Source organism: Lolium perenne, chromosome 4 (genome assembly GCF_019359855.2).
Source record: "Lolium perenne isolate Kyuss_39 chromosome 4, Kyuss_2.0, whole genome shotgun sequence".
Taxonomy (NCBI): Eukaryota; Viridiplantae; Streptophyta; class Magnoliopsida; order Poales; family Poaceae; genus Lolium; species Lolium perenne.
Genome location: NC_067247.2, coordinates 161,638,790 through 161,710,878, shown reverse-complemented (window position 1 = coordinate 161,710,878; position 72,089 = coordinate 161,638,790). Strand labels below are relative to the sequence as shown.

Below are 72,089 nucleotides of genomic sequence, written 5' to 3'. Positions count from 1 at the left end.
TGACATGCGGGTCCCTTGAGCCAGCAGCTTACTCAACGTTTCAAAGGGGGCAGAGGGGATCAAAAGAAAAAGGCAAGCCAAAAATCAGAGGGTAAAAAAAATCCAACAAAGGAAAGTTTTATAGCACATAGAGGATGACATGCGGGTCCCATGAGCCAGCAGGTTCCTCAACGTTTCAAACGTGGCATGAGATCGAAAGAAAAAGGCAAGTGACCAAATATCAGGAGCCAAAAATAATCCAAAAAAAAACTTGATTGTACATACAGGATGACATGCGGGTCCCATTGTGCGGCAATGGTCCCAACGTTTCAAATGCGGCTTGAGATCAAAAGAAAATGAAAGTAGCCAGAAATTAGGGGGTCAAAAAAACTCCAAGAAAGGAAAGCTTTATCGTTCATACAGGCTGACATGTGGGACCTATGAGCCAGCAGCTTACTAAACGTTTCAAAGGCGGCAGGGGATCAAAAGAAAAAGGAAATAGCCAAAAATCAGAGGGTGAAAAAAATCCAAGAAATCAAACTTTTATTGTACATAGAGGATGACATGCGGGTCCCATGAGCCAGCAGATTCCTCAACGTTTCAAACGTGGCATGAGATCGAAAGAAAAAGGCAAGTGACCAAATATCAGGAGCCAAAAATAATCCAAGAAAAGAAACTTTATTGTACATAGAGGATGACATGCGGGTCCCATTTTGCAAGAGCGGTCTCAACGTTTCCAAGGCGGCACAGACCAAAAGAAAAATGAAGTACCGTAAATCAGGGGTGAAAAAATCCAAGAAAAGAAAGATTTCAATTGGCTGGATCTGGACATCTGGGCCTTCGAACTATCCTTCTGGGCCTTTTGACTCGTACAATTTCAGCCCACTCCAGAACATGAAAGTTCGGATTTTTCTCAAAAAAAAAACAGGAAAGTCCTATGCTTCGCCAAAACAAAAAACAAGGAGATTCAAGATATAAGTTGTAAAAATAAAGATTTAATTTATCCGTTTGCAATAGCTCAGAGCGAAATACACTGTTTATTGTCTGCAAAATAATCAAGATATCACATGTTTCTTGTACGGGGAGGCTGACATCGTGGACCCATGAGCCAGCAGCGTCGTCAACGTTTCAAAGGCGGCAGGGGATCGAAAATAAAAAAACCAAAAATCAGTTGGTAAAAAAATCCAAGAAAAGAAAACATTTATCGTTCTGAGAGGATGACATGCGGGACCGATGAGGCAGCAGCATCCTCAACGTTTCCAAGGCGGCAGGGGATCAAAGAAAAAAAGGAAATAGCCAGAAATTAATTAGGGGTAAAAAATAAATCCACCAAAGGAAACTTTTATTGTTCATAGAGGATGACATGTGGGACCGACCTGCCAACAGCGTCCTCATCGTTTCAAAGGGGGCAGGGGATCAAAAGAATAAAAGAAAATAGCCAGAAATTAATTAGGGGTCAAAAATAAATCCACCAAAGGAAACTTTTATTGTTCATTGAGGATGACATGTGGGACCGACCTGCCAACAGCGTCCTCATCGTTTCAAAGGGGGCGAGGATCAAAAGAAAAAGGCAAATAGCCAGAAATTAGGGATCAAAAATAACTCCAAGAAAGGAAACTTTTATTGTTCGTAGAGGATGACATGCGGGACCCATGAGCCAGCAGCTTACTCAACGTTTCAAAGGCGGCAGGGGATCGAAAGAAAAAGGCAAGTGACCAAATATGAGGTGCCAAAAATAATCCAAGAAAAGAAAGTTTTATAGTACATAGAGGATGACATGCGGGTCCCATTTAGCAAAGCGGTATCACCGTTTGAGAGGCGGCAGGATCGAAAGAAAAAGTCAAGTGACCAAATATGAGGTGCCAAAAAAATCCAAGAAAAGAAAGTTTAATAGTACGTAGAGGATGACATGCGGGTCCCATTTAGCAAAGAGCGGCATCACCGTTTGAGAGGCAGCAGGGATCGAAAGAAAAAGTCAAGTGACCAAATATGAGGTGCCAAAAAATCCAAGAAAAGAAAGTTTTATAGTACATAGAGGATGACATGCGGGTCCCATTTAGCAAAGAAGCGGTATCACCGTTTGAGATGCGGCAGGATCGAAAGAAAAAGGCAAGTGCCCAAATATGAGGTGCCAAAAAAACTCCAAGAAAAGAAAGTTGATTGCTCATAGAGGATGACATGCGGGTCCCATTTAGCTGCAGCGGTCTCACCGTTTGAGAGGCGGCGGTGGGATCGAAAGAAAAAGGCAAGTGAACGAATATGAGGTGCCGAAAAAAATCCAAGAAAAGAAAGTTTTATAGTACATAGAGGATGACATGCGGGTCCCATTTAGCAGCAGCGGTATCACCGTTTGAGAGGCGGGGGATCAAAAGAAAAAGAAATTGCCAAAAATCAGAGGGTGAAAAAAAACCAAGAAAATGAACTTTTATAGTACATAGAGGATGACATGCGGGTCCCATGAGCCTGCAGGTTCCTCAACGTTTCAAACGTGGCATGAGATCGAAAGAAAAAGGCAAGTGAAAAAATATCAGGAGCCAAAAATAATTCAAGAAAAGAAAGTTTTATAGTACATAGAGGATGACATGCGGGTCCCATTTAGCAGCAGCGGTATCACCATTTGAGAGGCGGCAGGGGATCGAAAGAAAAAGGCAAGTGAAAAAATATGAGGAGCCAAAAATAATTCAAGAAAAGAAAGTTTTATAGTACATAGAGGATGACATGCGGGTCCCATTTAGCAACAGCGGTATCACCGTTTGAGAGGCGGCAGGGGATCGAAAGAAAAAGGTAAGTGACCAAATATGAGGTGCCAAAAATAATTCAAGAAAAGAAAGTTTTATAGTACATAGAGGATGACATGCGGGTCCCAGTTAGCAGCAGCGGTATCACCGTTTGAGAGGCGGCAGGGGATCGAAAGAAAAAGGCAAGTGACCAAATTTGAGGTGCCAAAAAAAACTCCAAGAAAAGAAAGTTGATTGCACATAGAGGATGACATGCGGGTCCCATTTAGCAGCAGCGGTCTCAACGTTTCCAAGGCGGCAAGGGATCAAAAGAAAAAGGAAGTAGCCAGAAATCAGGGGGTCAAAAAATCCAAGAATAGAAAGAATTTTGGTTCATAGAGGATGACATGCGGGACCCATGATCCTGCATCGTAAACGGCTCGATCGGAGAACGTTGAACGAGATGGCGCGATCTAGAAAAAAAACAATGCCAGAGAGGCTACCATCTGGGCCCTACATCCCTCGGCGGTGCGGATTTGCGTTGACTCGGCCGGCAAACCCGAGATTTCGAGATGCACCACGTCCCGGGCCACCATACGCGACGTTTTGGCCGCTTTCGTCGGGCTAGGTGGCCTCAAAAACGAGAAAAAAAAGTTTTGACATGCACCACGGAGGGACCCAAAATCGTCGGCCATGGTACACCAGCAACCACGGCGCGACTTCAACTTCGTCGGCCATGGCAACTTTTCTTGTAGTGTGCCAGCTCTTTTTGCAAAATTATAGGATAAGCGGATGTGCCACTAGTCTATTGGTGAAAGTCTGCCTAACAAGATTGAAAGATAAAACACCACATACTTCCTCATGAGCTATAAAACATTGACACAAATAAGAGGTAATAACTTTTTGAATTGTTTAAAGGTAGCACATGAAGTATTTACTTGGAATGGCAGTGAAATACCACATAGTAGGTAGTTATGGTGGACACTGATGGCATAGGTTTTGGGTTAAGGTTTGGATGCACGAGAAGCATTCCCTCTCAGTACAGGTCTTTGGCTAGCAGGGTTGATTAGCAAGCATAAGAGTTGAGGGAAACAAACAAATACACATGTGATAGAAACAATCATGCATCTTCCTTGTAAGCACAAATAGTTTTAACTTCAGAACACTAAGAGCTAACAAGAAAGAAAGATAATGAAATAGCATATCTACATGTATTTCTCTTCTCTACTTAAACTCAAAGTGTTGTTGCTATTGACCAATGCTAAGTTTGCCAAAACCAAATAGATTTACTCAATGCTCCCAAAGTGATACCAATACTAACAACAAGATCAATCATATAATAGAGATTGCAAACTAAAATAAGGTGTGCAATATGTAAATGATAAGACTTCTCATTAATATTCCATAACGATAACTCACACCAAGGGATACATAGACAACCAACTAAAGAGAGATACTTCCACACTACAACCATCTTATATGATAACTTCCCTACTCATGATATGACACTACTTGATAGTAAAAAGGTAAAAGATAGTGATGATGTGATACCACGGCACTCCCCCCAAGCTTGGAACAAACCAAGGGGGTGCCAATACCAATGATGAATTACTCCTTCGGCGGTGGTGATGAATTCTTCCCATCATCAGACTTCCAAGGAAGAGGCTCTCCATCAACAAACGACATCTTGGTCTCCGGAATCCTGAAACTAGCAGCATAGCTTATGTGTTTAAACCTGTTTTCATACTCACAGTTTTGATTCTGAACATCATAGAGTTGAGCTTGGAGTTTGTTGGTGGTGTCGTGAAGCGAGAGGATATCGTCCCATAGCTTTGCAGTCTCCTTCTTGTGTCCATCAATAAGTTCAGATACAATTTTGTGGAAGATGTCCACTTCACGCTCAGCCATCTTCTTGTAGTTGAAGACCTCTTGTTCTAGTTTCTCCATCCTGTCCTCCAAACTTCCTTCTCCTTTAGGACCCCGGACATCTTCAATCTGCAACTCTCCATCTACGAGCAGCAATTCCTTGGGGTGCATCTTCAGCTCGTTCATGTACGGGTTGACGACGTCCTCAAAGAAGCTGTCCTTCGGAGTTCCTGACGAAGACATGCTGGCTTTAGATCCGAAGTAGATCCTGGCAAAAAACAGCTCGAAACAAAACACGACGAGAAAACGATATACGGACCTCCAGGGGTCCGGGAGATTATATAGCAAAAAATTTCACGACGGAAGGAAAGTACCAGGCCGAACCAGAGTTGGAGAGGGACACCGAGGGGCCGTCCTCATAGGGCGGCGCGGCCAGGGTAGGGCCCGCGCCGACCTATGGGGGCACGCCCTCGTGCGTCTCCTCCACTCCGTTTCGATCTCGTAATTTTTCATATTTTCCAAAAGTAGCGAAAACATTGTTCGGAAAGTTAAACACGGACTTTTATTACCAGAACTGTTACCTATTCAAAGTCGAACTCTGCAGAACTGTCAATTTGACCTTTGATGAAAGCTTCCGGAGTCACTACTCGAATAACATCAACATCTTCATTATAAGAGTCTCCAGAAATATAATGCTTGAGTCTTTGTCCATTTACCACTTGTGTGGCATCACCTTTCAGAAAACTAATTTTAATTGCCCCTGAACGATACACCTCCACAATGACATATGGTCCTTCCCATTTTGAGAGTAATTTCCCTGCAAAAAATCTGAGAAGAGACCGATACAATAGGATTTTATCCCCAACATTAAATTCTCTTTTGATAATTCTTCTATCATGCCATTTCTTAACTTTCTCCTTAAAAAGTTTAGCATTTTCATAAGCTTCACTTCTCCATTCATCTAGAGAACTCAATTGTAGCAGTCTCTTCTTACCGGCAAGTTTAGGATCTTTGTTTAGTTCTCTTACAGCCCAATAAGCTTTGTGCTCTAGTTCTAAAGGTAAATGGCAAGCTTTCCCATAAACCATTTTATAAGGAGACATACCCATAGGATTTTTATAAGCAGTTCTATAAGCCCATAGTGCTTCCTTCAATTTACTAGCCCAATTCTCCCTAGATTTATTAACAGTCTTTTGCAAGATAGATTTAATCTCTCTATTTGATAATTCTACTTGCCCACTAGTTTGAGGATGATAAGCGGAAGCAATCCTATGATTAATACCATACTTAGCAAGGGTTTTTCTAAAACCACCATGAATAAAATGAGAACCTCCATTAGTCATAAGATATCTAGGAACTCCAAATCTAGGAAAAATAATATCTAAAAGCATTCTTAAAGAGGTCTCACCATCAGCACTTTTTGTGGGTATGGCTTCCACCCATTTAGTAACATAATCAACAGCGACAAGTATATGAGTGTTACCTTCTGAGGAAGGAAAAGGTCCCATGAAGTCAAATCCCCAACAATCGAATGGTTCAATAACAAGAGTATAATTCATAGGCATTTCATTGCGTCTGCAGATATTACCAACCCTTTGACATTCATCACAAGATAAAATAAACTTCCTTGCATCTTTAAAGAGAGTTGGCCAATAGAAACCTGATTGTAGAACCTTTTGCGCGGTTCTATCTCCGGCGTGATGTCCTCCATAAACACTACCATGACACTTACTCAATATCTCTTGTTGTTCATACTCGGGAACACATCTTCGCATTATACCATCAACTCCTTCTTTATATAAGTGTGGGTATTCCCAAAAATAATGCCTCAAGTCATAAAAGAATTTCCTCCTTTGCTGGGCTGAAAAGGTTGGAGGCAAGTACTTGGAAACAATAAAGTTAGCATAATCAGCATACCAAGGACTATCTCGCGAGCTCACCTTTATTACAACCAATTGTTCATTTGGAAAACTATCATTAACAGGAACAGGATCATAAGCAATATTTTCCAATCTAGATAAATTATCAGCAACAGGATTATCAGCACCTTTCCTATCTATAATATGCAAATCAAATTCTTGCAAAAGAAGCACCCATCTAATAAGCCTTGGCTTAGAATCTTTCTTTTCCATAAGGTATTTAATTGCAGCATGATCAGTATGAATTGTAACTTTTGAATCAACAATATAAGGTCTAAACTTGTCACAAGCAAAAACCACAGCTAATAGTTCTTTTTCAGTTGTAGCATAATTTCTTTGAGCAGCATCAAGAGTTTTACTAGCATAATGAATAACATTCAATTTTTTATCTATTCGCTGTCCAAGGACAGCACCTACAGCAAAATCACTAGCATCACACATGATTTCAAAAGGTAAATTCCAATCAGGCGGTTCAACTACAGGAGCAGTTGTCAAGGCTTTCTTTAGAGTTTCAAAAGCTTCCTTATAATCATCATCAAAAACAAAAGATACATATTTTTGAAGAAGATTAGTAAGAGGCTTTGAAATCTTAGAGAAATCTTTAATAAATCTCCTATAAAACCCAGCATGACCAAGAACACTACGAATACCTTTAACATCCCTAGGATAGGGCATCTTCTCAATTGCTTCAACTTTAGCTCTATCAACTTCAATACCTCTCTCAGAAATTTTATGTCCCAATACAATTCCTTCATTAACCATAAAGTGGCATTTCTCCCAATTAAGAACAAGGTTAGTTTCTTCACATCTCTGTAAAACTTTATCAAGGTTTCGCAAGCAATTATCAAAAGAATTCCCATAGACAGAAAAATCATCCATGAATACCTCTACAATCTTCTCACAAAAGCCACGAAAAATAGCAGACATGCATCTTTGAAAAGTAGCAGGAGCATTACATAAACCAAAAGGCATACGCCTATAAGCATAAGTTCCATAGGGACAAGTGAAAGTGGTTTTCTCTTGATCTTTAGTTTTAACAGCAATTTGTGAAAACCCAGAATAACCATCAAGAAAGCAAAAATGAGTATTTTTAGATAACCTTTCTAACATTTGATCAATAAAAGGTAAAGGGTAATGATCTTTCTTAGTAACTTTATTAACTTTTCGATAATCAATGCACATTCTATACCCTACAACTACTCTTTGAGGGATGAGCTCATCATTATCATTAGGTACAATAGTTATTCCTCCTTTCTTAGGAACACAATGCACAGGACTAACCCATCTACTATCAGCAATAGGATATATAATACCAGCTTCAAGAAGTTTTTGAAAGTATAGAGATGGTAAACCTAGAGGGGGGTGAATAGGTTTCTACAGATTTTAATTCTTTCTTTGCAATATTAGGCTTTGCGGAATATAAAGGTGAGCCTAATGCAAACTAGGTGAAGCAACCTATATGAGGATACAACTAAGTCAAGCACGAAGGCTCTCACAGGCAGTCAAATCACAAGTAAGGAGTTCGGTTAGAGATAACCGATAGCACGCGGAGACGAGGATGTATTCCCATGTTCCCTTCCTTTGCAAGAAGGTACGTCACGTTTAGAGGGGTGGAGGTCCCACGAAGGATTCCCCACGCCACGAAGGCTCACCCTATTCTCCGGAGCCTATCCCACGAAGGAATAGCTCACTCACTTGTGGTAGACTTTGAGGTAGCCTCCAAACCTCACAATCTTGCCCGGAGCAAATCCACAGGCCGGATGCTTCCGGACTCCTCTTGCCCACCTAGGGTTTCCAAGGAACCCTAGGAAGCAAGCTTCTCGATGAATACAAGGGGGAATGAGATTTGGCTTGGTAGAACAGTAGATCGGGTCCTCCTCTAACTATTCCCCGGAGGGATTTGAGTTTGGGTGGAGGAGGAGGGAGATCTGAGACTTTTGGTGTTTCTAGCAATGGAGTAAGAGAGAGAGAGCTCAAGAACAGCTTGTAGTGTAGTGCCTAACTGTTCAGAGGTAGGAGAAGGCCTATTTATAGTGTTCTTCGAAATATGGCCGTTGGTCACTTGCCACCTCATCGTTTCTCCCGACAAACCCGGTCAACCGGACCACTGACCGGACTGTCCGGTGCAGAGGCCGGTCGGACCGGGCCAGGGACCGGACTTGCCGGTCCAGACCGGACGGTAGACCGGACCCCGACCGGGAGACACTTTGCGTCGTCCAGGAGCTCCTCCGGTTGGCGCCCGGTTGGCGCCCGGTCGACCGGACCGCACGCCGGGCCCGCCGGTCTGGAGGCCGGCAGACCGGGCAGCAGACCGGACCACTTAGGCACTCATTTGACGCCCGGTTGGCGCCCGGTCGACCGGACCGCACGCCTGACTCGCCTGTCTGGAGGCCGGCTGACCGGGCGGCAGACCGGATTTCTGTTGTAGACCCCTTTTTGATTGTTGTTGAAGTGGGGGGTCTCCTTTAGCCTTCTTGTTCCTTTGATACACCATTTATGCCTCTTTGCCTAATACCTGAGATTATCCTTATAAACATATTAGGCCAAATACTCTAGCACGGTGTCATTGTTACCAAAATAATGGATAAGGGTAAAATACCCTTACAATCTCCCCTTTTTGGTATACGATGACAAACCGAGCTAGAGTCACATATAGATATTATGATAAGCTCTAAACCTTGATTCCATATAAGATATTACGACAGCTCCCCCATAATGTGTGCACTTGGAGAATTTGCGTTTGAATGCAAAGTGCACCATTTGTGGAATATGAGAAGCTCCCCCAATATCTTTAGGAAACAAGCATGGTATGGACAAGTATATCAAGATATATAAGCATAAAGCATGATTATCCTAATAGAGTGATTAAGCATACAAATAGTCGTCCATACACGTCCATACACGAATTATTCGAAGTAGCAAATGGTTCTTGAGAAATCAAAGCAAATAAGCACAAGCCATATAAGATTCAAATAAAGCAACACCCATGGCTTGTGACAATCAAAGAACCCCGTGGTCCTAGACTCTACTCTCTTCTCCCCCTTTGGCATCGGAACACCAAAAAGGTGAAGAAAAGAGGCGAGATGCTATCGCACCCATCAATAGAACTCATGCCCGGCGGAGTAGGAGCTCTCGCCATCATCGCGCGCAGCCGCATCACCTTCATCCTCATCACCATCATCCTCAGTAGGAGTAGGAGCATGAGCAGTCCGAGGAGGAGGGCCACCATGAGCATACATGGAAAGGTCGAAGTTCTGGAGCATCTCATCAGTAATGGGAGGCATCTCCCAAGCAGGTGCAACCACAGGCTCCATCTCAGGGCCAGAAGGAGGAACAGGAGCATTCCGTGTAGCCATGAACTCACTCTGTCTCCTCCGTGTCTCCTGGTTCAAGGCAAGACTCTGATGTGCAACATCATTGGTATTCTTGCACATTTGCCACATGCTGGAGAAGAAGCGAGCGGCACCACGCTGAGGGCGCCGAGAGTAGCTGGAGCTCGCTGCAGGATCATGGTGTTCCTTGGAACGGCGCTCATTGGAGGGCATCATGGAAGGAACTTCCGGGCGACCGTCCTGAGTAGGGAATCTGAATGGTTCCATGATGACACTTTCATCAAGAGTGTTGAGAGGAGCAGGAACAATGTAGTTGATGAGCCGCTGAACATACTGAGCATAGTTGGGAGTCATGCGGTCCATAACTGCACGCTTCAGTTCACAGTGAATAAGATCACAACCATCAATTTTCCTTATCCTGGCAGGGTGGCAATAGTACATCAGATTCAGGTGGTAGTTCCTGACTTCACTAGTATCGCCTGACTTGCTGATGAGACTCTCACGGAACATCTTGGCAAGGACAAGATATGAGTAGTACATCCCAGAGATAGTGGGAGGCCCAGCTGTGGGGTTAGTGGGATAGCAAAAGGAGATGTCACCTCTAGTGAGCTTAGGCCGAGTATGAATTATGTACCCTTGAGCACGGCCACCACCAAAACCCATGGCCGCACAGAACTGAGTGTAGGTGCAGGAGTACTTCTCCCTGCCAGTCATCCAAGTCATGGTGCGGTCTGCATCATCACGGAAGAAGACGGTGCAATGGAACTGACGGACTAGAAGGGGACAATAGGTGGCATCTTCTTGTTCATCATCGGGCTTCAGGCACACAAGGTCATATAGTCCCATACCCTTCAAGGTTTCAACCACAAAGCGGTACTTTGTGGCTTCATGCAAGGCAAGCTCTTCAGGATTGATGGCCTTGGGCATCACAACAACACCATTCTTCATACACTCTCGAGTATTATAGAAACCATCCCATAGGGCTACTTATGTCTTGGTCCAGAAGAACTTGTCCCCACCAGTGTAAGTCCGTTGCTCATAGCGATACGGATTCACCGTCCTCACTTCCTGCCAATCACCACGGTGTGCATCCGCAATATTGAAATCTGGCACTATTTCATCATCCTCTTGGGTGGCATGCTTATCCTTTTTCTTACCACCAACTGACTTGCTTCTTCTCCCAGCCGAGCTGCCAGTGTCAGTAGTATGATGAGCTGCAGTGGGTACGCGACCACTAGTACGGCGGGGTGGATTCTCAGCAGTCCGTCCTCTCTTGGCAACAGTGCCACGTGGTTCACCACTCCAACTACATGTGAATGAGAGAATAGAGCGAGGATAGCAGTGGGGTAAGTGTATATGTCATCAATAAGAGGGAAGCCAAAAAGCATAGCATATATACAAGTGTTTTGATGAGAGTGTGCGAAAACTGGACAATCCGGCGCACAGGCCGGTCAAACCGGGCGGCAGACCGGACGAGCCGGTTGCCAATCCGGTTGACCGGGCGGCACGCCGGGCCAGCCGGTTGAGAGGCCGGTTGACCGGGCTGGTGACCGCATCTATCGATTTGTGAGATGTTGCCCATAATTTCTACCACAAAATCATGCAAAAACTCATAAACTTGGACATAGACTATAGCAATAGAGTGGAGTATGTGCATTGTGTTGTGAGACACTCTAAAGGCATGAGGACTTACAAACCCTAACCCTAACCCTAAAATTTCCTCAAATCTTCTCAAGAAATTGCAATGTGTGATGAGGACTAGAAAATAGGGAGAAAGGGAGAGCAAATTACCCGAAGACATGGTCCTCCTTGATCAAGAGAGCAAGAAGAACACTAGGTAGGGCTTGAAACCCAAGAACTCCAAAATTTCCCAAAATAGCTTGAGAGGGACCAAATCCTTTGGTAGAGTTGTTCCAAGGGGCCCGATCTATGGTTTCGTGGAGTTTGGGATGATTCTTGTGGTGGGAAGGTCCTAGATCGTGGTAGAGGTGGTAGAGGCGGCGGCCATGGAGGTTTGGGAGTTGGGGGGTAATGAGGAAGAAGACCCCAAGGGGTATCCTCTCCCAACACATAACAGGCCGCACGGCCGGTCGGGCGCCCGGTCGACCGGACCTGGCGCCGGCTGATCCGGCCCAGAGGCCGGTCCAACCGGGCCAGAGACCGGCCAGGGACTAACTACCCAATTTTGTCTCGTTTTGCCCCTATTCTTTGTGTAAATGTGTGTGAATGCTCAGATGATGACATGTACATATAGATAGATAGATGCTGATGAGATGAGCATAGACATGGGGTTGGAAACACAAAGTTCTCTAGGCATACCCATTGGAGAGAAAATCCAAACAAGATGTAAATAGCAACAATGGGCATGATTCGAAATATATATCAAGAATCATAAGTCATTTTGAAATGATTTTTGCAATAAGATTATTTGGCCTTATATAGTCAAATCAAGTTGTAATGAAGGCTCAATGAGGGGCGAGGGATTACTCCCCCTATGTGAAAGCGCAAATGTCATGAGACCTCGAAGAGACATGCTTGGGTCCATATAATGACATTGGGTCTATTTATGTTGCACACATAGGTATGCATCATACCAAGACATGGTAGGATGACTATCCCCATATGTGCTATGCCTCTAAGCTAGATAGCAAGATAAATGCAAGAATATAGTGCAAGAAGTTAATCAATCCAAGTTTTTAGGATCAAGAATACCAAGTTCTCCTCTCAAGTTAACAAAACGGGCTTCATCCAAAGGCTTAGTGAAAATATCTGCCAATTGGTAGGTTGTTCCCACATGAGTGAGATCAATATCCTTATTGGCAACATGATCACATAGGAAGTGATGGCGAATGTCAATATGTTTGGTGCGACAATGTTGAACAGGGTTGTTGGCGATCTTTATTGCACTTTCATTGTCACAAAGAAGAGGCACCGTACCAAGAGACACACCATAGTCTTTCAAGGTTTGCTTCATCCATAACAATTGAGTGCAACAAGATGCCGCGGATATGTATTCGGCTTCGGCGGTGGATAGAGCGGTGGAGTTTTGTTTCTTGGATGACCAACTCACCAATGACCGGCCAATAAATTTGCAAGCCCCGGAGGTAGACTTCCGGTCAACCTTATCACCGGCTCAATCGGAATCCGAATAGCCAATGAGTTCAAAGGTTGACCCCTTGGGATACCATAGCCCGAGAGTAGGAGTGAGAACAAGGTATCTTAGAATCCGTTTGACCGCCATTAAATGGCTCTCCTTAGGAGCGGATTGAAAACGAGCACACATCCCTACACTTAGCATGATATCCGGCCTAGAGGCACAGAGGTAGAGCAAGGATCCTATCATGGAGCGGTATACCTTTATGTCCACATCCTTCTCACCGTCACATGAGCCAAGTTGTCCCTTTACGGGCATGGGTGTCTTCATTGGGCTTGCATTGGTCATGTTGAATTTCTTGAGCATGTCCCTCACATACTTTTCTTGAGAGATGAAGGTGCCTTTTGCAAGTTGCCTCACTTGGAAGCCTAGGAAGAACTTCAACTCTCCCATCATGGACATCTCAAATTTCCTAGTCATCAATAGCTCAAAAGCTTTGTTATGATTGAGGTTAGTTCCACCAAAGATAATATCATCAACATATATTTGACATATAAATAGGCCACCCCCTTTAACCCGCTTGGTGAAAAGGGTGTAATCGACCGTACCCATGCAAAACCCATCATGTAGTAAGAAATACCTAAGGAACTCATACCAAGCACGTGGAGCTTGCTTGAGACCGTAGAGTGCCTTATGGACTAAATACACGTGGTTGGGTTGGCATGGGTCTTCGAAACCCGGGGGTTGAGCCACATATGCGGTTTCTTTTAGGGGACCATTCAAAAATGCACTTTTCACATCCATTTGATATAGTTTGAAATTGTGGAAAGATGCAAATGCAAGCAAAAGACGAATAGCTTCAAGACGGGCTACCGGCGCAAAGGTATCCTCAAAATCCATACCTTCTATTTGGGCAAACCCTTGCGCCACTAACCTTGCTTTGTTTCGTATGACAATGCCATTCTCATCTTGCTTGTTCTTGAATACCCATTTGGTCCCAATAACATTGATGCGATGATCCTTGGGTCTCTCAACTAGAGACTATACTTCATTACGAGTGAAACACTCCAATTCTTCTTGCATGGCAATTACCCAATCCGGATCAACCAAGGCTTCATGTACCTTAAGTGGTTCAAAACTAGACACAAAAGCATGATGTTGACAATAAGTGATAAGTAATACATGGTTTCTACGAGTTACCACTCCTCTTGAGATGCTACCAAGGACTTGATCCACTTTCATGTCACTTGCCCTTGTAGCGGCCTTGATCTTCCGAATGGTTCCTTCATGATCAATGAATTCATCTCTTGCTAGTGCTTGATCATGAGGGATCACTTGAGCTTGATCATGAGTTGAGAATGTTTCTTGATCATCATCATGGTCTTGCTCCATGGAATGAAGGTTCTCTTCTTGTTCTTCGGAACGTGACTCATCTTGAGTAGAGGATGGTTCTTGAGTTGCACTTGATGGTTCGGCTTGAGTTGAGCTAGGCTCCACTTGAGCCGTGCTTGATACATCTACTCCATCATCTTGATCATCATTATGAACTTCCATGGGCCGGATGTGTCCAATGCCCATATGCTTGATGGCACTAGATGGATCATCATTATTACCTGCAACACATGGAACAACTTGCTCCACTTGGGAGCCATTATCCTCCAAGAACACCACGTCACAAGATACTTCAATAGTCCCAGTGGACCGGTTGTAATATCTATAGGCGTGAGAGTTCTCCGCATATCCAACAAATATACCCTCTATGGTTCTAGTTTCAAATTTACCGAGCTTTCCTTTGTTGTTCTTAACAAGACATTTGCATCCAAAGACACGAATGTACATGACATTAGGCTTGTTACCGGTAAGAAGCTCGTATGGAGTTTTGTTGTGGAGGGGACGGAGGAAGAGCCGGTTGGAGTAGTGGACGGCCGTAGAGATGGCTTCTCCCCAAAAGTTGTGGGGTGAGTTGAATTCACTCAACATGGTTCTTGCCATCTCAATGATAGTCTGGTTCTTCCTTTCAACAACACCATTTTGTTGAGGGGTGTATGGCACCGAAAACTCATGCTTGATGCCCTCATCATCAACAAACTCTTGCATAGTGTAGTTCTTGAACGGTGCCATTGTCGGTCCTAATTGCCTTGATCTCGGATTCATACATACGTTGAGCTTTCTTGGCGAAGGTGATGAACTCTCTATGGGTCTCGTCCTTAGACTTAAGGAGAAAGACCCAAGAGTATCTTGAGTAATCATCAACAATGAAAAGTCCATACTTGCTCCCACCAAGAGTATCATAATGTGATGGCCCAAAGAGATCCAAATGAAGGAGCTCCAAGGGCCTAGATGTGGTAACAATACTCTTGATAGAATGTTTCTTCTTGAGTTGCTTTTCGGCTACACATGCACTGCAAACACGATCTTTCTCAAAAGAAATGCCGGTTAGTCCCACAATGTGCTCACCCTTCAGGAGTTGTTTAAGATTTCTCATGTTAACATGACCAAGGCGGCGATGCCACAACCAACCTTCGTCATGCTTGGCCGCCATTAGATATGTGGAGGGAGAGGAGCTCTCTTTCGAGAGGTCAACCACGTAAAGGTTGTTCTCCACATATCCAACAAGGACCAATTTGAGATTGTCACTCCTAAAGACTTTCACACAATAATTAGTGAAATATGAATTGTAACCGACATCGGCAAGATGATATATAGAAAGTAAGTTATAGCCAAGGGATTCAACAAGCATAACCGTCTCAAGGCACAAGTCCTTAGAGATTGCTACCTTGCCATACCCAAGTACCTTTCCCTTTGAGTTGTCACCAAAGGTGATGCTTGACTTCTTGTTGATATCTTCAATGAATTGATCAAGCACACCTCTTCCTCCGGTCATATGATTGGTGCATCCACTATCAAACACCCATTTTGGACCACCGGAGGAATACCCCTACAAAATCAAGTAGAGGATTTAGGAACCCATCGATTAATGGGTTCCTTTGCAATGGCAACAATATCTTTTGGTACCCAAATTGAGTACTCTCTATAAGCATAGCCATTAGGAGGGCCAACATAGTTAGCATAGACATCACCATAATAATCAACAAATAAAGCATAATGATCGTTTGGCCCCGTGCGGTCACCACTAGTGGCTTTGCCCTTATTAGTGACCTTCTTGTTCTTATCTTGAGTGGGTTTCTCCTTCTTGTAGTTGTTCTTCTTGTGAGACTTGGGAACATATCCAAGTCCAAACTTTTGATTGTTTGACCTTTGCTTACTCAAGAGGTCATCCAATCCCATCTTGTTCTTGGCGGTGGTGAACTTTGCAAGTTCCTTTGTTAACCTAACATTTTCCTAAAGAATAGATGCTTGCTCACAAGAAGATTCATTAGGATGATAGTCAAGACCATATTTGGTCACCAAGGATTCAAGATATGCATTGGTCTCAACATGCAAAGAGAGTTCCTCTTGTAAACGAACATGTTCCTCAACAAGTTTAGCATGCTCACTAGTAAAGGAAGTGGAGGAACAAGCAAGCTTTTCAACAACAATGGGATCCTTCATTGATCCAAGAGCCTTTTTGTAGGTTTCTTGGAGTAGGTCATGGTTCTCTCCAAGTTTCTTGAGCTCATCCTTAACAAGCTTGTTAGCCTTTTCAAGGTGGTCAAGATCCCTAGTGAGAGAAGCATGAGCAACTTCAAGCTCCTCCTTTGAGGCATTGGGCTCTTGATTCAATGATTGAGCCCTATCAATAGTTTCTAGGTCCTTAACTTTATCAAGTTCATAAGTTTCAATTTGTTGCTTAAGGCCTTGAGATATGCACCTTTCGGTTTTTAGCTCTTGTCTTAGGAGATTGAATCTCCGTTCCTTCTCATTCAAATGATATTCTAATTCCTCAATGGACTCATCCTTTTCCTTGAGTGAGTCCATCAAGAAATCAAACTTGACAAGAGCTTCACCACGAAGGGTGCATCTAAGATCATAGAGTTCCTTAAGCACAATTAATTCTTCTTGATTTTCGTTTCCATCATCAAGAACACTAGATAGGGAAGGTGGAGGTTCCATTACCTTGGTTTCCCTTGCCATAAGACAAGAGCCAACGATTGTAGAGGAGGGAGAGTCATCGGAGTCATCATCTTGAGTTGTTCTTGCCATGAAGGAAGATCCAACATCATTCTCCGTGGAGTAGTCCTTGGAGTAGTCATATGTGAAGAGTGACCCGGGCTTAGAGAAAGCCAAACCGGCCACCCCGGCCTCCTTCTCCTCATCTTCCTCTTCATCATCGGACAAGTACTCGGCCCCAACAAAGGCTCTTCCCTTGTTCTTCTTGTATCGATCGTTGATTGGGTTTGGCTTCAATCTTGGCTTGACCCCTTTGATGAATCTTGGCTTGTCTACCCTTTTCTCATAAGGGCACTCATTTGCAAAGTGGCTATCTTCATCACAATTGTAGCAAGTTCTCTTCTTCTTCTTGTCATTGAGGAGCATTGGGAACTTTGCCTTGTACTTCTTGGCAAAGAAAGCAAAGTCGGTAGCAATGTCACTAGTTGAAGTCATTTCTTCATCTTCTTGAATTTCATAGTCTTCTTTGCTTCCATGATCGGCCCTAGCTTTGAGAGCAAGGTTGTGTGGCGCTTCATGGTTGTGTGAGGCTTCATCAATACGGTTCATTGCCATGAGCCTCTTTCCCGCTTTGGCCATGTTTTCATTGGCGGCCACATAGGAGACTAGATCATCGGAGTTGAGATCGGCACTCTTGGTCATGATTTGCAAGTTGAGTGCAAGGTTGGTGTCTTCTTGATTGACGGCAATCATAGCAATGACCTTGGACTTTATGAATGCTTCATTCATCTCGAAGCCGTCATTGTACTTCTCAACTCCAAGTCCTTTGACCCTCACTCTAAGAGCACATAGCCTTGCATAAGCATCGGCCACGGATTCTCCTTATCGAATCATGAACTGATGGGCCTCTTGCTTTGCGGTCTCATAAAGAGCTGATTAGATCAAATCGGTTCCCTCTTGGAGTACTATGATTCGATCCCACAACTCTTTAGCGGAGTCTATGTCATTGACTTGATCAAGGAGCTTGCGGTTGATGCCACTCCTAATCTTGTCACGTGTGGAGGCATTGAGTTGACGGTTGTAGAATTCGGTGGAGGTCAACCGAATGGGATCTTGTGGCTCCCGGTATCCATGAACAATGATTTCCCATAACTCCACACTGCAGCTGCGAATATGAGATTCCATAGAAGATTTCCAAAAAGGAAAGTGAGTTCCATCAAAATGGGGAACATTCCCACTATGGTTTATATGAGGCATGGGTGAAGTGTTTTTGGGATAGTCATGGTTGACTTCACGATAGCTCCCTAGGGATGCCGAAGCCGTACTAGGGGGGCCCACTAGTCAAGTTCTTAAGCATGGCAGACATCTCTGCCATTTGGCTTTGTAGTTCATCCTCCTTTTTCTTCTTCTCGGCATCATATGCCAAGAATCTAGATTTCATCTCTTTAACCGAAAGGTTAGAGTCTTCATCTAGACCCTCGAATAGTTTATCCATCTCACTCTTAAGGCGGTGAAGCCCTTAGTAAGAGTCCAGGCTCTGATACCAATTGAAAGTATAGAGATGGTAAACCTAGAGGGGGGTGAATAGGTTTCTACAGATTTTAATTCTTTCTTTGCAATATTAGGCTTTGCATAATATAAAGGTGAGCCTAATGCAAACTAGGTGAAGCAACCTATATGAGGATACAACTAACTCGAGCACGAAGGCTCTCACAGGCAGTCAAATCACAAGTAAGGAGTTCGGTTAGAGATAACCGATAGCACGCGGAGACGAGGATGTATTCCCGTGTTCCCTTCCTTTGCAAGAAGGTACGTCACGTTTGGAGAGGTGGAGGTCCCACGAAGGATTCCCCACGCCACGAAGGCTCACCCTATTCTCCGGAGCCTATCCCGCGAAGGAATAGCTCACTCACTTGTGGTAGACTTTGAGGTAGCCTCCAAACCTTCACAATCTTGCCCGGAGCAAATCCACAGCCCGGATGCTTTCGGACTCCTCTTGCCCACCTAGGGTTTCCAAGGAACCCTAGGAAGCAAGCTTCTCGATGAATACAAGGGGGAATGAGATTTGGCTTGGTAGAACAGTAGATCGGGTCCTCCTCTAACGATTCCCCGGAGGGATTTGAGTTTGGGTGGAGGAGGAGGGAGATCTGAGGCTTTTGGTGTTTCTAGCACTGGAGTAAGAGAGAGAGAGCTCAAGAACAGCTTGTAGTGTAGTGTCTAACTGTTCAGAGGTAGGAGAAGGCCTATTTATAGTGTTCTTCGAAATATGGCCGTTGGTCACTTGCCACCTCATCGTTTCTCCCGACAAACCCGGTCAACCGGACCACTGACCGGACTGTCCGGTGCAGCGGCCGGTCGGACCGGGCCAGGGACCGGACCTGCCGGTCCAGACCGGACGGTAGACCGAACCCCGACCGGGAGACACTTTGCGTCATCCAGGAGCTCCTCCGGTTGGCGCCCGGTTGGCACCCGGTCCACCGGACCGCACGCCGGGCCCACCGGTCTGGAGGCCGGCAGACCGGGCAGCAGACCGGACCACTTAGGCGCTCATTTGACGCCCGGTTGGCGCCCGGTCGACCGAACCGCACGCCTGACTCGCCGGTCTGGAGGCCGGCTGACCGGGCGGCAGACCGGATTTCTGCTGTAGACCCCTTTTCGATTGTTGTTGAAGTGGGGGGTCTCCTTTAGCCTTCTTGTTCCTTTGATACACCATTTATGCCTCTTTGCCTAATACCTGAGATTATCCTTATAAACATATTAGGCCAAATACTCTAGCACGGTGTCATTGTTACCAAAATAATGGATAAGGGTAAAATACCCTTACAGTTTTAATACCTCATTCCTTACCACATCCTTCATCTTAGGAATTAGACGACGCTGATGTTCAACAACAGACTTTGCATCATCTTCCATGTTGATGGCATGTTGGCAAATAGAGGGAGAAATCCCCTTCAAGTCATCAAGAGTGTAGCCAATAGCTCCTCGGTGTTTCTTCAATATTTCCAATAACCTTTCTTCCTCAAACTCTGAAAGCTTAGAACTAATACTAACAGGATATATTTTCTTATCATCAATATGAGCATACTTAAGATTATCAGGCAATGGTTTTAAATCAAAAACAGGATCTTCCTTTGGTGGTGGTGTTGTACCTAGATCTTCAACCGGTAAATCATGTTTAAGAATAGGTTGACGAAGGAAAATTTCATCAAGCTCATTCCTTTCTTCCCTAAAGACTTCACTCTCACTATCCTCCAAATGTTGCTGCAAAGGATTATTAGGAGCAAGAGCAATAGATGCACACTGTTCAACTCTAAAATCATTATTAGGCAAATTAGCTTTATAAGGAGTTTTAGCAAATTTAGAGAAATTAAACTCATAAGATTCACCAGCAAATTTAGTTACAATTTTCTCTTTCTTGCAATCTATAACACCTCCACAAGTATTTACAAAAGGTCTACCAAAAATGATAGGACAAGACTTACTAGCAGCAGAACCAAGTACTAAAAAGTCAGCAGGATATTTAATCTTACCACATAGTACTTCCACATCTCGAACAATACCAATAGGAGAGATAGTTTCTCTATTAGCTAGCCGAATAACCACATCAATATCTTCAAGTTCACAAGAACCAATTTCATGCATGATTTCCGTGTAAAGCTCATAAGGAATGGCACTAATACTTGCACCAATGTCGCATAAACCATAATAACAATGATCACCAATTCTAACAGAGAGCATAGGAACACTGGTTTTCCTAGACTTATTAGGATGTGAAACAATATTCGAAGCATCTTCACAGAAAATAATATGACCATCTTCTACATTTTCAGTCACAAGATCTTTAACTATTGCAATAGCAGGTTCAACTTTTATTTGCTCTTCAAGTTCTATAGGTTTATTTGCATTTTTATTAACCGAACTAGTTATAACAGAATACTCCTTCATTTTAGCAGGGAGAGGAGTTTTTTCAATATAAGCTTCAGGAAGAATATGATCAACAGTTTTAATTTCAACACATTTATCTATAGGTGAATCAGTTTTATCTTTGTAAGGTTCATGATACTTATAAAAATTCTTGAGAGTCAAGACCATAAGTAGCACTCATATTACGAAATTTATCAGTATCCATAAAAGTTTCAATGCATTCATAATCATAATTTATACCTGAATCTCTATCTTTGTCGTTCTCCCATCCTTCATTATTCTCCTGAATCCGATCAAGAAGGTCCCTTTTAAACTCTTCTTTGTTGCATGTAAATGATCCAGAACAAGTAGTATCCAGCAAGGTTTTATCTTGAAAAGAAAGTCTTGCGTAGAAATTATTAATGATGATATTACCAGGAAGCTCATGAATGGGGCATTTGAAAATTAAAGACTTTAATCTCCCCCATGCTTGGGCAATACTCTCTCCATCATGAGGCCGGAAATTATATATGCGGTTCCGGTCTTCGTGAATTTCACTTGGAGGATAGAATTTAGAATAAAATAGAGGCACAATATCCTTCCAATCAAGAGAATCCTCATTCAACAATTTATACCAATGCGCCGCTTTACCAGACAGCGATATAGAGAATAGTTTCTTCCTATCTTCATCCATAGCAATACCTGCACACTTGAATAACCCGCATAATTCATGTAAAAACAGTAAATGATCTCCAGGATGGACATTTCCATCCCCTTCATAGCGGTTATCCACAACACGTTCAATAATTTTCATAGGTATTTTATATGGAAACTCTTTCTCACCTGGCGCCTCATCCACTACCTTTGCAGTAGTAGTAGATTTCCCAAATAGAAATTCAAGAGAAGATCTCTCCATAATTAATTATAGCAGCAGGCAGAAATAAAATCAGCACGTACAGTAAAAGTTTCCCTTACCAATTCCACTTACCAATAGTGCTTCACTCCCCGGTAACGGCGCCAGAAAATAGTCTTGATGACCCACAAGTATAGGGGGTGTATCGTAGTACTTTCGATAAATAAGAGTGTCGAACCCAACAAGGAGCAGAAGGTGTTGACAAGCGGTTTCGATGAAGGATTCACTGTAAATGCTCACAGACAAGTATTCAGGGGGTTTTGATATAGCAGATAAATAAAGTACAAGTAAGTAAAATGCGAGAGTAATAATTGCAGCGAGTGGCCCAATCCTTTTTAACACAAAGGACAAGCCGGTTTGTTTACTTATGATGACCAAACGTTCTTGAGGACACACGGGAATTTAGTCTAGTGATTTCGCTTCATATAGTTGATTAATCTTCATTGTTTTGATAAGTGTTGTGTGGGTGAACCTATGCTAATGCACCGCCCTTCCTAGGACTAATACATACTTGTGATTATACCCCTTGCAAGCATCCGCAAATACAAGAAAGTAATTAAGATAAATCTAACCACAAACCTTAAGCTACGAGATCCCGCTATCCCTCCCGCATCGATATACCAACGGGGGTTCAAAGTTCTTTGTCACTCCCAAGCAACCCGAGAATTAGCAAACGAATACAAGATGTATTCCCCTAGGCCCATAAAGGTGAAGTATCATGTAGTCGACGTTCACATGACACCACTAGAAGAATAACACCACAAATTAAATATCAAACCATTGAATATTACTCAACATAATTCACTACTAACATTTAGACTTCACCCATGTCCTCAAGAACTAAACGAACTACTCACGAGACATCATATGGAACATGATCAGAGGTGATATGATGATGAATAACAATCTGAACATAAACCTTGGTTCAATGGTTTCACTCAATAGCATCAATAACAAGGAGTAATCAATACCGGGAGAGTTTCCCCTATGAAACAATCAAGATTCAACCCTAGATGTTACAGCGGTGACGAGGTGCAGCGGTGGAGATGACGGTGACGGTGGTGGAGATGATGGTGATGATGATCCCAATGAAGTCCAGCACGATGGCGATGACGATGGCGTCGATTTCCCCCTCCGGGAGGGAATTTCCCCGACGGACTTCAGCCTGCCGGAGAGCTCTTTTCTCTCTGGTGTTTTCCGCCCCGCAGAGGCGGCTGTGACTCTTCGCGATTATTCCCAGCACCTTAGGTTTTCGGGTAGAAGAAGTACGCGAAGGAGAGGCGACCGAGGGGGGCTGTGGGCCCCCTCCCCACAAGGCGGCGCGGCCAGGGTGGAGCCCGCGCCGGCCTATGGGGGGCCATGGCGGCCCTCCTCGGTCCCTCCTTTTGGCTGGCTCCTTCTTCTACAGAAATAAGACCTTCGGTGTAATTTCCGTCAATTGTTGATCTTCAGAAATATTGCATTCTGACGGTGCTTTTTCCAGCAAAATCCTGACTCCGGTGAGTGATTCTCCAATAATCATGAAACATGCAAAATAGGTGAAATAACATAAGTATCATCTCTAAATATGAAATATATCAATGAATAACAGTAAATTATGATATAAAATAGTGATGCAAAATGGACGTATCAACGAGTGGCATCCTCTTCCCAAATTACATCGCCCCTTGGTTCTTCCTATGCGTCCAGATCCTCATATAGCCCCAAATTTCCTCTTCCGTGTCACACTTGTTCGTGCGGCCAGAGCAGCTACCACTCTGCCTTACGTTGGGCCCCTCTTATGCCGCTTCAAGCCACGCCACGGCCAGAAGAGAAGGGGAGGTACTAAAGGTCACCAATATATCCGCCAATGATACCCGCCATTCGAGCTGCAGGGCTTGCCGCCTGATACCCGCCAATGCATAGTCTTCCTAGTGGGTGGGGGACCTAGACGGGAGAGAAGGGGAGGTACTAAAGGTCACCAATATATCGGTTATGGGTGTTGGGGGATTTTATTATTCTGTCCTATTTACTTTGCAATTTGATAATTTTATCCTTGTTTATATGGTACTTCCTCTGTTCCAAAATGTAGAATGATTTAGGATTTCATGTTCACTCTCTGGCACGTTCACCTGAAATCACGACCTTCCGAATATACCGAGGTCGAGCTCATCGCGCAAGGGTACGCTCTCTCTCACTTGCGCTTTCATTTCCCTCTCCATGTCTCCTCCCTTCCTCATGGTTACCACCACCGGCAGCAAAGGCGAGGTCAAAGGTGTGGTTTGTTTGTGTCGGTCGCAGATCAGTGGGCGGTGGTGATGGACCTGATCCCACACATGACAACGAAGCATTAGCATCATTGATAAGCATTTGGATAGAGCGCATAGCAAGGACCCCTTGTTGTCACCACCATTGATAGGCTCCCATGATGCAGAACCCGCCCGACCGGCACCTTCCTGCGCTTCGTGGTGAAAACCATCCCCAAAGCAACGGCCTTCTAAAAAGCGGACAAAAAACTTTAGAACGGCTAAATTGCATGTTATGTCACACATAACTACTATATTATTTGGGAACAAACATCTTTTTTGTAAGAATTTTGAGCCCCATTTGTGAGTTATTGCTGTGCTGACACGTATGGCTATTGTTGTGGTTAGTTCCCTCCGTCTTTTCCGGTGTGCAGTTTTGGTGCTGCCTAGCGATTTTGGTGGTAGACAAAAGTTTGATTTCTTGCCAACGCGTGGCTCTTTGGGTGGTTCGGTGGTGTGGCTATGGGTCTGTTTGGATTGTTGCCGATGATTGCCCTACCAATATTTTGGGGTTGACTGAAAACATAGGCTACCATTTGGATTGAAGCCCAGCCAAGAGAACCACGCCAAAATATTGGACGAATGCTGCTCGCTAGTATAGTATTCACGCCCACGCGCGGGCGAAACAGAGGCGAGCGGATCCTTCGCCAAAATATTGGCTCGCCCTTGATTTGGCGTGGCTGCTCTGGGCATGAACCAAACAGCCCCTATATCTTTAGCTCCCGTGGCAGTGGCACCGCTTTGACTAAGCTTTTTTTTTTTTTTTTTGCTACCGTGGTATTTCTTCAAGAGTCCTCTTCGTCTTTCTCTCCTCAGGTTTCTCGATTTCTCCCGCACCTCATTCCCCTTCTCCAAACCTCCAGGCAATCTCGACCGGTGGCGTCCCGCTCCAGCTCCTTGGCCCTAGCCACCACTAGCAATCTCTCGGCGGGGGGTTGGCGGTTGCATCCGGTGGGCTTGTGCAGCGGCGTCCGGCGGGCTGGCGGCAGGGAGTCGGCGGGTCGTGGTGCGCCCGAGAACGGAGAATTAGCAGCTCCGCGGCGCAGGATGCAGCGGTCAAGTGTCCGTGGAGCGGAGGGGATGGCTAGGGTCGCCGCACGTCTGCCCCGCCGAGACGCTCCTCCTGCGTTAAGGGCGCGTGGTGGTGCCGCTTCAAGGGCACGAGTGGGCTCGAGCAGATGCGACGGGGGTTCACGGCGCGTGATGGCGGCGTACGCGACATCGGCGTGTAGGAAGGTGAATCCATCTACCTTATCTCATCTTGCCTCTCTCTCAAACGACTCATGGTGGCGTGGCGTGACCACAACCCTGAGTTGCTGGTCGCGGCGGTAACGACTAGGGAGCTGGCGACCGTGGAGTCAGCGGCAAAGGATGCAGAGCACTACAACGGTGCCTGTAGGGGACGCAACATCGGTGGCTTTAGGGAGCGCAGGGATTGCTGTTTGAGGACTCGCCTCCTCTGATCCTCTCTTTTTTCCTATGCAACGGAACAACTTCAGGTTCACACGAAATTCACGATAGCACCTTTCCTGAGTTTGATTTTCCTCCCTTGCATCTGTTATGAAGTGTTCACAGTTCACAGTCATGCACCGATCGAGCCACAATTTTTTTATGAGCCACTTGGTTCTGTTTTGATTAGAATGTGTAATTGGGCATTTTTGTGGTCTGCTTGCTGATCAGCTGATGTATGATGATTGATGTAGATGTATGCTTAGTTGTTTCTTTCCTCAGTTTGATGATTGATATGGATTCCCCTGTTCTGAAATCTGAACACAAGTAAGACTCGGTGTAGGAGCTCCTCCAGATTTAGATGAAGCGTATCGTCTCCACTGAGAGATTCGCCAAGGAAATAACACTCAGTTATTTCTTATGCAGGATCAAGAGCAGAACGATGGAACGATCTCTTTTGAAAGATGTATCCCACATGTCTTAATTTGTGCGGCTGGCTAGGATATGGGAATTCAGGAGCACTGATGCTTGCGCATTATGTGAGCTTGATTTTGTTGTCGTCAATCCATCAGGTAAACAATGTATTGCTGTCATATAAATTCTCACTTTCAGTTTCATCACATTACAGGACAAGTGATATGAAAAGAACCCTGCAAGTAGCTAGCCGATTTCTCCGTTATGATCCTACAAGTGGCTATCCTATTTCTCCATTACGATCAGCTCATAATGCCACAATCAGGTTCTATCTATTTTTCCCCGTAGGCAACATGGTTTGCTGGCAAAAGGAATTGGCTCTAATAATTGTTAGTAACATCTTTCACTCATGCTGTTTTCCTTACTTCCCTAATATTCAGTTCGTGTATCACCTTTCGGCTTCTTCATTTCGAGTTGTTCAGCACACATTTGTCTGGTCCAACTACACACTACGTGTTTGAATCATTCTACAAAACCTGTGAAGAAAATGCATGGAATTTTAGCTTCCATATGGCTTTTCTCTTCCTTTTGTTTGATTAGTTCAACCTTTTGGTATAGCTATGAATATGAACAGAAATGTCTAGCATTTTGATCCATATATGGCACTCCCTTCCGGCTGTCTGAGTGGTTGATTTTCTCCCACTAAACAACGTGTGAACTTTTTCTTGGAACCAAGATGCATGTTGTTATGCTGCAACAAATTACAGTTACTTTTAGATTAGCCATAATTTCCTGCAAGGAAAATAACCATCCTTTAGGGTTTAGGGTACCAGGGAACCAAGGGGATATGTCAAGAGATCGGCTAAAAGAGGGTCAGCGTATACAAATTGAACATTCAACCAATATGACGGAAAAAGACATGCAGATCAACTGACCACCCGTGCTGTGAATTTGCTTTACCCAAAGAACAATGGTAAAATAAAATTTACCCCAACCACATTCAAATGTTTGCCTACAATGAATTTCCTTTTCAGTGCGACAAGAACGCATAGATCCGAGCGCTGGTTAGAAACTGCATCATTGACTTAAATATACCCTCATGGCCATGTATGGAAAAATAAAAGATTGTTATCTGGAATTACATATTTCGTTTGCGGGTGGTTATTGTAAGTAAAGCCATGCCGGCCCCTTGTAGAGCAAATCACCAGCAGAAAAGACATGTTTACATCGTCGATGGGATGTATTACCTCATCCCTATTTTAGGAAACATTTGTTATCGCCAATTCATGTATTTGTATAGTACCAAACAACAAACAAATGTAATGCAACCAGGGCGCCATCATCACTATCTTGGGAGCACACGTTGAGGCATTCGACGCCTTTGGCCTACAGAGAGTATTGATGGACGAACAATTGATAGCAGCATTCGTTGGACTGACAGTTAGTCAGTTGTTAGGTAAGTACCATTGGTTCTTCACTTCTTCAGCAAAACAATCCCTTACATGAACAGAATGATAATATAATTAAGGACTGCGACTTCTAAATCCCATACGAATTCTGGCATTCAAGGCCACTTCAGTGACCAGAATTTTTTTGGCAGAAAATGTTGTGACCAGATGGTATATAACCATGCCTGTTCTGGAATTTGCTCCTATTAGAGAAAGGTAAGAATTTGACCACTGGGTTTACTAATCGATGTGATGTAGATACACGAGCTCACGTGCCCATACACACGCATTACAAAAAACATAACCCACCATAGAGAGTGACAAAAGTGCCAGCCAGTTCAAAGAAGAGCAAATCGAGATAGCCATCGCTTCAGTAGGAGCTTTCGAACCCAATGAAATTATGGTACGGTGCACAAAACTTTCTAACCAAATGAAATTATGGTACGGTGCACAAACTTACTGAGTATGTTTCAACCAGCTGTTTCTATGCTTCATCCCTTTTGTAAAATTATACATACACCTACATTGGGTAAGCGCTGCAAGTTCAAGATTCATGTCACCAAAGCAGTATCGACCATAGACAGCCAGTTACATTTAGGATATGTGCTCGAATCGGGCATTGTGCTATGGGTACTTATGCCTCTGATATGTTCATCTCCTACCTCTTTGATGTTTCGGTTCTGTGGTAATAATTAGAATGGCACCTGAAGAATTCTGTAAGATCAAAATAACTGCAGGAAGGAGCTACTACAATGTTTTATAATTGATCTAGACACGATTCTTGAAAAGCCAACTATTTTTTTTGTTCTTGGCCTACAAAGTAAGTTCCTATGGATTGTTGTTTATGTCATCGTATATTGGTCCAGTTTCCTTATATATTTGAAACTAGGAAACATAATACATAGTTTTCTCCATGTCAACTTGATGTGCAGTACACCATCATGTTTAGCCTCCTGAAACTTTCCATTTCCTACGGTCATTGCTATTTCACACAGAACTTATATTCCTATCATGAGATTTGCCTTAGTCCTTAGAAATTGTGCTGACATACATTTTCTCCATATTTCAGTCTTGGTATTGAATCAATTCGAACAGTTAGGTACACTGTGTTAGGAAAATTAGGTTTCTTTATACTCGCATAATGGATTACGGTATATTTTACTTTAGAGTGATGGATTTACTGTATTTGAATTTCTAAATTAACAGCCAAGTAGTCATTTTTTGGCACATTAGTGGTTCTTTTTCATATGATCGATTGCATTATTTATGTTTTAGCATATGGGTTCAATGGTTAATGGACGAACCTATGTTCTGATTGCATTTTACTTGACAACTTTGATTTGCAATCAGATCAAAATACTTGGGTCAAATCTATATTTTTATCTCAAGTTTGATTGCATTTTATTTGTCTTCCGTTCTCAAGTTTCCTTGCAAGTATTTGGTCACCATGTGTATGTTTGCCCTGAACATTTTTGGCCGTATGTAGAAATAAAGGGGTTCGCCCACATACCAGTTTATGTTCAGGTCCTAGCGTTGTTCGTAGAATGATCAATATGTTAGTGTTCTCAAAATATAGTCAAGCGGGGCAGTCCACCATGAACAGAGCTGCCATTGCGTCTCACGTTCGTGGTAGGTGGTCTAGCCCTTCCAGCAATGCTGTGTTTGTGGCATGATAGGTCTCCAGGTTGTGAGTAGAGCCGTGGCCGCACTCTGTTCAATATTCTCTTCCTCCTGTTCCGCGTGCGATTGAGGCGCCTTTGCATACACATGTCTCCTCACCACTGGTGGCTGCCATGCCACCACTGTTGTCATGGACTGGGGTGAGTTACTCCAACGCCAGCCCTTGCAGGTTGTTGATTACAGCGGGAAATTGGGGTCAAAGATGGAAATTTAATTTTCACCTTTTGCTTGGAGGAAATCTATGTTCAGATTTAGGTGAATGCCGAATCATGTAGTTTCTTGTTTTCTAACGGTGGTATCATTGAAGCATATGTCGGTATGAGTTAAAATGTTATCATTGTACATGGCCGGGTTTGGGAAATTATTTGCTGACTTCATAATATAAGGAGAGATACAGAAATAGAGTTATATGTTTCTCCAGATACAGAGTTTATGCTTCTCCAAAGTGTCTATCCATAAGCCATTGGTTGCAAGCATGACTATATACTTTCTTCAGACTGTTGTTCAGGTCAAAAGTTTGTAAGGGTGTTCTAATGCCTATTAGAGTTCTTTTATTTAGACGTGCTAAGACTAAACTGCAGGTAATGTTTTCTATTTAGAAACTGCAGTTGTATGACCGGATCATCTGGATAGGTATTGTAGATATAGATTCGGTTTTGTAATAGCATATTTGATCTTTGCCTTCCTATAATAAGTGTTTTCTTTGTCCAGCAAGATTGAAAGTGGCATGGACATTCTTTATGTATTTTAGTTTGCAGAACAACATATATAGATTGGAGTTTTGAAGCCAATGACAAAGGGGATGAAACGTTTCTTCGGTGCTGAAATACATAGATTTTGATGTAACTCTACCATTCAGTTACATATGCTACCTTTTCTTCTGCCTAGCATAAGCATGGCTAGGAGAGTAGGATACCCTGATCCCTTCTTCCATTGATTTTGTAAGTATATGTGATTTACCTGGCCTTCAGATTTATATTGTTTCACTATCTACATTCGTTTTTGTCTGAAAAAGTTTCTTTTCTGGATTTCAGTTCAGGTGGTCAAATTGACATATTTGGCCTTATAAATGAGCTACGTCAAATTCTATACGGAGTTCTCAAGAACTGCTTATAACAAGCTGCGGAGAAGGTTTAGAGAGATCAGCGGAAGAAAGAAAGCACAAATTTCAACAAGCTATGAAGGGTCTGAGGGTTATCTCATTTATTTTACTAGGGAACGGTTCTTCACATTCGCTAGATATGTTGCATAAGCAACGATTTCGATCTTTTTACATCGACTCCATGAATGCTTATTTATCGACTGAATTTTTCAGCTCATTACAACATCATATCGACTTCTGAACATTACAAGTTTCAACTATGCTAAGCTACTCTACTTTCAACTCTTGCACCTTCGGTCATATCATCTTGACTCAGTGGTTACCGTTATTCTAATGGCAGCGCGAGGACCAAGGTCGACACTCAGCACCGAAGAGACATCAGTTTCCATACAAGTTCATTTGTAAATTCTTGATCCATCCAAGAAATAAAGTTGTTCCTTGTCCCTCTTCAGCTTTTCTCAATCAGTTTATCTGGTACCATCGGAAAAATGGTACATTAGTTATATTTCTTACGTCTAGCAGGCAATTCTACAAGCACACGTGGGCAGGAACATCGATGGTCTTGACCCGAACCTCTACCGGCAATCTATGGGTGTGACTAAACTAACTTCATTCTCAGTCAGATAAAGTCGTTAAATTTCAGTTGCAACTCATGTTCTAATTTACGACTAGAACAAATCACGATGTAAATTAAATGGTGTAGAACTTAACTGAGCACGAAGTTAGTTCTCATTTAACTGAGAACTAGCAAATCCCGCAATCTATGATCATGTGATGAAAACATGAAGCCAGACTACTCAGCTCTAGGACGACATGATCCGAAGTTGTGGGACGATGCTTTCGGGGTATTGGTCATGCAGCCATGGGGGTGTTTGGGGGCAGACACCGCTTTAAGCTCTGGTCTGGACATTCTTTTCTTTGATGCGTGCAGGGATGCATAACGTGCGAATCCGATGACCAACTGGACACTGGACACGAATCAGATTCTACATGGCCTAGCATAGGCATTTTTGCTTCAGTTTTTTTCTTTTATTTTTTGATGCTGCTTTCAGAGCTGTACTTTGCACTACTTAGCGCTTTCTTCTAATGCAAATGACAAACTTCGATGTGTATTCCAAAAAAAAGTTGTGTCCATCATTTGCAGAGAAAAAAGAGGCATCGCCAATTTCTGTCCACTCCACTATTAGTTACACATCAATAATAATCTAGAGGACGCAAATGCTATAATGCAAGAAAGCTCTATGTAAGTCATAGAAACATGATTGCGGTACAACATCTGTGTGTAAAAATGACTGATCTAGAGTTTTTCTTTCATAAAGAAATAAAATAGAGTTAGTTACTGAATTCATTCTTATCCTGATATAGGGTTAGTTTTTGTATTTTATTGAGAGGTTTATGATGCTTAGTTTCGTGTTGGACTTTCCATTTTGACAAATCATTAGCTGAAATGGTCAGCTACGATTTTTGAATTATATCAACTAAGGCAACTAGCTGAGGATTTCACGAAGTATACTAACTCTTAATTTCAAAGCTGGAGACACGAACCATCCAATTCTTAAATGGATGCAGTTACCTTCCCGCTGAGGATTTTACGAAGTATATGAACTCTTATTTTCAGAGCTGGAGACACGAACCAAATGACCTAGCAATTTGTTCTTGGCGTTCTTTTATTTTGGTTTAGCATGACAAGATAGGAACTCTGCAATTATTGTCAGTGGTATACACTATAGGAACCATTTTTTATGACAATTAGGATAGATAATTTTCCAGTTCTGTACGATTTCGTGTGTACAGAGGGAGAAATTTTGCACAGTTGCAGTGTCCTCTTTACTTGTGCGTACACGAATGACAATTTTACTAGGCTGCATCCCTCTCCATGTGTTAAACAGTTTCTCCATGTTAAAGTATAATTTCCTAACAACGCCTCACAAGTATAACATACCACGAAATATCCTTTGTTTTTCAGCTCGCAGTTACTACATAGGCGCGGCGTGCCGCCGCGCCATTAAATGCTAGTATCAATATGACCGCCAGTTCATATCACGCTCTCAAAATTAATGTATTACCTCTATCCACAAAAGCACGACGTAAGATATATCCGAATTTAGAAAAATATCTGACATCCTTTTATAGATGAATTAGAAAATTCGCATGGCCTTGAACTAGCATGGTTGAGCCAATCCAGAACCTTATTCGAGAGTCCGCTACAGATAGAAAGAATTAGGACCTCTTTGATTCAAAGGAATTCAAAAGCACATGCATACAAAAAGGCAGAAATAGCATGACATGTGAAATCCTACAAGAATAAAAGAAGTGTAGAAATTAGTTACATAAGTTGTTTGGTTGCGGAAAAGTCCGATTTGAACATGGGTGCATGTGAACCCTAGTTGGAAATGCATTTTCCAAATGTTAAAAGTTTCTGAAATAAAAATATCCGAGTACGTACGCATGTTTCATGTATGCGTAGAAAGTTTTTGCGGAGAAACTACTTTTTTATTTCAGAATCTAAAAAAGACAAAATAAGTCACATATATACTGCTATATATCCCTGCAAAATTTCACTTTTTTGCCGAGACAAAATAAAAAGTTTTTTCGTCACGAAACTCAGGTCCAGGGCACATATTTGAGATCATCTGGGAAATTATTTTGTGTTTCGATTTTTAAAACACGTTTTGATATCACAAACGGAACTTTTCAAAAAGTAGGTTCACATGCCCCCATGTTCTATATATGCACACTCGTTTGGTTGCACCATATAAAAAGGCCTCTTTTACAGTACCTTATACCACTCCTAGGGAGGAGAGAGGTATGATTTGAGGAAGGGTCAGGATTAACCGATTTAGATTAGGCCCAACAATCCAGAAAATGTAGATAATAGAAAAAAAAAAGTAAAGTTAGCAGTGTTTGGCCCGGTCCAACAGTTGGATAACAAAGTTTAGGGCCCAGTTCTAAGATCTATCGTGAGAAACGACACCCGTCTCTGGTCAAGGGCGACCGCCGCCGGCAACGCACCCTGTCTGCGTCGGAGCCGGCGAGCAATGCCGCCACAGGGTCGAATCGATCTTGGATCGCCAGCGAGAGACGCCGCCACCAGGTCGGCTATGTCCTCCATCGCGGGCGATCTTTGGGTCGAGGGAGCTAGTTTCAGTCAATCTGAATTTATATCTTAATTAACTCAGCCAAGGGGGTCGAGAAAAAAACTCTTAGTTTCAGTCAAGGAGTAGTTTCAGTGACCAGTCAAACAGTACGCCTTATATTGATCTATCCTGCTGATAAGAAACAACAGGAATTGTATGTGGATATATGGTTTTCATATCCTTATTAGAAGGGCTAAACCTGAGTAGAACACATTATAGTTCAGCTATCATTATATCCCACAAACCATAATCATTTATGCTCACATTATTACAGTCAGTCGTCGTAGTTGGCAATTCATACCGAAACGAAAATAAACATCATAAACAGAGAGAAGTGTTTACCTGGGTGATGTAGCCTTAGGAGCAGTACAACTATCTTCGTCAGTCTATATACCTTCAGCTTGCTTAACAACATGCTTGACTGATGAACCAGAAACTTATAGTGGACCTGCATTGGATAAAGACTGGCCTTCCGCTCGTCGTAGGTCAGCTTCTTGAGGTTGTTCCTGAAAGAAAAGAGTCCAGTTAAAGTGCAATCACGTTAATCTACTTTGTATGCTCCAGAGGGATAAAAGCAGCTTTAAAACACTCAGACAGTGCAGTTGTATAACTATACAGGGGAGTTGGTTTCATGAATAAGTTCAGTGCATAACTGATACCTGATGGTGACCAACAATACTGAATAATAAGCAATAAAACAACACCCTTAAGCAAACACTCAAGCACAAAGTATAGATTTCCAAACGACAGACACAAGTAAGAGGACAATAGACAGTTGCATAACTATAATTGTCCACAGCTAATTGAGAAAAAAAAGGCCTTCACCTTAGTAATATGATATCAGAGGCAATGTGCAGTTTATACAATGGCACTAACAAGAGCATGGGTACTCTCGACGGACATAGTATTTGAAACTTCTTGAGGAAAGTGTTGGAGCCATATCTTTGTCAGTCCCTCAATTCTACCTGACTTACAGAATTATTTTTTTGATCAATTTTGACGACTACAATATCCCATTTCCAGGATGATCGACTTCCATCTTGTACTTGGTTCAGAGATGATAATAATGATTAACAATGCTACCGATTCCAATCACCCTTTAATGGCTAACTAGCAGTTAACAGCTTATGATTTTTTATGGTTTCTAAAGAAAACACAAGTGTTCACAGAATTAACTTCTCGATCAATGGTTACCCAGTTCATTGCAGTTGAGCTGGTTCCCTACTTGCGCTTTTTACAACTGTTCTCCGACTCATCCTCTATCCTACGATATTATTTCGGTACCGAATCTGGACTGAAAAGTTCGGTTGATTCTTAGGTTGAAAAACAGCAAAGCCAATAGTACAGTGATTCAGACTAACAAGACAGAACAGGTGAGCAAACACTAGTACTCCAAGTTGTGTTTCAGACTAATAATGTCACAGAGTAGCTGTTTTCTCACGAAATAAAATGGAGAACTGATATTGCAAAAAGGAAAACAAGAAGAAACCAAGTTGTGTTTGCAGAATTAATGGATGGCCAATCGAGTCTGCAGACATGAAGCAAGAATCATACGCACCTGCAGCTCGCAATGGAAGCCATACACGCGGAGAAGGCAACGCCTCCCATCGACTCCTTCCATTTGACCTTGAATGGAAGGAGTTCGTCGGCCTCCTACCACCTCCTGCACCACTGCCGAGACGACACAGGCGGCGCGCCGCAATGACAGCCAGGCACCAGTCCCGGAACAGCGTGGTGGGCTTGGCCGCCTTGGCGAGCGACGAGGACGGTGCCGTCGATCCACGCGGAGGCCAAGGGCCAAGGCCGCCGCCGCCGAGACAGTATTGCTGGGATGGCGGAGGGGGGGGGGGGGGTGAGGGGACGCCGACGAGAAGCAGGTCATCGCCGTTGACGCGCGAGCGGAGAAGACCGGTAAGGGCGACGAGATGCCAAAGAGGACAGGATGGCGCTGGCCGGCGCGGTGATGCGCACAGATGTCTGGGATGCAGTCGGGACTGTGCGGCGGCGGCTGCGTATCGACGATGAACTTCTGGTGTTGGAACAGAAGACGGGGGCGAGCCAGCGAGGAGACGGTGGCGCCGGAGTTGGGCAATGGAGAGAGCGGCGGCGGGAGCTCCCCAGCATCGCGGTACAATGATTCCCTGATCGAGTGCTAGCAGATCTGGGGCTGGACCAACCTATTGGGCTGGTCTCGTCTACTGGGCCGGGCCCGTCTCTATTTTTTTCTAAGGTGCGAAAATTTGCAGAGGTATCTTTACTATTAAATGGGAGTTGGTCGTTTGACACTCAACGCACTTTGGTGGTCATCATTGGAAGCATCACGTCCGTCCAATCTAATCGCATGGTCTTCACTTTGCCCGATCTAATTAGGAAACAATCATCGGTATCAATCAATCCGGGGGCATTAAAATACTTGACAAAAATCTTTTAATGCTTGTCCTGGGGCATTAAAATACTTGACAAAAATCTTTTAATGCTTGCACTCAGCCTTTCTTTCTCTAACGCAGATGGAAAGAAATATCCTTATGTGGAGTAGTTTCCATTTTGCACATATCCCACTAATTACTCAATCAATTAAAAATCAATCACGAAATCAAAACTATCCGTATTTCCTACCTATACATGTGAATCTTCTTTCCTCTCCATTCACTCTTCACAGCGTTTGACCGTGTTCTTTCTGGCAATTTTTTCTCTCGCTCGATCTGGAATAATAGGAGTTACAAGCTCGTTCTCTTGCTCCATTCGCATCTGCCGTCGTCGGGCCTCCACCGTGGCGTCGTCGCCTCCTCGCACGTTACCATCGCTGGCCACCGTAGGGCCTTCAATGTGGTCTCCGTCACACCTCCTCGCAAGGAGTTGTTGTCGATGCAGATGCTAGGAGGCGGCGTGGGCATGGCATGGTCCGACGGGGCTGACAACAAGACGCCGACGAGTCCCATGTCCGCTCGATTCCGTCCACCCCCGTATCCATGCCCAATCATCGACGACCTGTGGAGCCTCGCCTGGTTAATCCCCAACTCGCCTAAGCGCTGCCTCCACGCGCTCCATGGTGACCACGTCCGTGACCTCGAGGCCTCCACTCCCACACTTGCAAGCACACCAAGGTGATCGTCGATGAGTTCCAGGTCGTCGTCACGTCAATCTCTTCCCCTGAGTGCATCATACGATGCGATGTAATGGATCACCTAATATTGTGTGTGTGTTGTTCAGAACTTCAGATGCATACGTAGAGTCACCTGCAGCTCGCAAAGGAGGCCGAGATGGAGTATAAGAAGGTGATCAAGAAGATCTCCAGGCACGTCTAGGAGATGAAGGTACAGATAAATAATTCCCATTTGGTTCCATGTTAATCTAATGTTCGTCGTAGGTGCAAGCCTCTATAACTTCTTGCTTGTTGGTTTGTATTCTGAGATTCTAATCTTCCTGTGAACGCCAGGCATCGTACAAAGAAGATTGTGGCAGATGTGTAGTCGTCTACAGCTTTCGTGGCTCCGCAGATACAGAGCAGATACTTGTACTTTATTTTTCCCAAAATGTTGCTCAAGATAATAAGGCATGGTGTACGAGCTTGTTGTTGCTGGTTGGTTGACTATCTTCAGTAACTTTGCATAGACGTATGACATATTGTCGTAACAATTGACAACCACGCCACCTAGCTCTTCCAAATTTCCATATAAACTTCCCATGTCATGTCACTGAACACCTACATTTTAATGTCCTTTCTACATAAAGATCTACATGATTTTGCTTCTTTTTCTGTTAATCAACCACTGGGAGATTTTGTAGGTAAGATTTCTGTTTGAGCACGTACGTGACCATTCAGACATTATCCGAAAAAAATTAAGAGCCGATTGGCTACCATGGGCTGGCGTGCTTACTTTATTGTTATATCTATATTGTTTTATGTGTGCTCACCTTATGATCAACTTATAACATTATGTATGTGCTTTCTGTTTTTTTTGGCAGTTAGAAAGAGAGATCATGTTATTGGAGAAAACAAGGTGATGCAACTTATGGTACTATTGTTGAAATAAAAATGATAAACAATCTGCTTGACATCATCTAGACCTGACATTTCTCTTGTTTTTTCAGTTATCATGTACCACTCTATTTTCCACTACAGATGCAATCATGATAAAGGCTACATCCGCTCCTGTCTTAGAAGTATTGTATTTAGAGTTTTTAGTGATCTTAGTCAGGGGTAAAACTAATTATTATCTATTGTTTATCATGAAAAATGACCTGGTATATATAATAGGTAATACATAGTAGTATGTAATAGCATATGCTATAAATTCTCCAAGGTTTATATCCTTGCATCATCTGCAAAATACATCACCATACGTATGCTAAGAAGAGTAGTAGGCATGTTTTATGATAGATCAAAGAATCATTGTTAGTACTTCTTATCCCCAGTGTTCTGTAAGTTAAATTACATTTGTTTTCAGTCGTAGGCGAATTCTTCCGAGCAAAAAAGGGAAGTTGTGCTTGCATTGAGTTCTAATCGAGTGAGCTCACGATGTATATGGGGCTGCCGCATGGTGAAAATTAGCGCCTAAAAATAGAAATGCAGTCACAAAAAAGAGCAAAGGATTTGACGATATTACAGAAGGCTCAAATGGTGGTTCTCAACAACATGTAAGGAGCGATGGTTCAGTTGTTCAACTTAAAATGAGTTTTTGATATCATAGCTGAATCATGAAATGATTAATTAGAGAGAAGCCATGAAGTCTTCTGATGAGAGAAGACATGATGTGTTGTTCTCTCTACGTAGAGCTATTTGTGTTTGCGTGATAGAAGGTTTTCATGTAACTGATTAACATTGCATTTGTATTCTTATTTATTAAGATGGTGGTTTCCTTTTCATTTCTAGAATGACTGGTTATTGATTGGCTTGTCGTATTAACATAGCCCATTGGTGTTGATCTTTGTTACGTGTAATCCGGTTACTATTTTTTAAAATCTTAAGCTGTTTCCTTATTACATTGAGTGTAACTCGTGGTTCTCTAATATATGTTGCGATTTGGAAAGACAAAGCCCTGACAACTATTTGATTGTAAGATAATTTCTTGTTTGTGCTCAAGTCACAACATCACACTATGATGTTGGAGCTTGGACTGCCCTTGATATGTTATTTCGTAAGGTGTCTACCTTTCCATCTTATATAAATTTGATCACAACAGTTTATGTATGCCAATTATATATGCTCATCTCAAGCATATGTGTTAGAACTACAAAATTAGGTTTGAAAGTATGCGCCAGTTATCTTCCATGAGTAAGTAGAGGCACGTATACATGGAACATGGGAAGGAGATGAAAATAAAAATCCAAAAGCACATAGTGTTTGTTTAAAACCTACTACTCCCTCTGGCCCTAAATATTTCTCACATGTTCAATGAATCTAGATATATTTTAGCCTATATATACCGTAAATCTGTGATAGGTGTTCAGAGATATATGGCCCTAAATCCGTGACCATTTTTCTATTTATCTATATCTCCTCAATCGATCTTTCGTTATGTTGTACTTAGAAGGCGTAGATAACAAGAGAGTGGGAGAGAGAGCAATGTGAAATAAAAACATATGAAATTGGATGGTGGTGTCATTAAATTATTGACTAAAAAGGTGTCTTTGCATTCATTATGTTCACATACAAAGATACTAGCATCATCTTGAAGGAGGAGCTGGGCAATTCTCGATTGTTAGTTGTTGCACTAACCTAGGACGACTCGGGATGCTTGGCATGGATCATGTTGGCCTTGGGTTGGCTCGGAGCTCCCCTCAACGACGCAGACATGGCCCTCTTCAGGGTTTCCACCAAGGTCTTTATCGGCAATGGAGAAACAACTTCCTTCTGGCATGACATACGGGAAGCCCCCATTGGCTTTGGGGCCATGATATTTTCAAGATTGCAACTAGGAAGAACCGCTGCATCGCAAAGGAGATTGAAGAGGATAACTGGATTCGTTTGATTGCGCGTCTCAACACGTCGGTCCAGTTGTCGCACTACATTGAGGTCTAGGACACCATTCATACAATGCAGCTTGCTCCTGAGATCCCCGAATTCTCTTGGTTTTTGACCAACGATGGAATCTACACCGCAAGTCGGGGTACCCGGCGTAATTCCTAGCTTGCCACCCTTGTTTCCTGTCTCAGAAAATATGGAATGCATCTACCAAGCCGAAATGCAAGATGTTCGCTTGGTTGGATCTCCACGGTAAGTTGTTGACGCCTAATATGTGGCTATAAGAGGTTGGTCCCCATTACCCTATTTTCCAAATGTGCCTAAACGGCCAGAAAACAACGATGCACTTATGTAAAGACTGCCTCTTCACCACGGTCGTTTGGAGTCTCATCAAGTGCACATGCATAGCTTACCAAGCATCGGAGAGTGATGGGACAAACTCATCGAGGGGAATCCGAGGAAGGAGCAAGGGAAACCAGCGGTCGTCTTCTCTATGTTCTCTGGAACGCTTGGGGAGAAAAGGAATCGTTGGTTTGTCATTAGTCGTATGCTCACGTTCATCGAGGTGGCAACAATTGCCAAAGAGGACATTTGTCAGCGGAACGAGCTTTCCCTTTGTCTATGCGCCGCCTATCCCAGCTAATTCAGATTTTTGCGTTCATGATCTTGCTTTGCGATGGTTTTGGAATGTTCCATTCAGAACCATGCATGCTATGCATAGTGTGTGGTTTTCCCTTTTCTACATGAAAAGACATGTTGCTCCAAAAATATATTTTGCATATAGGTAGATGGAGAAAATTTTGACAGCCGTAGCAACGCACGGGCATTCAACTAGTGTAACATACCACTCCAGTTTTAGACTGTGGTAATTGATTTGGACCATTGGATAGACTGAAATTAATGGCCATAATTAATTTAAGGGTACCACAAAAGAACCCAAAAAACACAGGAAATTTCTGTAGAGATATATACCATGGTTGTCATACACACATAGAAATTTTTCGAAGAGGTCTAACCTCTTGCTTGAAATCCTATGAGATTATAGTATAGGAAAGTAATTCATAAAAAAATTGAACGGTTCAATCCTTTGAATCAAATGGCCTCCACAGAAAAAATTCGTCTACAAAAATCCTTTAAATCAACGAGTTCTTGATCGTGCCGCATTGGCAACCATCCAGAGTGTCAATGATTAGTCTAGTCTCACTGATCAGCACCCACACACATAGGTTATGAGTGGTTCCTAACCACTGCTTAGCCAGTTCAGTAGCGGAGAGCATAATTAACTGCCGATCATTAGCTAGCTGCTGCGACCGTTTTCCGGAGATGATGAATGGGATACAGCTATGGCAAATATGGATTTGTAGTTGCACAATGATGATGATTTAGTTGTATGTAAAAGGTAGTTATAGATGATTTTAATGATGTGGAGGAAAAAAATGAGGAGAGAGAGAAAGATTGTCTCTAAAGTTCTGAGATAGTCTGTAGACTTCTGACAGTGAGAGCTTAGATACATTTTTATTTTTGTATGAAAGATATCTGTAATTTATACTCACTTATAGTTATGGCTAAAAATAGATAGTTTCTAGATAAATTATTATATATGCTTTTATACCATTATCTATATACAACATTGAGTAATATTACACACAATCCGTTTAAACCAATGTACATGCCCTGATGAGACCGGCTAATCGGTTCCAGGGAGAAAACGAATGAGAACGTGGGTTCGGTTGAGTTTGTTACAAGCTCAGTGTGTGTAAGCCATGTGCAGCATACGTATGTTGATACGCCGGCGGCCATTCGCTGGTTCCCCTTCCCTCCGCCGGCAGCTCCGGCGCCGGGAGGGTAGGAGAACCCCGGATCTCGTCGTGTAAATAGTGTAGGCTTGAGTAGGTTCCTCACCGACGGCGTCCTGGAGACGGAGGCGGCGGCGGTGGGTGTTTTGGGGTCGTCTTCTTCCTCTCCGGTGTTGGCGCTCTCTGGAGCCACGGTATCAAGCAGGCGTCTTCCTCCCGTGCTCGCGGTCCTGGGTGACCGTCGTGCGCGTTCCTTCCCCAACTGGATTTCGGAGCGGCAAATCCATATCAAGATCTTCAAGTTGCTGATGTTGAAGCCCGGCGTTGTTGTCATGGCGTTGGATGGAGGCTCCCCGGAGTTCGAGTTTCGACGACTTCCCTTCCACAGGGGATCATCTTCGTTCCAAGGCTTGGAAGATGCAGCGGGCGGCGCGCCATCGATGCGTCTGGCTCCTCGCCGACGTCACTGTGTTGCTGGAGGACCTGTTTGTAATTTCTATCCTTCTGGGGTGTCTTCTTGTAACGTATGGGCTTTAATATAATCAGTGCTTGTTCGCAAAAAAAATGTTGATAAGTTATTTTACAGTATAATTTACTAGTCCTATGAAAAAGTAGTATTATGCTATACCTGCCGTTGGTTTGAGGGTTATTCTGGACAATTCACAGGGTAGAATATCATGACACCGACACAAATTTAGGTTGATTTGTTAACACATCAAAAATCAGATATACGGACTATACTTACCAACCGTGCATGTGACTCGATTGAGTCCATGACTATTTCTTGTCCACAAGATTTTAACCGACTGCACATTTTTAAAAATATGTGACCATTCTTTTGGTGCGTGCTTGTATCCTGTTCTGAGCCTCGGTCCAGCCAAAGATGCACTGTGGGTCACGTAGATACTCCAAAGCTGCAACTACAATTAAGTAATTTAAATTGAGCAGATCTCATGTAAATTTTGGATATTTTTTGTTCAAATTTTAAATACCAAAATCCGAAATATTTTTCGAAATTACTGAAATTTGGCAATTTTGTTGGGTACCGAACTTTATCTCTTTACAAAATATTTTTCCTTGCTCCTAAGAGCATACCAGCCAGGCCCCAATCGGATATTGTGGGAGCGCCGAACATAAGCTGGTGTTGCCTCCTCTCTTGCCACTTGAAGCACTGCACCGATGCAAACGCTAGCGAGGCCGACGATGTCGCTGGACGGTAATGTAAACCATGCCGCAGCGGTGGCACAACAACGAACGACTTCGGCCCACAATTTGAAGGTCAACAAGGTGTGGGCACTCTACCCACCACCAAAAGGAGGCGTTAAAGGACACGCAGCGCGCCACCCTACGTGGGATGCCAAGCACTGGCAGTTCGTCTTCCGGTAGCGATGGGCTCTGGAGCTTGCCTGTTGTGACGCCCCAAGACCGGTACAATGTGGATTCCAACGTTCCCGCCAAAATTCGTACAGTATTGATTTTAAAGACACCCACTAACAACTCATACACGTGGAAAATATGCACGCGATGAGGATGTAATTATTCATAATGTAGTATCGTTACAACAAGTTCACGACAGAACCCACAGAAAAACATATATTGCATCAACGAATACAACGAGTTAAGAATACAAAAATACAATATGAAGATCTGAATCATATAGAAAACCAAATATGTTCGAGTATGGACAAAAGTAAAAATTGGACTAAAAGTCCTAAAAGGTGTCCATAACCCTGCTCAAGCCAAGCCGAAAGGGTAACCTCGGTAGCGTCATCATCTCATACATGTTGCGGTTGCCGACAAAAGAGGAAGAAAGCTGAGGGTGCGTAACAAGACACATACTCATGAGACTAGAACTAAGTTGTGCTTGCTGGACTATATGGTGGGCTAGCAGCAGCAAAACATGCACTAAAACGAATAGAAACACCCTACAATATCCATCTACTCAAATAAGGTAAGAGAGCGTGTAAGGTTAGCAACTAGATACTGCACAACATAACCCAGTCAAATACACATATTCTCTTCACTCATAGCGAAGAGGCAATGTAAAGACACTCAACTCTAGCTTGAGAAAATTTATTAGATATTGATTGTAGTAATGCAATATTTCTACGCAAGTTAATTAGGAAAATATTAGCAACAAGTATGCGGTATTCTATGATCGAGTTAAACAACTCCAAGTCGTCCATAGCCACGAACATGGCTTTTCGAAAAGATTTACCCTACAGAGGTGATAAAAAATATACTCATACACACGATCAAACCTACCTAGGCAAGATCAGAGTATCACGACCAGACCGGACCTAGTTCTACAAGCAAGTTTAAGGGAGGCCACCCTACTAAGCTACCCATTAGCAAGTTCAGGCGTACTCGATACGGACCTAGGGTTTGCGCCAATGGCTAAGCAAGTATGAACAACCCCTTTGCTAAACGTCAGGCAAGTTATGATATAGGAAGTAAAACACCTGGAGGCAACGGGAAGTAAAGCACCCGAAGGCAACGGTAAGTAAAGCACCCGGAGGCAACAAGCAACGATGACAATGCAACTTATCTAAATTAAGCGGAATCGAAGTTCGGACAAACAATTATTATATTCAAGTTGTTTTTCTACCATCAATATTAAATTTTGATTACAATAGCAAAGACGTGGTAGAGGTGCTCTACATAATTCAAATGGAACCGGGACAACAGTTAAATTGTATCCCACATATTTCATATGTCATATATTATGTGATATGCAAAAATATCACATCATGGCATGATGCAAGATGCAAACACGTATATTGATAGAATATTCAAATTCTACACATTTTTATGATTGAAAAGCATGGAAGATATGAATTTTCTAAGATTTATACATTTTCTGAAATTTTCAGATGAAACAGAAAAGGGCTGGTGCTTTTCTCACCAAGGCAGTAGCTAGACTAACGGACGGGGCCCAAAGTCACTAGAACACTTCTCATCGAAGGGGAACCCGGCCCGGGCCGTTAATCAGCGGGGCCACTGCTGCCTGGGCATTGGACACTGCACAAGGTCTCCAAATTAGTTTCAGCAGTTCTCCGAAAGAACTGACACAAGCAGGGACCACGTGTTGGTATGAAGGAGTACAGGGGCCTTGTTGCAAAAGGGCTGGATCTAGATCGGATGTGAGAGAGAAGATCACCGAGAGTGGACTTAGCCTCGCATGTTGACATGCGGGCCCGAGCGCCATGTCGGCGCCACACTGGCGAGGCTTGACATGGTCAACTTCAGACACTAGCGCAAGTCGAGGAGTGCGTGGTCGATGCAGGCCGAAACAAGACGCGCGCGTGGTTGCCGGGGACCAGAAAAAAGGGCGGTGCACCATCTTGGGGCTCACCGTAGTCGCTCATGTTGAGGTTCTATGGACGAAAAGTGGTTCACCATCGGGAAGGAAATTTAGAGCGCGAGGAAGAAGGGAAGACGGTCTTAGAGGTGCGCGTTCTCACAGGGGTGCCAAAGTTGCAGCCAGAGAAGGAGGGGAAGGACCAGAGGGGACAAAATCATCGATTTGCACAGTCAAAATTGGAGAAGAGAACAAGGTCAAAGGTGATGTCCTGGGGCTTCCCGGCTCCATTTAATTGCTCTTGGAGATGCTCGACGGCGTGGTGCATCAAACGGTGGTGGTGGCAGTGGCGGTGGTGTGTCTTGGGGTGGACGGAGATGGCCGGGCGACGGTGGACTGCGGCGGTGGCGCTTGGGAGTGAAGGAGAAAAGGAGAGGAAGAGGGTCTAACGGCGCAAGAGGGGTTCAGGGGACAACTAGGGTTTTGGGCGGCACTGAAGAAGGGGATTTAAGGGAGGGGGAAAGGAGTTGGAGGCGCGATGGTGCGCTATGACGTCGGCAAGAGAAGGTCATGTTTCCAGCGTGAGGGAGAAGACGACAACAAGAGGGGGGAGGGGAAAGAAAAATATTAGGGGATGAAATGGTACGGGTTGGTGTTCTCCTGAGTGGATGATTTGGCCACCGGGTGAGAAAGAAGGTTGGGATGCTTTTGGTGGATAAGAAAGAGAGCCAGAAAAGAGGAGTCCGTGCCTTTTTCTTTTGAACAATTGTTTCTTATTTGAAACTTTATTTTCTTTTAAAACAAGTTGCGGGATTTCAAAAATATTTGTTTTAGGGTTTTGTCTTGATGAAGGGATTTGAATGAGGGTTTTATAAAACCATATGAGACGGAGAAAAAAAATAACTAGAGTTCATAAAATGATTTTATTTTTTTCAAAAACATGGATATGATGTATGCATAATGTTGATGACTCCGGAACGACTCGGAAAAAACAAACAATGACAAAGATCTATTGTTAGGGTTTTCTAGATCGTTGAATGTTGGTGGGGTGTGCTTGGTTATCATCGCCCACATCCAAGGCGGCAGGGAGCATCTTCCTCGTATGCTACCCTCGCAACCATGTGCACCGATGCGATAGGATTCGAGGATGACGAAGACACGCTCGCCGTCCTTGGTGGAGCTCTTGACCTTGGCTCCAAGCACCCTTTCCCCTCATCTTCTGAAGCACGAGGTAAAGGAGGAGCCGATCTCCCCGCCAAGGATGCGAGCCACACTGCGTGATGGTGGCATTGTCTTCTACAAGTCGGCACGGCCATTGCCACTTCGTGGACGGGTCACCTTCCTCAGCTCAAAGAAGGAGCATGGCTCTCGGCGAAGAAGTCCAAGGAAAGCCTTGCTTTGCAGACACCTAGAGGCAGGCGATGGTGTGTGTCATCGCCGACCCCAACAACAACCTTGCGCTCGTGTTCACCCTCACCCTCGAAGAATCATGCAACAACCTGAGAGCGATGGCGGCTCCCTTGTCCGTCGGCAATGCAAGTCGGCATGTGAGAGGGACAACTACGTTGACCTTGGAGACGACGGCGGAAGCTCAAGAGGAGGCGGCGAAGGCACAAACGACCGCCCTAGTGGCGTCAAGGATGGGGTAGGAGAAGTTCAACTGCAGCTAGCCCTACTACCAGCGATGTGATGACATGCTTAAGTTGTTAGGTATATTAGTTAAATTTCATTCTAGTTTGTAAAATATAACAAAATATAATGAATTTTAAATTTTCGTTTGAAAAATCCTGTTAGGGGCGCGGCTGGGAGAGCAACCCCCACACTTGGCTGCTAGTGGCAGCACTCCCATACGTGTGCTTTTGATCATGGTGTTCGTATGGTATTCGTGTAAACACCCTGACTGTGCTAATCGATTTGTTCTCATGTGTTGTGATGTGTGTTGATGGTGTTCTGATACTTTCGTAACGGCTAGTTAGGTGTGGTAAGATCACCATTTGAAGAGTAAAGTAATAACATGGTTATTTTTCAAACATCTGTACTTCCTCGTCAGGGAAAGAATCAGCGATTGCTGGCAACCAAATTAGTATTAGCCAAATCTGCACCAGCTGTTAACAGATTTTAACGAACAATCAAACCATTGGCCAAATATGCACAAGGAAACATGTTCCTTTTAACAGATTTTAATGAGCTACTCATGAGATGCTCGCAAGCTTTTAAATCTAGAGTCGGTTAGTAAATGAGTTGGGTCGAGCTAACTGGCTAGTTGATCGATCTTTAACAAGTCCAGCTCCAGCGAGCCAAAAGTAGAAACATAGAAAATTCGTTGCCAGCAATCAATTACACCCGAAATAGACAACCATGTCCGCATCACCATCACCATAGATTTATTTTGCTTCAGCGGCAGGCAAGAGCTGGCAAGTGGCAACTGGTGAACGAACCACTTGCAAGTTGCAACACATGCACACAAGCACTCGGAAACTCGGACCTTATTTTTTTAGATGCACACGGACTCAGACTTGCATGGGTTCTATCAATCGAACTGATCCAAGAAACGGACGCATGCAGATTAAAAAAATTGTACGCCTCCCATTTCCAACACTTAAAATTGGATAACACAGAAGCAACTGGATAAGAATATAATTAAGATGCACGAAGGCAGTTAAATGCAGACAGCACTTGCTTCCACAGCGATTTCTCAGTCCTTGTTTCAATCCAGCAATGCATCCAGTACCATCTGCAGAATATGATAGAAACATCCACACTTCACACGGACTAGCTAAGATTCAGCGTCTGCCCAAACATGCGCACTATCGAGAAAGGAACAAAAATGTTGAAGGAACAAAAATGTTGAACTCCATTAGATTCCCGATAATCTGATGACTGACTGGTCGCAACAGAGCATGACCAGGCAAAGCAAGCGAGCACGCGATAAGATCCCGAACCACATTGTATTTAATCCACCAAAAATATGAACCAAACAAGAGCGTCAGGTGAGAAGCCCGACATTGATGCATGGGCATAATGTTAAGAGGTGAGTGATTTACTAAATAAGATGGCCATGTTTCTTTTTAGCATAAGGGAATAATACAGTCCAACATATCTCCGCAACTCCCTAATTGGAAGGAGGGAGCCTTGCTTCAGGCGTATCATTTTATAACTTCTATGTTGTCTCTTTTCTTATCGAACGACCAAACTGATTGTACATCGGGACTAGTTGGAAACAAACCAGTATGCACTCCAGTCGGTGAACAGATTTGACCAGGTACCTGGGGTCCATTCAGCACCAGTTCCTCACTGCAATAATCATAACAAGGCATAAGTTTTCATTCTATGAAGCAAGTAGAATATAACATAACTTCTAGATAAATTAACATGTATATCTCTTGATAACATGCCAATATAGGACAAATTTGAAGGAAATGAAACGCATCAGTGGTATGGCATTACATGTCTCTTATTCTTTTGCCAAGACCAACACTTGAAACATCAAACATGTGTCGTGAATATCAGTAACGCTCAGTTACTTGAGCTGCACCTAAACTATAGAGCTTATGAAATTGCAGAACAGCCAACCATAAAACACGATGGGAACAAGCTGTTGTAAAACCTAAAAAGTGCATAAGAAGGATTCACAAAGTTATCTTCTCCATTTATACAAGACCACGTGTCTTAATTACAAGCTAACAAGCTACAAGTGCAATGGAAGAATGAAAATGAATTCAGGCACCAACAGATAATGCAATATAGGTTCCACTTCCGAATTCATGCATTCGAGAATATAAAGGTATTAGACTGGGGCAGAGCCAGGACTAGGGCCACTCAGGTTTTAGTCCTGGGCCTGGACCAAAGCCCAAGTAATATTCTTTGACTTTTTACAAAAATAATGAGAGCTAGTTCATAACAAGGCACCGGGCGTGGTTGTGGGCACCTGCTCCAGCAAATGCAAGATGGAAATAGTCTGTTTTACAAGTAATTTTAAGATACTCTATAAGCATTAGGATGCCTATGAATATAAAAAATAAACTATATCTATTGTTGCAGAACAGACTCAGTCTAGTGAATATTGCCACTGTAAAGTGAAGAACACTTAACTAAAATATACACTTTAATACAATGAACCCCCTGTATTTAACCTGGTCACTGCATAGGACCTACATGCTGGGGCCTAACCAGTAATATAACCCATAACTGTCATCGCTCAAATTGTGTTTCCGTGTTACTGGGTCCCAGACACCTACTCCCTATTTACTTTTCTCCCACATCAGACACTCAAACTCCATGTCAGATTCACGTCCATATAATCATGCCGAGTCAGAATACCTGAGTCCCAAGACAGGTTCTGACAGATGTGTTCGTCCAAGTAGAGTTGAATTGAGTAGATAATAATCCAAACTAAGTGAATAAATCTTTATTTGTATAAGATACCGTAGAAAATAAACCTACTTATTATAGCTTCAATACCAACTCACATGGATGCAACTAGCGACCTCCCATTGTTGGTTACCAACCGAGCAACCTTGCCACCCTAACCTCCACAATATCAAGATCATAAAACAAACAAACGAACTACTAGTGATTTTCAACCAAAGGGAAAGAACAGATGAACAAAATGATAGTTTTCTCATCCCTATTCCCAATTTTTGAGGAAGTGCATACATAAAGTAGCTTAACATGAAAGATAACTACAGATTGCCGAAGAAAACTACAGATCTAGAAGCTAGTTTTTTTACTATTTCTCATCTTGGAGTTGATAGTTTGTTGAGTGGCTCCAGCATGGAACTGAGGGTACATCTTTCCAGTATGGAGTTGATGAGTGCTGCAGTGGTCCCATGCCAAGTGCCAACTCTATAGTTCATTTCGCTTGCATCTCATGGCCAAGCAAAAGCTTGGCCAAAATTTGCAGTAGGTTGAACTTGGGCTCAAAACAAACATACCATTGGTTTGTTAGGAACAGTTGCTCCCGGGTTGACCAACCATACCAAGTATTCCATACTGAGCCAAATCTACCGCAACGATGATGCACATTTTGTTGTGTCCTGGCAACACCTCCATGACTCGGTATTTTTAAATAAAGCCACCTCCAGTCAAAGAAAGGCCAAAATGGATGCAGGTAGCAAATCGGCACAAATACAATTCCAAGAACTTAATTTATGCTGTCAATTTCTTGAAGGCCACACAAAGTAACAGTTGTGCTGCCGTTATGGATACAAGAAAACGGATGATTCATCTTAGCCTTCAGGGTAAACAAATTTCACTCAATTGCCCTAAATAGTAAATTGTTCCAACTTCCTAACATATTGTTGGTCCCTTAAACTGGTAAAGTAAAATTAAAGCGCTTGCCAAACATAAGAAAGAGAAGTTCAAATTTGATAGCAATAAATGGGACAGTCTTAGCTTACAGTGAGCTACTCTGCACAGCACAAATGGCAGATAAGCCACAGAATGCACATGCTGGAATTGACACAACAAATAAAACTAAACATCATGTGCCCACACTATGGTTATTCACTCTTTTCACTCCAAGTATGATGGACTCAATGATTGTCAGGCAATTCATGCCCTCTAAATAATATATTTACATTTTACGCTGCAAAACAAGACTGAATACACTGGAAATGGCACTGGACGAAAGTTTCTACAAGTAAATGGAAACAATAACCATTTAGTATCTTGTCTGCGATTTGTGGATCACTTCAAACAAATTCTTGACAGGCAACAACACATAGAATTGAAAGATTCACTTGCCATTCTTGCTACCTAATAGTTTCAGATACCAGTTGACCATCAGCGTGAACCACCAGCAAACACCAAATACAGAAATTTAAAAAAATACTTCATCCCAAAGTGTAAGGCATCTAAGGATTATTCAAAAGTCAACGTTTTCTAAGTTTGATCAAGTTTATACACAAAAATATGAGAAATTGCAATATTGAATCAATATCAACAGATTCACCATAAACTATATTTTCTTAATATGTTCATTTAATATTGTAGATGTAGATATTTTTCCTAAATATTTGGTCAAAATTAGTAAGATTTGACTTTTAACTAATCCTTAGGCGCCTTACATTTTGGGACAGAGGGAGTAATCTAAAGATAATGGCGTGATCATTCGTCGCATATGCAGAACAACTGAACTGCATGCACTGTCGCATGTTTAATTATTTGTCATACACAAGACTAATAACCGGAGTGCCAAAGATAACTGGTGCTTCTAGTGGTTCAGAGAGAAAAGGATCAGCCACATACCCTTGGAGCAACATGTGTTTCACAATACACGAGATGGCACTCATTCTAGCACAGAATATTGTAGAAATCTAAGCAGTCAGTGGTACTGCATACCAAACAATGGGCATTACCTATAAATTTATCTTGGCTGTCTGTTCAGGAACTATTACATAATTTTTTGAGCTTCTATAGTTACAGATACATGCCATGTATATATATGTTTTGGTAGAAGTATCATATAAATGTTTCAGCGCATTGCTGCTTACATGTATTGATATACAAAGCTATACACAGCATACGAACAAGTTTCAAGCTTAAGTTAAGAATGTCAAACAGTTGATAAGGACACAAAACTTTATTGCTGCAGAAAATTTAGAACATCATTATAGTATGTCAGAGGACTTACTTGGACCAAGAATGACCAGGATCAGGTGACCTAAAGGGGTGCACACGGGCTGCTTTGTTTGGAGATCCAAAACCAAAGTCATTGTGTATAGCATTTTCTGACACATTGTGTGAAAGGAACAGACTCTCTGTATCAAGAGGCAATTGCTGGAAGGGTGATCTCTGCAGCCATAAACCATTGTCATCCAAACCAGCACCAAGGGGGCTTCTTGTTCCACCACCCAAACGATTGACACCATGGTTAAGTTGATTTGTACCATGGTTAAGTTGATTTGTACCATGGTTGGGTTGATTCGTATTTGGTAGAAACCACTGTGCCTGAGGACCTCGCAGGCCTAAACTGTCCTGAACCAATGGTGTGCTCCACATCTGCCATGTGCCTTGCTCATTGGTAGCCTCAGTTGACACTGAACCATTATGCCCTTTTGCAGTTGAGAAATGTGAGGATTTGATAGGATTTTCTTCAACAGTCCGTAATCGTGATAGAGGACACTCAATTGGTGAAGGCATGGGGTTCCTAACATGTGGTTCTTTAGGGATATCATTCAAGACGAACCTACTATCCCAGTCTGGAGGGAAGTTGTCAAGAGACTCTGAAACTGGCCCAAGCAATGCGATGGCATCAGGATCATAGCATGGATCCTCAAATTGCTCTGGTTCTTCCAGTAATGCTGCTTCGGCCTCTTTAAAGAAGGGCAAGTGTCCAGCTGGGGAATGAGATAGTGGAATGTTAGCAGGTTCTCCATTCACTGGCGGAAACCCTGTAGAGTGCATGGATTGGCTTAACTTGCTGTCCAGAGGAGGATACTGGGCCAGAAAATTTTGAGCACTATTTATTTGTGCTCCATTTGGTTCAGGCAGCAAGTTCATTTCGCGAGCTGAAGCAGTAACAGTGGGGTAGGGGGAAACTGATGCTGAGCGACTAAACAGCTGATGCCATGACTTTTTAACGCCTGTTGGATGTCCCTGCATATTTGTACTAACCTGTATAGCATAACACAAAATAAATAAATGTAAGATAGTCAACTGGGTGAAAACAATATAGGCTATTTGTTCAACTGATAACATACACTAAATAGTAATGCCCTTGTTACTTACAGGTTGATGAAGATTAGTCCACGAATTTTTAGTTTCTCCGGCTGGAGCAGATTTGACCATTGCTGGTGTTGCTGCAGATTGGGTATCTCTTTTGACTGCATTACTCTGGTCAGTTGCAGTAACAAGCGGTTTAGTCACCTTGTTAGCTTGAGGGGCAGGGGCCTGAGCACTTCTACCAAAAAAGGAACCACCGCCGAAACCTCCAGCCATTCGGCCAAAGTACTTTGTCCTGTTTTGTACTATCTTACTACCCGGACTGTTAGCTTCAGAGTTATGGGGCTTATATCCCTCTGTCCAACCTCTTGTTGCATCCCGCCTGTCTGTCTCATTCCTTCTACCGGAGCCGCGCTTCATCTCACCATCTCTGCTTACTCTTCTGTCAACATCCTCGCAATCTGAATTGCTCTTGCTTGATCCCTTGTCTTCCTTCCTCTTTCTCTCCTGCCGCCTCCGTTCTGCTTCCTTCCTAGCATCCTTCTCCCCAACGGGGCTAGCGCCTTTGGATCTTTCTTCAGCCTCTGCTTTCTCATCCCTCAGCTTTCTTCGCTCCTCCACCAATTTGGCCATCTCTTCCCGCTGCTTCTTTTCCTCCTCCTCCAGCATTTCCTTCTCCAGCCTAGCCAACCTCTTCTCCTCAGCCTTCCTTTTCGCCTTGTCGACTCTGCTCTCCTCAGAATTCGGTCCATTCTCGCCTCCTTTTGTCAACACTCTTCCATCCCGGCTCAAACTGCTGCCATCCCCTGATGACCCAAACCTAAACACTTTCTTCCAGAACCATGCCATACTTGCGCAAAAGCATGAGAAGAGACGCCATGAGAATCCAGAGTATGAGTTGTCGGTGGAGCACTGCAGGTCAAGCCAGTAACCCGGGTCGCCAACAGCATTGGCCCAATCCTGAGTGCAAGGCCACCCAGCCGGCACCTTCCCCGCAGGGCCAAGGTCAAGCACAGGGCGCTTGGATACATGGCCACAGTAGGAACACATGAACTTGCCACCACCGGGGTTCTGATCCCTGTAGGGATTGTTGCAGTTGCGGCAACGGCGTGTGGCGGTCTTGCGGAGCTTCTGGAGCTCCAGAGCGTGGGTGCGGCGCTCCTCGCGGAGGCGCGCTGAGCGGCGTGCGCGCCAGAGCGAGAGGCGTGGGAGGAGAATCTCGTACCAGAAGAGGGTGAGGAGGAGGACGGAGACGCAGGCGAGGCGCGGGGAGGTGACCTCGAAGCGGTAGGCGGCGGGCAGGAGCTGGGAGAGCGCCCAGAGGAGGATGAGCGGGAGGACGAGCCACGGCAGCATGGTGGCGACGCGCCGCGACCACCGTTGCACGGCGCACAGTATACACATTATCCGACCGCCGCCGCCGCCGAGGCCCTCACCCGGAGGTCGATCGCCAGCGCCTCCCTCCGAATCTCACCACCTACCTGATGGCAAAAGCGGGTGGCTTGCTTGCTCGGTCGGTCTGCGGCGCGATGCGATGCGATGCGGCGGTTTCGAGAGCGGAAAGGGAAAGGGGGAAAGGAAACCCTGGGATGGAAGAGAGGGAGCAGGCGGAAAGGAAGGAAAGGCGGCTCCTTTGTCGCGGATGCCCTAGGAGAGATTGGGATTGGAGGTGTGGAGGAGCTCGAGGTGGGCGGTGGCCATGGCGAAAACCCTAGCTTTCCTCTCTCTCGGATTGTGTAATTTCCTTTGATTTTTTCTCTTTGTCTTCTTGGTTTGGTCGGCGAGAGAAGGGGAACCAGATAAAGCATCATTTTTCTTTTCTTTTTGCCTCCTTTTCTCCAGTTATTTTTGGATTGCTCTCACGTTCGCCTTTTCTAATTAACAAACTGGTACCTACACTAATGACACACGGTAGCTACATTTTTCTACCCTGGTTAGACTTTGGAGTGGGAAATACAGATAGCTATTGAAAACAGTTAAATACTGTGTTATTGCCCAGTTTTCTGATTTCTAGAATTGTCACCATATTTTTTTGCTTTTCTAGCAAATGACATTGTAACTCCCAGCACTCCCTTCGTCCACAAATAAGCGTACAATTAGACATGTTTTAAGTTATACTTTATTATATTTGACCAACTTTTAAAAAATAGTAGCATTTATGACACTAACTTATTGCTAGGTTCATAATCACATGTAGTTCAATAATATAGAAATTAATTGTCACCTATATTGCTATTTTGTGTGAAAGATTGGTCAAATTTAAAACTGTTGCAGTGAAAAACGGGTGTGACATAGGTATCCCCAATGGGCCTGCCAAAGATGGTACCCGAGGTTTACTGAAGGCCCACGACCCGAAGGATAAGAAGAATTCGGAAGCCCAACTTGCTAGTTAAGGAAAGCTAGAGTTGTATTAGGAGAGAACACTTGTAATATTACGGGAGGAGTTAGAAACCTTCCCGGACTTTGTAACTTGTACATCACGAATCCCTCGGCTCCACCTCCTATATAAGGGGGAGTCGATGGACAAAGAAAGCATCGATTCATTGTCTCACGAACCCTAGTTTTCATATCGTCGAGTACTTTTCGGCTGAAACCTTCGAGATCTACTTGCCCTCTACTTCTAACTAAAACCCTAGTCTACAACCCGTAGGTATTTACAAGTTAATCCTTTGTCAATTGGCGCCGTCTGTGGGAATTAGAGGCGTCAAGGATCTGATCTCGATGACACGTTCAAGATCGTCGACTTCGTCAACAGCAAGCAACGCGATGGATCGAGGTAAACAGATCGCAACTGGTCCTGTCGATTTTGTTCCTCACCCGCCCTCCCGTTTGGATGCATATGCGTATCTGGAGGAGCCTATGGAGATGACGTTCGGAAGGTTCCACTTTCGCGTCGAGAAGGAGGGAGCGTATCGTCTCAAAATTCCGATCTCGTCGGGATTATCGGCGGTCGATTCCGATTTTTCGAACTCAACATCATCAATCGAGTCAGGCGAAGAGGAGACTTCATCGCCACGCTTCATCAGCACCAGGGCAAGCGAAAAGCTCGCCAAGATCTTCAGCGACATGTCCTTCGAGTCGTCTGCGGACTCAGATATAAGCGATGACTCGAATAGCTTCGACAGCTTCAACTTCATCGACAGATCCACTACCCTGGGCAAGGTCTTCACCAATCTCTATGATGGTGTCACCAAACCCAACATGGTTCAATATCCAAAATATCATCAGATCTATGCAATCGGAGATCCGAGTCGCCCACATGAAGAGACATCAGAGAACTTCGACGAGGCAGGGAATCCATATATCGATCCTGCAGATCTCACGAGAGGTCTAGGAACAAAATATATTGGACCAGGGACACGAGAGATGGTGCGATTTCCACAAGAAGTGTGGGATCGAGTCGCAAGAGCTATTAATGGTACAGAGCCAATGACTGTAACGGCGACACCTGAGGAGTTACAAGCATATCAGTATAGGCTTGCACGTACCAGGCGGGAGCTCGAGAAGCAGAAAATCGAGTTAGATAGAAGGCAGAAAGCAGCCTCTGCATCAAGCAGGCGAAGGGCGGAGTTAAGTCGATATTCAGGAACTTCGGGAGATAGCCACAGGGAAGCTCGGAACAGAGCAAGATCAAGGCAGCAAAACATACCTAAGGCAGAAAGAGAGCACTTGGTTCAAAACCTCGACATGTCTTTTATGTCGATAGACACGAGAGGGAACATTATCACTAAAACACCGGAAGCTGGGTATATGGCGACACAAGCCTTTATCCTTGCATCCAGGCCACCTCCCGAAGATCCAAGAGAGGCGTTGTACAATATGGCCATGGCAGGTGTTGGGGCCATGGGAATGGCGTTTGCAGCAACACCTCCCAAAGGAACAGCAAGGCAAAATAGTCCACGGCCTGCGGTAGCAGCACCAGTTTCCGAGAGAACAAGTGGAGCAAGAGACACAGCAGCGCAAGCAAGGGTGGACAGAGCACGACAAAATAGAAGGGAACATCGGCACTCCCCAGAGCTAGATGAAGAGGATATGTGTGGGCTGCTGTGCTTCACAAGGAGGGTCCGAAAAACTCGAGTTCCTTCGGGGTTCAAATTACCCGATAACTTCAAAAAATTCGATTGCCTGCAAGATCCAGAGGATTGGCTAGTCGATTATCTCGAGACAGTGAAGCTGACAGGAGGAACCAGAGCAACAGCTATGCAGAGCATCCAGGTACATCTGAGTGGAGCCGCGCGATCTTGGATAAAGAAGCTTCCTCCAGGGTCTATCGACAGCTGGGATAGCTTCGAGGATGTGTTCGTCAAAAATTTCCGGTCCACTTGCAAAAAACCTGCATCACTAGAGGAACTGAGGGCGTGTTGACAAAAGCCAGACGAATCAATGAGAAAGTACATCCAAAGGTGGAATATCATTAAAAACTCGGCAGAGAATATATCTGATGAGAGAGCAATAGATGCGTTTGTCGCAGGAATCCGGCGGGGAGATTTTGTCGAGGACTTGGGAAGAAATAACCCAAAAACAGTATCCGCATTGATGGAGATAGCAAACAGATGGGCAGATGGAGAAGATGCTGTTCACAACAAACGGCATAGGTCACCAGAGGAGGACCGCGGTCGAAATTATCAAAATAGGCAACGATTTCCTCGGCAGTACTCGAGCTATGATGCTCCTGGACAAATTTCGGCTGGCTTTCGAGCAAGCGCTGGAGGAAACAATAGAGATGACTATCAAAGGAGCAACGAGCAGCGAGGCGACAATAGAGATGACTCCCGAAACAACAGGCAAAATAATGGGCCAAGGTTCCAGAGACCTTTCGTGTCCCCCGAGGAGATGATGAACGGGCCGTGTCAGATGCATTTCTATCTCAACAACAACGGAAAGAGATAGTCAGGGAACTTGCAAAAGGATTGCCGAAATTTTCAGGCAATGTTAAGGTGGGCAGGGCACGCCAATGCCCAGGCGACAAATAGAAACCCTCAAGGGCCCAGGAGTGAGATTCACTTGCCACCTCCTCCCGCAATTACGGACGAAAATCGACACCAGCTCAGAATAGCGGCAGCACCTGCACCACCACCTTACGTTGATCCCAATTCCAACGGAGCGGTCTCGATGATTCAGAAAGGCAGGCCATCCAATAGAGCTCAAAAAGTAATCTCGCGATAGGTGTTCATGGCAGAGAAGATGCCTCCACCAACGGTTGAGTACCTCAATTGGTCAGGTCAAGATATTGGCTTCACAATAGCGGATCACCCACAGCAAGTTCCTCGACCAGGGCAGTCGGCACTTATCTTACCAGCAGTAATCGCAGGATTCGACGTATCTCGAGTATTCATAGATGGAGGCAGCAGTTTAAACCTTATGTATGCAGATACACTAAGGAAGATGAACATATCTCTAGCAAATCTAAACCCAACTGACACACATTTCCATGGCATCACGCCAGAGAAGCCAAGTTATCCGTTGGGGAAGATCAATCTCGACGTTCAGTTTGGGACCCGAGAAAATTACAGGATAGAGAGGCTGGAGTTTGAAGTCGTGGATTTCCCATCACAGTACCACGCTTTGTTGGGACGTCCAGCATATGCCAGGTTTATGGCGGTACCACATTACACATACCTGTTGTGGAGGATGCCTGGACCTAAGGGACCAATCACAGTTAAAGGAAGCTTCGCGCTAGCCGATAAATGTGACAAGGATTTTCATCGACTGTCAGAAACCTTCGGGATGCAAGCGGAATACATGGCGTCAAGGCTTACGACTGATTATGACGTATTGCCAGATGTAGGAAGGCCTAACAAAGAGTCAACCTTTAATACTGCGAAAAATTCTAAGGAGGTGCAGATTCACCCGACAGATCCAAAAAAGACGACGTCCATCGCAACAGACATGGACCTCGCATAGGAAAGCGCGCTCATCGAGTTCCTCCGTGAGCACTGGAAAATCTTCGCATGGTGTCCAGCTGACATGCCAGGAGTACCCAGGGAACTTGCCGAGCACCACCTAAACTTGGATCCATTAGCGAGACCAATAAAACAACCTTTGCGGCGTTTTTCGGAGCCAAACCGCAAAGCTATGCTATCAGAGATTGATCGACTGAGAGAAGCTGGTTTCATCAAGGAGTTGCATACAGAGGCCACGTGGGTCGCAAACCCAGTATTGGTCCCGAAGAAAAACACTAAAGTCCTTCGCATGTGTGTCGACTTTACGTGTCTCAACAAACATTGTCCAAAGGATCACTTTTCCCTCCCGAGGATCGATCAAATTATCGACTCCACAGCAGGATGTGAATGTCTTTCCTTCCTGGATGCATATTCTGATTATAACCAGATCAGATTGAAAGAAGAAGACGAGGGCAAAACAGCGTTCATCACACCTTATGGCGTGTTTTGCTATAGAACAATGCCTTTTGGTCTGAAAAACGCGGGAGCAACGTACCAGAGGATGATGCAGAAGTGCCTAGCAACACAGATTGGGAAAAACGTACAAGTGTACATTGATGATGTCGTCATAACGTCAAAAAAGGGGGCAACGCTAATCGAGGACCTGAAGGAAACTTTCGACAACCTCGAAAATTTTTGCCTCAAACTGAACCCAACAAAATGTTCTTTCGGCGTCCCTGCAGGAGAACTTCTCGGGTTCCTAGTCTCAGCAAGAGGGATTGAAGCTAATCCCGAAAAAAATCCAAGCTATCGTAACAATGAGGAAGCCAATAAAGTTGAAAGAAATACAGCAGCTAACTGGCGAGTCGCAGTTTTAAGCAGATTCGTCGCCAGGCTAGGAGAAAAGGCGTTACCGTTTTACGCGTTAATCAAGCAAGGCGAAAAATTTCAGTGGAACGAAGAAGCAGACAGAGCCTTCGAGGATCTTAAACGCACAATTTCGACACCACCAATATTGGTGGCACCGAAGGAAAAGGAACCCCTCTTGTTATACATTGCAGCCACACCTCAGGTGGTCAGCACGGCGCTAGTTGTCGAAAGAGAAGAAGAAGGAAAACTCTATGGAGTGCAAAGGCCGGTATATTTCATTAGTGAAGTTTTATCGCCTTCAAAACAGCGGTACCCGCAGTATCAGAAGCTAGCATATGGAGTGTTCACAACCGCAAGGAAATTGCGCCACTATTTTTCGGCACACCCGATAATAGTAGTCAATGAAGCACCTCTATCAAATATACTGAACAATCCAGAAGCTACAGGTCGTGTCTCCCTTTGGGGAATAGAACTTTCCCCTCGGGACATCACATATGAAAAAATAAAAGCAATAAAGTCGCAAATTCTGCCAGATTTCATCGCAGAGTGGATGGAGCTGCAAAATACAGGACCCCCAGATTTATCGAGAACTTGGACTATGAACTTTGACGGGTCCAAGAGGGTAGAAGGAGCTGGTGCAGGTGTGATACTTATATCACCTGAAGGCGACAAACTGAAGTATGTCCTACGGATGACGTTCCCAAACGCATCTAACAACGAAGCAGAATATGAAGCTCTCATACACGGGATGAAGATGGCGAAAGCTTGTGGTGCAACCCGATTAAAAATCTTTGGCGACTCACAGTTGGTGGCTCAGCAAGTCATGAACCAATGTGATGCAGTCAATGACAGCATGGTGGCATACAAGGAAGTGTACAATGAGCTCGAGAAGTTATTTGATGGATGCGAAGTAAATCACATCAGCAGGCTGAGCAATGATGAAGCCGATGTTCTCACAAACATCGGATCGCAGTGCCTCGCAATTCCGCCAGGTGTGTTTTGGGAAGAGATAACAGAGAGATCCACAAAACCAAAGAAGGCGCAGAAGAAGGAGAAGGAGGAGAAAACTTCGACGGCTCCCAAGGAAGCATCAGAAGAAGAGGACCAAGAGCTGGTGATGATGGTGCAGGTCCCATGGATGCAAGCATACATATCATATATCTTAAGGAAAGAAATACCCGACGACCCAGTTGAAGCAAGGCGAGTTATCCGACGATCAAAAGCCTTTACAGTGGTCAAAGGGGAGTTGTACAAGCGCAGTATTTCGGGCGTGCTACAAAGGTGCGTCACACCCGAAGAAGGAAGGATAATCTTAAAGGATGTACACGAGGGAATATGTGGTCATCACGCGAGCAGTCGAGCTATTGCGGCCAAGGTTTTTCGGGCTGGATTTTACTGGTTGACAGCAATCGAGGATGCGAAGGAGATAGTATGAACCTGCGATGCGTACCAGAGGTTCGCCGTAAAACCCCACTCTCCAGCAGCAGAGCTGATGCCAATACCATTGTCTTGGCCCTTTGCCCAATGGGGTCTCGATATGGTGGGGAAATTACACAAGGCCTCGCCAGGAGGATACGAGTATATGCTTGTCGCTGTCGACAAATTCACCAAGTGGATAGAAGCAAAGCCAATAAATTCACCAGATGCAGCGTCAGCAATAAAATTCGTGAAGAGCATTGTTTTCGGTTTGGGGTACCTCATAGTATCGTCACGGACAATGGCAGTAACTTCACATCCAAGGAATTCAAGGCATACTGCGCAGAGGTGGGCATCAAATTGCACTTCGCGTCAGTTGGACACCGGCAAACCAATGGTCAAGTCGAGAAAGCCAATGGTATCATCTGCAACGGTATCAAGAAGCGCCTGCTAGGACCGCTTGAAAAGGCTCGACATACTTGGCCAGAAGAGTTGCCAAGTGTTTTATGGAGTATTCGAACAACGCCAAATACGGCGACACAGGAAACTCCGTTCTTTCTGGTCCATGGAGCTGAGGCAGTATTACCGATCGAAATAGAGCATGACTCCCCAAGTGTCACAGAATATGATGAAGAAACTTCCAGAAGAGCATTAGAGGATGGTGTAGATGCACCCGATGAAGCTCGAGACGAAGTATTATCACGGGTCACCAAGTACCAGCAAGACTTGAAAAACTACCACAGTCGACGATTACGGCCAAGGTCTTTTTAGGTCGGAGATTTAGTCCTACGGCTCAATCAACAGAGTACTGAAAAACTCGAGTCGCCATGGCTTGGCCCTTACATCGTCACAGAAGTAATCGAAGGAGGAGCATACAGGATCAAGGACAAGAAGACAGGGGTTCCCGAGAAAAATCCCTGGAACGTGGCGCAACTCAGGCGGTTCTACGCTTAGAGTCGAAATATAGTCCTCCTTTGTAAAAATACAATGTACTGAAACGCCCGCGAGTTTTCAGACGCACTGTTTTCCTTTTCAGAGCACCGAGTGGGGCTGGAAAGGTTTTTAATGAGACGGGCTCGCGATGCTGCAATATAGTAAAAGATATTGGTGATATACTTCTTTTTCGTCGACAGGCTCGGGGGCTCATAACCTACGACAGCAAAATATATATATTCTCGCAAAATAGTAAATTCATCGAGACGAAAAAATAGTATAAGCTCCGGCCAAAGGCTCGGGGGCTTCGCAGTATAGATTACACTTCACAATATAGACAACTTCATTAACACAAAGAATTCGACAAAAAATATAGACATGATTTCTCGCAATATAGTACAACTCAGTCAATGCCTAATATACTATCTATGGATAGACCTTTGTTTTTTGCAGCAGTCGTCGTATGATCAGCATAGCTCCCTTTGACAAAGAATTCAGAGTCCATCCGAAGAAGTTCGTCCATCATTTCTTCGGCTACAGGAGTCACAATATCATTGATTTTGTCGACGTTACTTTTTCGCTTTGACTGCTTGGCCAGGCATTTGGAGACAATCGTCGTCAGGTCTAATTTTCGATAGCAGATCTGTATCATGATCATGGCGAATCTTGCTCCAGCAGTCAATTGAGCTCGTACAAAGTTATGAATACGAGGGGTATCCCGGAACTTTTCCATCAAACCAAGAAGAGTGTCGGGCACCTCGTTCCGAGGAAACATCGTCTTATAAACCAGGGACAGTGTTCTAGTGCAGAAATCATGGAACTCACGAACTTGACAGGCGCGATCTTGAAACCTGACAATCTGTCGGGTACGTTCTGGAGTGGCCCAGAACATGGAACCATGGTCAAGAGAAAGGTTAACGAGAAGATTTGTCCTTGTGTTTACCCTTTCGTCTTCGGCAGCAGCGTCGAGAAAGGAACCTATTTGGCGACAGCACAAGAATTTCAAAAAAGAGGAAACAGCGAGAGAACAGAAGAAATTTTGGTTTAAAAAAGCATACCTGACATATCTTCACTGGCTTCATTCATCAATTCGAGCATCAGATTCTCTCGAGTGCTCGCCTTTTCAGCTTCAGAAACGGCGGCTTCTTTGGCAGCTATGGCTTCTTGAGCTTGCTGAAGTGCAATTTTCTCTCTGTCGGATGCCTTACGAGATTGCTCCATCATCACAAGTGTTTGCTTCTTCGCATACTGAAGCTACTGGCGAAGCTCTTCCAAGTCCTGTGCTAAACCTTTACTCAAGGAATCTCCATCAAATTGTTTATCGATAGGCGTTTTCTTCGAGCAAGAGGAAGTGGGAAAAACATCGGAAGGAGCAGGAGTTGGAGTATAGTTATCGAACGTCAACTGAAAGAAAAAGTTCGACATCAATCATCAAGCAAAATAAAATTCCATTGATTTTCAAAATATTTACAAGATATTACAATGGAGGTTGCCCTAACAAACTAGTGGGGTAAGTGTCGCCAAAGCTACTTTGGCGACAGCATCAAAAGAAAAAAGAAATGAGAAAGAAAGGGTGGTCTACTTGACCTCCGGCTTGGATGCGCTTGGAGCAGGAGTTGGTTTAACACCAAGGAAGGAAAGGATTGGTTTTGAGGGAGGCTTGGCAGCTCTAATTAGAGATTGCCACTTCTTCGTCTCCATTTCCCCTATGTCGCCAACCTTGGTCCAGTCGACGTTTTGCTGACTATCAGCAATTAGCGTGATGGTGCCCTCAACACCAATCTTCAGGCCCTCTTGGCGAAGTTTGAGCCCAAGATCTTCCGGCACGTTGAAGCTTTTGGCAAGAGCAACAAAAGTGTTGGGCTCCTCTTTCTTCGGGAAGAAGTAGGGGAAAAGCTTCGACAGACCTGCCTCAGCATCAGCAAAGCCGTCGCGTGCTTCATCCCCATGGATTTCAAGAAGGGTAAGCGCGTCGAGAAGCTCGTCGCCTTCAGGACCATCCACTTCATATTCTTGATGAGTTCTCCCTGGAAACAAGCAAAGGGAAGTTCGTCAATAAAAATGCTCGAAAAAACGTGAAGTAACCTGAAGAAATGCACAAGGATGCGAGCACTTACTAACAAAACGTCGACTCTGCGACTGCAAGCGACTGAGGATACTTTCTTCTCGAGCAGCTTGCTCAGTTATTTTGTCGCTCAAAGCAGTTTGTGCGTCATGAAGTCTCTTTCGAAGATCTTCAACACCAGCAACATCTGCCTTGGCCTTTTCAGCATCTGCCTTGGCCTTCTTAGCATCTGCTTCAGCCTTCTTACGAGTCTTTTCACTCTGCTCCAATTTTTGAGCAAGTGCATCAGCACGCTTGTTGGATTCCGCAAGATTTTCTGGCAAAATAGTCAAAAACCAGTCAAAATCACGACAAGAAAGGAGTAAGTAGTCATGGGCCAGGAGAAGCAGCAGAATATTACCTTCAGCCTCGTTATCATGATCACGATACCCGACGAATTGGGCACCGAAGCGGATGAATTCCTTAATCAAAGGCTAACGAAGAAAGATAGAGAAAAGAAAGCGTCAACATAAAAAAAAACTCGACAGCACAAAGCAAAAAAGAAGCAAACAACGAAAAAAGTCGATAGCATCGGAAAATATTTAGCAAAAAAAGAGAGAAGAGACTTACATCATCCAGAAGAGGAGTCGTGGAGCCACCCAATTGAAAGGCAGGCTCCGTGATTGATTCAACCCTTGCCCTTTTTGGCGAGGGGACACGGGGGCTTGCAAGAGGAGTAGGCTGTTCGGTGTTTTGTTGAGGAGGCGAAGATTGTTCTCCTTCAACTTGCACTTCAGAAACAACTAAAGTACGCGATGTACTCGTTCGACCAGTCGCGTCAATAGCTTGCGCTTCTTCTTCGTCACCACTGCAGTAAAATGGCGACAGTATAAGAAGCAAGATAGACAAAAAACGTCAAGAGCAAAACAGTAAGAAGCAAGGGGTAACTTACGAGATGACGAGGGTGATGTCTACGGGAGCTTCTATTCTTGTAGACAGTGTTGGGCCTCCAAGAGCAGAGGTTTGTAGAACAGCAGCAAGTTTCCCTTAAGTGGATCACCCAAGGTTTATCGATCTCAGGGAGGAAGAGATCAAAGATATCCCTCTCAAGCAACCCTGCAACCACAAAGCAAGAAGTCTCTTGTGTCCCCAACACACCTAATAGGTGCACTAGTTCGGCGAAGAGATAGTGAAATACAGGTGGTATGAATAAGTATGAGCAAGCAGATATAAATACAAAAGTGCTTTGCTGTCCAGGATCGGGCGTGTGGTTGATGGCGGTAATATTGCGGACAAGACAGATGCAGAGAACAAGAAACAAGCAGCGATAGCAGTATTTAGGAACAAGGCCTAGGGATCATACTTTCACTAGTGGACACTCTCAACATTGATCACATAACAGAATAAATAGATAGATGCTAGACTCTACACCCTCTTGTTGGATGATGAACACCACTAATTGTGTAGGATTACACGAACCCTCAATGCCGGAGTTAACAAGCTCCACAATATTCGATATTCATGTTTAAATAACCTTAGAGTGCAAGATAGATCAACATAACCAAATAGATCACATCAATACCATCATAGTAATAGTTAACTTCATAATCTACAAGAGATCACAATCATAAACTACGCCAAGTACTACATGATGCACACACTGCCACCTTTACACCATGCAGGAGGAATAGAGTACTTTAATAACATCACTAGAGTAGCACATAGATGAATAGTGATACAAAGCTCATATGAATCTCAATCATGTAAGGCAGCTCATGAGATCATTGTATTGAAGTACATAGGAGAGAGATTTAACCACATAGCTACCGGTACAGCCCCGAGCCTCGATGGAGAACTACTCCCTCCTCATGGGAGACAGCAGCGGTGATGAAGATGGCGGTGGTGTCGATGGAGGAGCCTTCCGGGGGCACTTCCCCGTCCCGGCGGCGTGCCGGAACAGAGACTCCTGTCCCCCAGATCTTTGGCTTCGCGATGGCGGCGGCTCTGGATGGTTTCTCGTACCGTGGCTTTTCCGTATCGAGGTTTTAGGTCTGGGACCTTTATATAGGCGAAGAGGCGGAGTCGGAGGGGCGACGAGGTGGTGAGGGGGTATGGCGACGCGGCCAGGGCCAGGGCCGCGCCAGCCACCCTCCTGGGGCCCCTGTGGCCCACCTCTGGTCCTTCCCGGGTGTTCTGGAAGCTTCGTGTAAAAATAGGATGCTGGGCGTTGATTTCGTCCGATTCCGAGAATATTTCCTTACTAGGATTTCTGAAACCAAAAACAGCAGAAAACAGGAACTGGCCCTTCGGCATCTCGTCAATAGGTTAGTTCCGGAAAACGCATAAATATGACATAAAGTGTGCATAAAACATGTAGATATCATCAATAATGTGGCATGGAACATAAGAAATTATCGATACGTCGGAGACGTATCAGCATCCCCAAGCTTAGTTTCTGCTCGTCCCGAGCAGGTAAACGATAACAAGGATAATTTCTGGAGTGACATGCCATCACAAACTTGATCATACTATCGTAAGCATATGTAATGAATGCAGCGATCAAAACAATGTATATGACATGAGTAAACAAGTGAATCATATAGCAAAGACTTTTCATGAATAGTACTTCAAGACAAGCATCAATAAGTCTTGCATAAGAGTTAACTCATAAAGCAATAATTCAAAGTAAAGGCATTGAAGCAACACAAAGGAAGATTAAGTTTCAGCGGTTGCTTTCAACTTGTAACATGTATATCTCATGGATAGTTGTCAATGTAAAGTAATATAACAAGTGCAATATGCAAGTATGTAGGAATCAATGCACAATTCACACAAGTGTTTGCTTCTTGAGATGGAGAGAAATAGGTGAACTGACTCAACAATAAAAGTAAAAGAATGGTCCTTCAAAGAGGAAAGCATCGATTGCTATATTTGTGCTAGAGCTTTGATTTTGAAAACATATAGAGAGCATAAAAGTAAAATTTTGAGAGGTGTTTGTTGTTGTCAATGAATGGTAGTGGGCACTCTAACCCCCTTGCCAGGCAAACCTTCAAAGAGCGGCTCCCATTTTATTTTTATTTTTGTGTGGCACTCCTTCCAACCTTTCTTTCACAAACCATGGCTAACCGAATCCTCGGGTGCCTGCCAACGATCTCATACCATGAAGGAGTGCCTTTTTATTTTAGTTTTATTATGATGACACTCCTCCCCTCCTTTGCTTTCTCAAGCCATGGCTAACCGAATCCTTCGGGTGCCGTCCAATCAATCACATACCATGGAGGAGTGTCTATTTTTTTGTTAATTAATTTGGGACTGGGAATCCCATTGCCAGCTCTTTTTGCAAAATTATTGGATAAGCGGATGAAGCCACTAGTCCATTGGTGAAAGTTGCCCAACAAGATTGAAAGATAAACACCACATACTTCCTGATGAGCTATAAAACATTGACACAAATAAGAGGTAATAAATTTTGAATTGTTTAAAGGTAGCACTCAAGCAATTTACTTTGGAATGGCGGAGAAATACCATGTAGTAGGTAGGTATGGTGGACACAAATGGCATAGTGGTTGGCTCAAGGATTTTGGATGCATGAGAAGTATTCCCTCTCGATACAAGGCTAGGCTAGCAAGGTTTATTTGAAACAAACACAAGGATGAACCGGTGCAGCAAAACTCACATAAAATACATATTGTAAACATTATAAGACTCTACACCGTCTTCCTTGTTGTTCAAACACTTTACTAGAAATTATCTTGACCTTAGAGAGACCAATTATGCAAACCAAATTTTAGCATGCTCTATGTATTTCTTCATTAATAAGTGCAAATTATATGATGCAAGAGCTTAAACATGAGCACAACAATTGCAAGTATCACATTATCCAAGACATTTTAGCAATTACTACATGTATCATTTTCCAATTCCAACCATATAACAATTTAACGAAGCAGTTTCAACCTTCGCCACGAAAATTAAAAGCTAAGAACACATGTGTTCATATGAACCAGCGGAGCGTGTCTCTCTCCCACACAAGCATTTATTCAAACAAAAACAAAAGCACACAGATGCTCCAAGTAAAGTACATAAGATGTGACCGAATAAAAATATAGTTTCAAGAGAAGGAACCTGATAATTTGTCGATGAAGAAGGGGATGCCTTGGGCATCCCCAAGCTTAGATGGTTGAGTCTTCTTGAAATATGCAGGGATGACCACCGGGGCATCCCCAAGCTTAGAGCTTTCACTCTTCTTGATCGTAGTATATCATCCTCCTCTCTTGACCCTTGAAAACTTCCTCCACACCAAACTCGAAACAAACTCATTAGAGGGTTAGTGCATAATCAAAAATTCACATGTTCAGAGGTGACACATTCATTCTTAACACTTCTAGACATTGCCCAAAGCTACTGGAAGTCAATAGAACAAAGAAATCCCTCCCACATAGCAAAAGAGGCAATGCGAAATAAAAGGCAGAATCTGTCAAAACAGAACAGTCCATAAAGACGAATTTTAAAGAGGCACCAGACTTGCTCAAATGAAAATGCTCAAATTGAATGAAAGTTGCGTACATATCTGAGGATCACTCACGTAAATTGGCATAATTTTCTGAGTTATCTACAGAGAATTTTGCCCAGATTCGTGACAGCAAGAAATCTGTTTCTGCGCAGTAATCTAAATCTAGTATCAACCTTGCTATCAACGACTTTACTTGACACAACAAAACACAAAACTAAGATAAGGAGAGGTTGCTACAGTATTAAACAACTTCCAAGACACAAATATAAAACAAAGTACTGTAGCAAAATAACACATGGGTTATCTCCCAAGAAGTTCTTTCTTTATAGCCATTAAGATGGGCTCAGCAGTTTTAATGATGCACTCGCAAGAAATAGTATTTGAAGCAAAAGAGAGCATCAAGAGGCAAATTTAAAACACATTTAAGTCTAACATGCTTCCTATGAAAAGGAATCTTGTACACAAATAAATTCATGAAGAGCAAAGTGACAAGATCAGGAAGATAAAACAAGTGTAGTTTCAAAAATTTCAGCACATAGAGAGGCATTTTAGTAACATGAAAATTTCTACAACCATATTTTCCTCTCTCATAGTAACTTTCAGTAGCATCATGAGCAAACTCAACAATATAACTGTCACATAAAGCATTCTTATCATGAGTCTTATGCATAAATTTATTATTACTCTCCACATAAGCATAATCAATTTTATTAGTTGTAGCGGGAGCAAATTCAACAAAGTAGCTATCGTTATTATTTTCATCATCAAATATAGGAGGCATATTGTATTCATAATCAAATTTATCCTCCAAAACAGGCGGAACCAAAAGACTACTATCATTATAATCATCATAAATAGGAGGCAAAGTATCATCAAAGTAAATTTTCTCCTCCATGCCCGGGGGACTAAAAAGATCATGCTCATCAAAACCAGCTTCCCCAAGCTTAGAATTTTCCATAGCATTAGCAACAATAGTGTTCAAAGCACTCATATTAATAACATTCCCATTAGCATGCATATAAAGTTCCATGGGTTTTTTAATTCTCTCTTCAAACACATCATGTCCTAATTCAAGATAAAGTTCATAAAGATCTCTCATATTTTTGTTGTTTTCCATTATGCCTAACTAGTGTAAACAAGAAACAAAAAGATGCAATTGCAGGATCTAAAGGAAATAGCTTCGAGCACAAACACAATGGCGCCAGAAAAGTACTTTACCTGGGACCGGAGTATGAGTGCCTTTTACCTTTCCTCCCCGGCAACGGCGCTAGAAAAGTACTTGATGTCTACGGGAGCTTCTATTCTTGTAGACAGTGTTGGGCCTCCAAGAGCAGAGGTTTGTAGAACAGCAGCAAGTTTCCCTTAAGTGGATCACCCAAGGTTTATCAATCTCAGGGAGGAAGAGGTCAAAGATATCCCTCTCAAGCAACCCTGCAATCACAAAGCAAGAAGTCTCTTGTGTCCCCAACACATCTAATAGGTGCACTAGTTCGGCGAAGAGATAGTGAAATACAGGTGGTATGAATAAGTATGAGCAGCAGTAACAGCGCCAGAAAAGTGCTTTGCTGTCCAGGACTGGCGTGTGGTTGATGGCGGTAATATTGCGGACAGTACAGATGCAGTAGAACAGTAAACAAGCAGCGATAGCAGTATTTAGGAACAAGGCCTAGGGATCATACTTTCACTAGTGGACACTCTCAACATTGATCACATAACAGAATAAATAGATAGATGCTAGACTGTACACCCTCTTGTTGGATGATGAACACCACTAATTGTGTAGGATTACACGAACCCTCAATGCCGGAGTTAACAAGCTCCACAATATTCGATATTCATGTTTAAATAACCTTAGTGCAAGATAGATCAACATAACCAAATAGATCACATCAATACCATCATAGTAATAGTTAACTTCATAATCTACAAGAGATCACAATCATAAACTACGCCAAGTACTACATGATGCACACACTGCCACCTTTACACCATGCAGGAGGAATAGAGTACTTTAATAACATCACTAGAGTAGCACATAGATGAATAGTGATACAAAGCTCATATGAATCTCAATCATGTAAGGCAGCTCATGAGATCATTGTATTGAAGTACATAGGAGAGAGATTTAACCACATAGCTACCGGTACAGCCCTGAGCCTCGATGGAGAACTACTCCCTCCTCATGGGAGACAGCAGCGGTGATGAAAATGGCGGTGGTGTCGATGGAGGAGCCTTCCGGGGGCACTTCCCCGTCCCGGCGGCGTGCCGGAACAGAGACTCCTGTCCCCCAGATCTTTGGCTTCGCGATGGCGGCGGCTCTGGATGGTTTCTCGTACCGTGGCTTTTCCGTATCGAGGTTTTAGGTCTGGGACCTTTATATAGGCGAAGAGGCGGAGTCGGAGGGGCGACGAGGCGGTGAGGGGGTATGGCGGCGCGGCCAGGGCCTGGGCCGCGCCAGCCACCCTCCTGGGGCCCCTGTGGCCCACCTCTGGTCCTTCCCGGGTGTTCTGGAAGCTTCGTGTAAAAATAGGATGCTGGGCGTTGATTTCGTCCGATTCCGAGAATATTTCCTTACTAGGATTTCTGAAACCAAAAACAGCAGAAAACAGGAACTGGCCCTTCGGCATCTCGTCAATAGGTTAGTTCCGGAAAACGCATAAATATGACATAAAGTGTGCATAAAACATGTAGATATCATCAATAATGTGGCATGGAACATAAGAAATTATCGATACGTCGGAGACGTATCAGAGGGCATCATCGTATGGATTGAAAGTTGCCTTCCTATCCGAAGGACCAGCTTCTTCGGCTTTGGAGGTGCCGGAATCTTCGACTTCGTGCCTCTTCCTCTTGTTCCTTGGAGAAACAGCAGGAGGAAGGGAGTGTGTCGAGGCAGTGGCCTCAGACTCAGCGTCTTTTTCAGAAGAAGCCACGGATTTGTGAGAACCCGCGACTTCACTTTCAGGGCGCGAGGTACCTTGGTTGTCATCATCGACAACGGTAGGGTCTTCAACTTCTCCACCCTCAGGAAGAGGAGGAAGAGAAGCGAGAACGGGGTGGTTCTGAGAAAAAGAAAGAGTGTCGATAAAAAAGAAGTTACGCAAAAAAAAGCTAGCAAGACAGTAGTCGATAAAATAGTAAAAACTCGAGGAGACAATATAGCAACTAAGAGGAAAAATTACCTCGGAAAGGGGATTGGCGCCACTGTATGGCGTAATGCGGCAAGAGGATGGAATTGGATCCTTCTTGTTGAGCGATGAGATTTTGCGGATAAGCTTTTCAAAATCCTTCAAAGGAAGGTCTTTTGAGAGCCTGTCGATATCTTCTTCACCAGCATACTTCCAGAGAGGATTTTTGCGAGCCTGGAGAGGCTGCACTCTAATCCTAAGGAAATAGGCAGTAATCTCAATACCCGAAAGTTCCTTGCCGCGGGTGTTCTGTAGCTCGTGGATGCGAGTCATCGGCGCTTCTGTCGCCAACTTCTCAGCTTCGGTAGCTTCAGTATCCCAGGAACGGCGGTGAAGGATTTTGGCTTCTCCGTCAAAAGGGGCGATGTTGTCCTCCACTGGATTGGAGCTTTCTTCATGAATATACATCCATTTCTTCCGCCAACCTTGGACAGAGTCGGGGAATTTGACGTCGAAATATTCGACGCCAGAACAAACACAGATAACAACGCCGCCAATATTGTAGGCGACGTTGTGGGAGCCATTACGGCGGAGGCAGAAGATACGCTTCCATAGAGCCCAATTAGGTTGGACCCCGAGGAAGCACTCACACAATGTGATAAAAATCGACACGTGGAGGATAGAATTGAGCGTCAACTGATGCAGTTGAAGCCCATAGACAAACAAAAGACCCCGAAGAAACTCGTGGATTGGGGGAGAAAGACCTCGGATGAGGTGGTTAACGAAACTGACCCGATACTCGATTGGAGGCTTTGGATAGCTCTCCTCCTTGGGGAAGTGGAGTGATACGTCTCCGACGTATCGATAATTTCTTATGTTCCATGCCACATTGTTGATGATATCTACATGTTTTATGCATACTTCATGTCATATTTATGCATTTTCCGGAACTAACCTATTGACGAGATGCCGAAGGGCCAGTTCCTGTTTTCTGCTGTTTTTGGTTTCAGAAATCCTAGTAAGGAAATATTCTCGGAATCGGACGAAATCAACGCCCAGCATCTTAGAATCCCCGGAAGCATCCAGAACACCCGAGAGAGGCCAGAGGGGGGCCACAGGCCCACCAGATGGTAGGCCGGCGCGGCCTGGGGGTGGCCCGCGCCCCCCTGTGGTGACACCGCCTCGTTGAACCTCTGACGCCGCCTCTTCGCCTATAAAAGGTCCCTGACCTAAAACTTCGATACGGAAAAGCCACGGTACGAGAAACCTTCCAGAGCCGCCGCCATCG

The 72,089-nt window shown here is 43.8% G+C and overlaps 1 protein-coding gene and 3 long non-coding RNA genes across 4 annotated transcripts; 2 read left to right on the top strand and 2 right to left on the bottom strand.

The window, feature by feature from the left end:
- Window positions 1-22,682: 22,682 nt before the first annotated feature.
- On the bottom strand, window positions 22,683-35,460 carry LOC127294359 (uncharacterized). The gene is made up of 2 exons (XR_011742966.1): window positions 34,847-35,460; window positions 22,683-33,794 (listed from the first exon to the last, which is right to left on the bottom strand). It is a non-coding gene; the product is annotated as an uncharacterized lncRNA (long non-coding RNA).
- Window positions 24,845-30,343, top strand: LOC127294358 (uncharacterized). The gene is made up of 3 exons (XR_007846568.2): window positions 24,845-25,557; window positions 25,934-26,079; window positions 30,084-30,343. It is a non-coding gene; the product is annotated as an uncharacterized lncRNA (long non-coding RNA).
- Window positions 35,461-35,735: 275 nt separating the features above from the next.
- LOC127348716 (uncharacterized) lies at window positions 35,736-37,345 on the top strand. The gene is made up of 3 exons (XR_007879900.2): window positions 35,736-36,392; window positions 36,499-36,602; window positions 36,725-37,345. It is a non-coding gene; the product is annotated as an uncharacterized lncRNA (long non-coding RNA).
- A 9,936-nt stretch (window positions 37,346-47,281) lies between these two features.
- On the bottom strand, window positions 47,282-53,804 carry LOC127294356 (uncharacterized). Its single transcript, XM_051324158.2, has 3 exons — window positions 52,082-53,804; window positions 50,985-51,967; window positions 47,282-47,644 (listed from the first exon to the last, which is right to left on the bottom strand). Exons 1-3 carry the CDS (start codon window positions 53,417-53,419, stop codon window positions 47,497-47,499), a joined length of 2,469 nt encoding a protein of 822 aa, XP_051180118.1. The 5' UTR covers window positions 53,420-53,804; the 3' UTR covers window positions 47,282-47,496.
- Window positions 53,805-72,089: the final 18,285 nt, after the last annotated feature.

Coding starts and splice junctions, on each gene's coding strand:
- LOC127294356 (XM_051324158.2), bottom strand. CDS start 53,419: ATGTGTATACTGTGCGCCGTGCAACGGTGGTCGCGGCGCGTCGCCACC. Junction 51,968..52,081: donor GGACTAATCTTCATCAACCT/GTAAGTAACAAG, acceptor TATGCTATACAG/GTTAGTACAAATATGCAGGG. Junction 47,645..50,984: donor CCTGGTCATTCTTGGTCCAA/GTAAGTCCTCTG, acceptor TGATTATTGCAG/TGAGGAACTGGTGCTGAATG.